Here is a 71,236-nt window from a genome sequence, read left to right as displayed (position 1 = left end):
AGCTGAAACCCTAATTTTGGGCTCTTGAATCAATGAGTCAATACATTTATCGCCACTGATGAAGATGTTTCTCCTCACGCACAACCCGATTGACACTGGTGCCATTCCATCACCTTCAGCAAAGCCACATTTGATTTATGCTGATTGGTGCTGCCTGGAGGGGACAGTCCACCTCTGCCTGCCCTCCCCAAGCTACCCAGAGTCTGCCAGGCTCTTCCACACGATGCTCCACCCCAAATTGCTATGGCAAGGGTCGCTTTTTGGGTGATGTGTTGTTAAATCATTTGGATGCAACTGACTGCTGAAATGCTGAACTTGTCACAGAATCAGGTCAGTCTTGGATGGTGCCATTAACTTCATGTAAATAAAAGCAAATCAAGAGGACATCAGCCCTCTCTGGCTGTGGGAAGCCAAGCTGGAGCTATGGCTCCCTTCCTGCTAAACTGGGCAAAAGCAAATTGGCTCTTCAGGGATTTTGTTCCAGGAAAGCCATTCCTGAATACCACCAGGGCTGGACACACATTTGCTCTTGAACAACCCTGCCCTTTCAGGGTTGTTCAAGCTCCTGGATGTGGACTACCAGGCAGGAAGATGAGGGGGAAATTATTTCTGTGCAGGACATTCACATTCCGTGCCAATCCAGGGGAACTGCTGAGTGTGGATTTTGTGGATATGCTCCATGCCCACCCATCCTCTCCCCTCACAGTTCTGGCTCATTCCTTGGGTCACAACTCTCCTGCCAACAGGCCTGACTGGCAGCACAGTGAGATTCTCTGACAGGGAACTGATAGCTACCCTCATTTTTCTGTTCCTTCATCTCATCTCCTGAACCCTGACATTTTATTCCAGGAATAAATGACACAAATCCTATGGTGTACACACACAGCCTGACTGTAGAGCAGCCCAGACACCCTTGCACAAATCAAGAATCTAAGATGACTTTATGAAGGCCTATCCAAGGCTCCTCAGTCCATCAGCACATTCCCAAACAGGGAATATCAGTGACCAACCTGGTTTGAGGGTCAGGCTCCACCTTGCTGGTCTTCCTCAGCCCTGCTTCCTCTGCAATTCCACAGCCAAACCTCCCATGGAAGGGTGCCAGGAGGTGCTGAGGAGTTCTGCCCTGGTCTCCAGCCTCTGAGGAGCAGCTGAGGGGCCCAAGAGCAGCAGGAGAATTGCTCATTCCAAACACAGCCCTGTTTCCAGCCGCCACTCTCCTTGCCAAGAAATGTGAGAATTATTTGTTACACCTTCCTTCTTCCAAAAGTAAACTGCTGACCCTTTCTGGAACAATACTCTGTGGCTCTCCATCAACCTGGAAACCCTGGAACAAAAGGAATCACATCCACATCCCACTGGGAGCTGTTCTTTTGAGAAGGTGTTGGTAGTTTCAGGGACAATTTGATAGTGAAAGGACAATTTGGTTTTCTAATTTTTTTTTATTTTTTTTTTTGGCCACAAACCCACAACAGCAAGTTTTCATTTCTGAGTCACCTGGGGTACTGGAAGGTGTCCCTGCCCATGGCAGGGGGTTGAGTTGGGAGGGACCTTAAATCCCATCCCATTCCAGGCTCTGCCATGGGCAGGGACACCTTCCACTGTCCCAGGGTGCTCCAAGCCCCAGTGTCCAACCTGGTCTGGGACACTGCCAGGGATCCAGGGGCAGCCACAGCTGCTCTGGGCACCCTGTGCCAGGGCCTGCCCACCCTCACAGGGAAGGAAGGGAATGGGAATACTTGGGAAAATTGCAGCTAATGAAGGAGCTCCCAGGTGTTCTTTCCTTCATTTCCTTCCTGTTGCAGAGAAAAATGAAGTTTCTCTGTACCTCTCATGCCCAAAATCCCTTACCTGGAGAGCGCTACCACCAAGGTGTGCCCGCAGGTGGGACTTCAGGCAGGGACTTCATCACAACCTTCATTCACCTTAAACCCAGTGATGGCCATTTGGGACAGGATTTCCTGGGCTGTGTCCATGCTCTCCATGGGCAGGGGATATGACCCGGGGAAACTTGCCCAAGGAATCAGCAGGAGGAGCTCACGGCTGCCTGAGGGTTGCCATCCTGTGGCAGAAGATGTTTGCTCCTGGGTCAGACACCGGGAGGGAAGCAATGAACCTGTTCCCTTGAGTGGACCCAGCCATCCCTGCGGTCGAGGCTACGCTCTGGAGCAGGACAGTCCCTTTGCACAGGTGGCAAAAGAGGCAAACAGGCCCTGGGGTGGCTTTTCGGAGCTGGTTCAGCATCCTAAATGCCTTGTGGGAGTCCCCTTGCAACAACTCAGCCCTGCTTTCCCAACTGCACCCCCGCAATAAATCCATGTGTAGGCACCCAGGCTGCGGGGGCCACCAGCAAGCCCTGACCTTGGGAAGAGCCTTCCAAGCCACATCAGCTCCTTTTGTGGGAACAAAGTGTAATTTCCACCACGATGGCTAATTTTAGATGACTCCCACCCAGTCTGTTTGCTGAAGCCCGAGTGCATCTGAACAGGGAAACTCCAGCGCCAAAGCGATTCCAATCTCAAAAAGAATTCCTTGCCAGGAGAGGGGGAGAGGGGGACGGGAATAAAAGCAGATAATGTTTTGGATTCACTATCCAAACCGGTGCTTGAACTGAGGGGAATCCAGCTGCAGGCAGTGCCCTCTCGTGGTCCAGGATTACAATCTCGCCTTTCCAAAAGCAGAGGATGGCTCCTGCCAGCATCCCTGCTCCAGCTCAGCCCCGGGAAAGCAGATCATCACCTCGGGGAACAGAGTGAACAGAAACATCTGCTGCAAAAACTGCATATAAAGGCTGTGCACAGCTATCTATCCCTGCACTTAGATCATGTTTTATGCCTCTTCACCCCAAACCCTTGTGTTTTATCCTTCTGAAGACGTCTTTATGCATTTTTCCACGTCCTGTTTACACACCTTGCATAGAGAAAAAGAATGATAGAAAAAGAAATAATAATAAAAAAATTTACCCTTACAATTCCCCCTTCTGCAGTGCCTGAATGCTTTGAAATATCAGGGAAGAACTTCCCTGAGGGAGCCAAGATGCCATGAGCTGGCACAAAGAGCCTCCAGGCAGGGCATCCACTGATCCTGAACACCCTCAGGAAGCAGCACAGCATTCCCTCTGCTCTCATCTTGGAATTGCTTGCGCCATGGCGAGATGCCTCTTTCTCTGATCCCACTCCCAGGGATGGCTAAGCCATCTCCTCCAAAAGCCCTTTCCAAAAATAATCAGGCTGAGGCAGACACCGAGCATGGAAAATTTTAGCCCAGGCCGTTCCCGTCAGACACTGCTGCACGCAGATGGAAATGGAGAAACGGGAAGGGCAATCCCAGGTCTTGGCTGTTTGGGGTGCGCTCACGTTAGCATCCCTGTCTCCTGGAAATGTGGCACAGGAAAAGGGGGAATAATAAAGCCTTCCACACAGAGATAAGGAATTGCTATCAGTCATGAAGTGACACTGGCCTGCTGGGCCTTTCCTTGCAGCCTCTCCGGTGCCCCGCGGGTTCCCCTCTCTCCACCCTTCCAGCAACAAGCCCCACTGACAGACGAGGCTTATCCAAACCCCATTCCCAGCTCATGGCTCCAGCTGGGAATCCTAGAGAGGGCATTTTGCTAAGTGAGCTGCTGAGAAGGGAGCGTGTTCCCGATCCCCCGCCGGAGCGCGCGGGAGAGCTTTCCCCAGCCCGCGGTGCCGCTCTCCGGGGGACGATAAACTGATATGAAGTGGAACAGCCATTATTGGAGGTTACAGCACCGGGCCCAGCCAGGGAGTTAATCCCAGACCTGCCTTTCAACAAGCGTCCAACTCTCCCGTTGTTCGGGTACCTGGAATTCTGGCCTGCGGTTCCCAAGGCTTTTGGCTCGCAGACGCTCTCCAGCCAGCACCTCTCTCCTGGTGCTGTTTGAAACATCACAGACACTTCTGGTACTGCATTTATCCCCTCCATTCCATAACTTCCCCCTCCTGAGGAGGTGCACGCTAACCCATTCAAGCATTTTGGGTGATGCAGTGGAACTTCCCAGCTGTAAGGAGCCCTTGCACTGATTTTTGCACATCCAACAGGCAGATTTGCAGCATTTAATCCCATTTTATCAGGCCAGGGAAGCGACAAAGCACATGTTTAAATAGAAGCCTCGCTTATACTTAAATTAGGCAGAGCTGACATGAGGGTGCAATTAGCACAGAGGATAAACTCCTGTGTTGGGATGGATCAACACCTTACAGGGAGCAGCTTATCAGTTTTCCTTTCTGCTGTTGGAATACGCGCTGCACTCCTAAATCCACCTTTTCCAGGAAGGTAATTTCATATTATCACTATGTTTCCAACAGATACTATCCAACTCTCCTTCTGAAACCCCAGGATAGGATTTCTGCCACATCGTGACAGGAATTTCAGGCTCAGAAACATTACACTGCCCCAGCAGAGTGATGGATCTGCTTTCAGAGGGTGAAAAATCCCCGAGCCGAACAAAAACCAGAAAATAAAAAAAAAAAAGCTCTTTCAATAACTCAATTTTCCTTTTTCCACATTATATTTTTCTCCCGGCTCTTACATCTTTGTGAAGCGTTCCCCGGTGCTGCTCTTCCACAGCCAAACCCTTCTCCTTGGGGTAAAACATCGGGAAAACACGCGACTCTGAGCCAGGGCTGGAACTCAGCCGCTCTGCAAAATGAAAGTAATACGTGGTTGGTACCTTCCCAGCGAATTCATAGTGTTAAAAATCAATAATAACTCTGCAATCCCATAAAACTGTGAAACCAAATCGGCAGAAGAAGCTGGAAAAGCGTTGGAAGTTTTGCTGATATATATTAAAAAAAAAAAAAATCAGAAATTATTGACTTTCAAGGCATCTTAAATAATGTGGAGGAAGAATTGTGCCCTACAAAAATAACATGGAACATTCAAGGGAAGTCTGAAGAGATCTGATCTTATTTTGAGGTTGAAAAGTGCTGCCCTTAACTTCTGAGAGATTTCATAAAATTAAACATGGAAGAGCCGAGAAGCCTCTCTTCTAAAGGTGTTTAGCACAAATAGTGAGATCAAATTCATAATAATATAAATACTGGTCTTTTCCAAGCAGTAAAAAGCATTTTAAAAAACGCATTAAAAACGCATTCAGGGAATTTGTTTTAATTCTTCACTACCATATGAATGCAAAATAAGTACTTTTTAAAATACTCTCACTGCTTAAATAAATTTAAGCCCCTGAATAAATAGCAAGGGAAGTGTTTTTTTACCGTACTTGACTTTTTTTCCACTTCTTTTGCTTTGTGATATCTGTTACCTTGCTACTTATTCCTAGCTCAAGTTCACAGCTGCAGGGAGGACTTTTTATTATTCCTCCTTGCTTTGTGAGCAGATCAGCTCGAATCCGGAGGGGAATTTCATGGTTGTGACTGTCTCCCAGCCTCCAGAGCTGAGGAAAAGCTGCCTAACCTCCCTTCAATAAAAAATGTGCTGGAGCAGAGTGGCGCATTTCAATCTCAAACTAGAAAGTAAAACAACAAAAAAACCCCAAACCCCACATTTCATAAAATCAACCAGATGTCTTAGGAGGGCAAATATCTTATTCCTCTTTAATTAAAAGGTATAGCAAATAAAAATCTGGGTTTAATTAAACAGCAGGAATAGAAGATGTTATCTCCCCAAACCACTCTGCTGCGGTGAATTAACTTCTGCAAGTCTTATTTTTGTTTGAAACCCCCACATATTAACCCAAACCCGGCACTCTAAAGGGGAAATTTACTTTTTATGAGAATATTTCTGTGCTCCACGATTAAGGCAGCCAGCTCCTGTATAAACCAGCAGGGGCAATGGTTTGTACTGGTTTAGGCTAAGACCAGAACAGGTCCTGCAGAGCCACTTGATGTTGACCAACACACCCAAGAATGTTCACACAGGAGCACATTTAACTGCTGCTTTACCTGCTGAACGATACAGTGAATTTAATTAGTGTTTAATCCATGTTTATTTTCAAGACCTGCCCAGCCACTCGTTCCAGTCCCTCCACGCCGCAATTCCCAGATTCCTTGAAAAAATCCCCACTTTGTATCGCCATACAAAGTGCCAAGCAGGGTTAAATCCTGGCCTTTCCTGGCACCCCAAGCCAGGGCTGAGCCTGTTGTAAAATAGTGCAGGTGTGTTTATTGTAATCATCTCTAACTAAAAAGAAACAGGTTCAGGGGCTTTAAATATAATTAGCATAAGCTACACTCCTGCCTTTAATCACTATCTTGCTGGTTAATATAATCAAGAAGGTAAACAAACAAGGATTTAACTCCATTAAATTAAAAAAATATATGTTCTACTGGGAAGCTCACAGAGGAATTTTGTTTTGTTCTGCTGCTGCGGAGCATCATTTTACTTCTGCTCGGCAAATTATTTTTAACATAGAAATATACTTGTCTTGGAGGAGACCTCTTCTATCTCTGCTTCCCTGAAGACAGAGACAAAACAAAACCCCCTTTATTCATATTTCATATCCTATGCAACCACTTCGCTCTTTCATGGCATCTTTCCCTACAAGACATCTGAGCGCTTTGAAATGTTTCACTGCGCATCAAATTAAAGATAGGCTTGGAGTGACACACCTGCTGCTCTGACAATTTATCCCAAACGAGATGTTAGGAATAAAACCAGGTTTCAGGCACAGAGATTGGTGTTCCCAAATGCTCAGTGCACACATTGTTCTAATGACCGTGGCTGGACCCTCTTTGATCCCAGAAAACGCCTGAATCTGGAACTGACTTTTGCCCGCTTGGACATGGGACAGGATATTCTGAAAATGAGCTTTGTCATAACACACAGGGCTGAATAACTCTTCATTCCACCTGGATAGCTCAGTTTAAACTGTGCCTAAACACAGGAAATGCTCTTATCAGCAGAGATGGAGGCACGAAGCTTTAACCCACGGCTCGCTGCGATCCTGAAGTTTCCCATCGGCAGGAGAAAGCCTGGATAAACACAGGCACGTGGCTCCAAACCTGCCAGGATGCGAGCACATCATGCAGCTCCTGCACAGACAGCAAACAGCCAAGGCTTCCTCCCTGCTCCCCTACCTCCAGCGCAAAGCAGCCCTCGGCATCTTCCATAGACCTCCAACAGCAGATCCCGCTCGCAGCGATCCAGGGGAAGGGGAAGCCAGCCTTGCCGGCATCCTTATTGATCCAGGATGTGAGGTACCTGAGCCGGCGGCCTTCCCTCGGAATAAAGACTCTGATTGTGCCAGTCCCCTGGAATGCGGAGTGCCAGAGTTCAGAGGAAAATGGGAGAGCGTCACGGTAATGGAGAGGAGCGGGGGGTGCCCGGCGGGAGGGGTCCCTCTGACAGCCACACCGCTGGGGCTTTCAACATTTGAGCCTATTTATTTATCTATTTATTTATTTATTTATCTCAAATCACACCGTAGCTGTGCCAAAAAAAACACCTGAGGGGAAAAAGGAAAGAGAAAACACCACAGCATTCTCCGGCCGTTCGCAAACAAACACTGACATCTCCACTTAGGGAGAGGAAACACATCGGAGAGGGAATATTCCTCCCAAAATCCTACACTTTCGAAGCGATGCAGGAGTCAAAGCAGGTTGAGAAGATGCCCTGTGGATAGGTGGTAGCTGAGGCACGAGCCTGGAAAGCGTTACTGCTGCAACTGAGCCCAGTTCCCAGGAATTATTTGATAATGCACGGATCTATTCCCTCTGAGCAGCTCCCCGAGCTCAGGGAATCTCAATGCAGAGAGAGAAAAACCTCAGCGAGGTCTCGGCCATCTCAGAACCAGAGCTCATGGGATCTTTACACCCTCCACACTCAGAGAGGGATTAAGCAGGATCCTAAATAAAGCCAGGCTCAAACACTTCCCTCCACTAGGTCAGAGATGAAGTTACAACTTCAGAAATGCTTGAAAACTGCAGCTATTGCAAGGGAAATGTCCGTCAGCTTTCCTATTCTAGCGGCTGGCTAGAATGTTAACTCTAAGTCCAGGTCTAATTAGAATTCTAAGTCCAAATCTAATCAGAATTGTAAGTCCAATTGTAGTATAATTCTACATCCAAGTCTAATCAGAATTCTAAATCTAATTACAATCCTAAGTCCACGTCTAATTATAATTCTACATCCAAGTCTAATCAGAATTGTAAGTCCAAGTATAAATATATGTCCAAGCCTAATCAGAATTTTAAGTCTAATTAGAATTCCAATTCTAGGTCCAAGTACAATTATAATTCTAAGTCCAAGTCTAATCAGAATTCTAAGTCTAATTAGAATTCCAGTTCTAGGTCCAAGTACAATTATAATTCTAAGTCCAAGTCTAATCAGAATTCTAAGTCCAATTAGAATTCTACATCCAAGTATAATTATAACTCTATGCCCAAGTCTAATCATAATTCTAAGTCTAATTAGAATTCTAAGCCTAATTAGAATTCTACTTTAAAGTCTAATTAGATTTATAATCCTGACTCTAAAAAATGAAATTAGGTGTACCCATCCCAGTATTAATGCAAAGTTTTCCTCCACAATATCTGGGTTTTTAGAAGCCAAATGCTGATTTTACGGCACACTAAAAATGTTTCATAAAAACTGAGCCGACTTTTGCTTTATAACGAACGGTGTTTTTCTGATTTCACAGTCGTAATTTTGCATTCAAAATGCAGGGAAAAAACCTACACAAACACCCTCTTACACAGAAAATTTAGTTTTGCTGGGAAAAATAGAAATCTTTAAAAACAGATGTTTCTAAGAGCAGCTGGGAAAGGGTGAAAATCTGAATAACGCAGGTCCCGTTTCTGCCTCTCATCATTCCTTGCCTATGGAAGTTGGGCTCCCGGAGCTCATCTGCTCTGTCAGACGAAAAGGTGGCTTGAACCACATCTGTCCAGAGGCAAACTCTCCCAGAGGGAATTCTGCTTCACAGCCACACGTGCTGGATGTGTGTTTTTTTGTTGTAAATACACCGTGTCAGGGATGAGTTAAAGGGATGGCAAGAATGTAGCTCAGCTCCACTTTGAGGACAAGAAATATCCATGCACTGTGTGTGTTTGGGTTTTTATTGAAGGGAAAAGATATTCCAAAGTCAAATAATATTCAAATCATAGGCTGAGCACTTGGAATAAATTACATCTCTCGCTGAGCGATAAATTTCTCTCTGTGCCCTTTGAAAAGGATTTCAGGTGTTTATGAGCTTCTGCATTTCCCAGAGTTTTGCTCATTCCTGGGGCAATTTGGAGCAGAGGAGAGGCCTGTGGGGCTGGGAAGGTTGGAGCCCCTTGGACCCTGTCCATCCCCATCCCAGCACGGGGCCAGTGGCTCCATTTGGGTCCAGTGCTGAGCCAAATTCCCGGCTGCTGGAAACCAAGGTTGGAGATGAGCAATGTCCCATCATTGTCCCATCGGCCAGGGCCACTCAGTGGGGCAAAATGAGCCCTTTCCGCTCATTTTTTAGGGCAACCAGTTGAAACAAAAGTGGGATTTTTCCAAGGCAGCGATTTCAATGGGAGCAGAGACAGATTGCAAAACATTTTGAAACTCCTGCTGTCCCAGCACCTGCCAAATCTCAGGGCTTGCCACAGAGTGGGACTGAGCCCAGCAGGAACTTCCAAACACCATTAAAATTGGGATGAGATTATCTATAAGAACGAAACCAGTTCCTTGCTGCCTCAGAGCCTTCTCTCAGTCCCTTCCCGCAACTCCCTGGAACACTCCATCATGTCTTCCCAAAACCTGCTGATGCCCTGGAAAGCCACGAGCCGTCCATGTGTCCTGGATGATGAAAAGGCACAAAGAACAACGGCAAAGCCAGAGATGGTTGGGACATACTGGAGAAGAGTAGGATTGATTTGGAAGTTGGGATCACCGGGTGGTTGTCACCACTCAGTGATGGTGGAGACCGAAATGTCCCTTTGGAACACCAGGATCCCTCTACACCTCCCATTTAGGAAGAGGCTGGAATGAGGTGGAGGAAGATGGCAACTAACAATGATTCCTGGAAATCTGAAATTTCGTGGAAATGAGATAAATTAAGAGGCAGAGGAGATGTCACAGTCGTGTGCTTTATGTGTTCATAGAGCATCTTTAGGAAGAACATCACCACAGAACTTCAACCCAAACTTCTCTATTAAGAACATGGATCCACTCTTATTGAGTCTGAAATAAACCATCAGTGTTTTTCCCACTTATTTCCCTCCCAATTCCAGAAAATGTTCATTTTCCCGAACATTTTTCAAATCTCTGGAAGTATCTGTTACTGTTGCTAACCTGACTGGTTACCCTCATGTGTGCCCCAAAGGAGAAACCCAAAAAAAGTGAGTGAAAACAAACAAACAAAATACAGACAAATTAATTATTGCACTAAAATTCTGATTTTTGAAGCAGTATTGTGATGAAAAAAGTAGATTAATTTGGCAGAGTAAAATGGGGAATCAAGAGGAGCAAAGGCAAAATCTTGCCAGGCTTTCTTAGGTGCTTCAGCACAAGCTTTATAAAGCATTTATTTTGGGGAAGGGTCATTGACACACCTCTTTCTTCCTCCCCAAGAAATATCCAAGAAAGCATCAATATTGTTTGAGTTAAACTTCTTCTACTTTCATCCCTTAGGCCAGCAAACAGTAGGGAAAGAAAATGTTCCAATCAAACACGGCATTTCATTGTATCTGAGACAAAATGTTTCAGTTTTGGCTCAGGGTGAATTTTACACTATTTAAAAACACAACATTTAACCAAATTTAGCCTCATAATATTTTGTTGAACTCAAAATATTTCCCATCTAAAGTTTCAGAAATAAACCAGTTTTATTTAGGGGAAACCCCACCCTTTTCATTTAGATGTGACTTATATTCAACACCAACTCACAAAGGGTTTTTGTCAAACTGAAAAATGCACTATTTGGGCACATCAGCTCAACATTTCCTGGTCTTTGATTGGAGGAGGAGCCACTCTGTGGTCCTGATGTGCACTTTGGGTACTTGATTATTGCCAGGTCTGTCCTAGGCTGCTTTTGTGCCAGGTGCTGTAGAAGACACTAAGAAAATTATTGTCATTATCATTATCATTATCATTATTATCATTATTGTATTTCACCAACAAAACAAATCAACAAAATTCCCCTCCTTTTCCTTTTTATCTTTGGATTGAGCCATCTTTCTTTTGGCATCCCCATTCCCCATGGTCCCAGCATCTCCAGCTACACTTGAGGCCTGATTTGAGGGACAGGATCGATAACAAAGAGCAGCAGAAAGAGATGATCACTCACACAAGATTATAATAACATCATAATATCTGCTCTTGCTCTTTGGTGGCTCCGAAAACGTGCAAGTATGGTTGGGGAGATGGAAAATAATATGAAACACTCACTAACAGCATGTAGCGTAGAAACTCCGAAAACCACTGCAGTCATTGACTCACAGATGGTCAAATGAACAACATGTTTCTATTCCTGTATTTAATTAAATCTTAATTATGCCACCAACAGGGTTCAAAACAGCATTATGAAACAGCTCGCATGAATAGCAGGACACGATTGGCGGAGGGGGCTTTGAACTGGGGTAATTATCTCCCCAAAAAAAGCGCTGACGGTAGGGCTGTACGGGCCACCGCCAGGCAGCACCAAGGCTGGGCGTAAATACGTGTAGGATAAACCCAGCTGAAGGCGTGGGGCTGACCAGTGGAGAGGCAGATGCCAAATTGCCAGTGGGAGCAGCTGCGAGGTGCTGGAGTCCGAGGGAGGCTCCCCACGGCTGGGCAGGCCCCGCTCTGCCTCTCACCTTCGCTGCTCCCCAAGAAAATCGACCCCTCTAATTTAATTCTTCCACCAGCCAGTCACGTGAGCTAATTAAAAGCAGCTGCCTGAAATATTCCTTTGATTTATCTTTTTCTGTTGCTGACAGAAGGTCCTTTATGAAAAAGAAATATTTTGGAGGATCTTTCTCTTTCATTTTTAATATGGCAGCTAAAAGACCAAAAGCACTTGTAAGAGCACTTTCCCAAGGAGTTCAGCTTTTTGCACTGCTTCCCTGAGCAAAGGGCTGGGAAGGCCCATCCTAAATTCATCTCCCAGGATTTTCTCCCACCTTGTAATGATATTTCAAGTTCCTTGTCAACTTGGAATTCAGAGTAGGGATGACCTGCCCCTTCCACACTTAAAAACATCACAGGGAAGAGCTACTGCATATCTGAGAGCATCCAAGGTTCACCCATCCCACAAGCCACAGGTTCCAGAAAAACACAGAAGACCTTAAAAAAAAATATAACATTGCCAGATTCAATTTTTATGAAAGTTTCCCTGCTTTGGCAGTATTTTCATTGGGAGGCACTCACAACATCTCCAGCACTGGTCTGAAAAGATACTTTTTGTGTGCAGATCAGCAAAGGGCAAAAGAAGGAAGATGAAAAAATCACTGTATCATTGTATTTTATTTTTTTTTCCTTTGAGGTACTAAAATTTAAGCCATTTCTGTGAAAAATCAGTCGGAAAAGGATGCAGTGCAATTTATGGATGGTTACATGAACACTCTGGGTTTTCATGGAGGCAGAGAACAGGGCTCTGTGTGGATTTAAATTTTAAAATTTAAGAAAGAAAGAAAGGAAAAAATAAAGAGAGAAAGAGAAAGAAGAAAGAAACATGAAAACAGAAAGATAAAAGGAAAAGAAAACAAAAAATTAAAAAATAAAAAAAAAGACAGAAAGAAAGAAAGAAAAAGAAAAAGAGAAAGCCATAAAACTGCCCCCAGTCAAAATTTTCTTCCCCAAGTCCATACTTTGTGAGGGTTAGATTTCCAATGAAAATTATAAATTTACAAGGAAAGGTTTTAAATTTTAAAAATTTTTACCTCCTCTGCCCACCTTTGGAGGCATTTTTCCAGATGAATTCAAATTTCTAGGGAAAAGAGACCCCTTCCAGAAAAACAGTTTTGACAATGCAAAAAAATTCATTGGATGAGGGGAATTGATTTCACCAGGGGACTTATCCCTGTTTGAATGCTCTGTTGGGTTGGATCAGCTGAATTCAGGAAAAAAAAAACCAAAAAACAACAACCTGCATTGGAAATGCAAATGTTCTTTGGGAAAAAGAAGAATGGCAAACTCTTGGAAGAAGTCTTGGCTGGGGACACCGCTGGAGACCACAGAAGTCTCCAGTGTCATCACACCCCAAGTTCTAGATGCTCCTCAGCATCTCCCTTTGAGATGCACCCACTCAGGGATGGAGGAACTGCTGCCACCACCTTGCTCGGGTGACAAAACAAAAAGGGTGCATGGAAGCCTTTGCTCCCTGGAATTTCCCTTCTGGGATGAAATCTGACCAACACACACCCCATGCTCCTGCTTCCTGCAAAATCCCACCAGATTTGCTGAGACAAGAACATCTTTTCACACCCCTTACTCGCACTCTTTTTATCTTCAACCTAATTTTTACCCATTCATCTCAAAAGCAGAGCACAATTTTGGTTGGGCTTTCCTTATTTTTCCCCAGTGAGGCCTCCCTCTGCCTGAAATCCCCAAAATCGCTGACACAGTGCGCTCCTCCAGGAATCCAGAGCCTTTCCCACTGAGTTACAAGCTGCCAAGGAGGCTATATTATAACAAAAGGAGTTTTTATATCCTCCTGTAGGCAGAACACTGGAAACTGCCATGAAATGTGCATTATCCGAAGGGGATTTGTTGATGGATAGAATCAACTTATTTAGGAAATTTCCAGCTGATCTGTAAACACGGCCCAGAGAAGGATGGAGACAGCAACAGTGGTGCAGGCGGTGTCTGAACCCTCTTGGCCCCCGTCCTGGGACTTAATACCTTAATAACTTGTCCTTATGAGTCACTGCAGGGAAGGAGCCAGCACTGCTCTTGTCACACTGGCTCAGTGGACTGAAAGGCTGTCACGGGCTGAGTGGCTCAGGACGGGGCTGGGTGAGACAGGTCCATCCTGGCAGCGATGCTGCTCTTTGAACAGACCTTGTTTAGAGGATTGAAAGGAAAAATAACACGAGGGGAATATAAAATGTAGGTAAAGATAAACAGGAAGAGGTAGGGAGTGACAAATTTTAGGCAAACACCTCAGTGAATTGTCTCACCAAAGTTCTCCAGGTCCAAGAGATCAAAAAGTCCCTTCTGGCATTAAACTTCCTGCTTATATCAGTGAAGAGCTCTAATGGCTCCCAGGAGGCCAAGCCTGAATTTTCACCAGATCTGATCACCGATCAGATCAGCAGGGTTTGCTCCATCCCAGATTCCCTCAGCTGCACAAGGAAGTGCCCACAGATTCTACCTCTGTACCCAACAGGAACCTGGGAGGCAAAACGCAAGCTGTGACAGCAAAAAGAGCTGGCAGCAAATGACCATGACTGATTGATACAGAGGGTTAAAAATCAGGGTGAGGGGTGATTTTTTTTCCCTGCCTTTTGGTTCTGCGTCACTGGCAATGAAATTTTTGCAGGCTGAGCTACAGTCACACAAATCCACTGCCTCCACTCCCTTGCGCTGATTTCCCTGAGCAGGAGCTGATAGGAAAAGAAGGAAAGGCTCAGGGAAACAGCAAATCACATTTGTGTTTGTGTGTTCGACTGCACCCATGAGCAAATTCTGCACATCCCAATGGCACCAAAGCAAAACAAACCTGAGAGCAAACAGGCTTCCCTTGGGGGAAAACCACGTCTTTAACATCCAGGATTCGCAGGGTGAACCCAAACTCTCTTTGTAGCCAGCAAAGCGTCTGTAAAAACAGCACCTTGCGAGTTCCCCGCACACAAATCTGCCAAGTCCAGCAGCAAAACCAGGCTGGGCGTGTTGGAGCTGCAGATCCAGGCGGGCTCTGCGAGAGGGAGCTCCATCCCCCGCTGGCTCCCGGCTTCCCAGGACACGTTATCCAAAATCCTCCCGCCGAGCCCGACTCCTGGCACGGACGTGGGAACAGGAAGGAGCCCTTCGAGATGTTCGGGTCCCGGCCCACGTCTTGCAAAGAGACACCAGGTCTGCCGAGACATGGGAGTCGAATTTTCCCACCCCAAAAATTCCCCTAGAACGGTGCTTTCCTCTGCAACTCGCCATGAACTCCATTTCCTTGCCAAGAGTGGGGGCAAGAGGGGAAAGGATCTGTCATGCACTACCCCCCTCCCAACATCATTCATCCTTCCTTTCCTCAAAAAGTAATAAAAATGGAGAGAACCAGGAATTGCTAGAAAATAAAATTTAAATATATCTAATTTTTCCACTCCCCAATTTTCTCTGCTTTATCCCCTTTCTGCTAACAGGGAGACCTTCCCAAAGGAAAAGCAAAAGAGAACAGAGTAAAGGAATTAAAGAATTTGTCCCCAGAAATATTTCTCTGCTTTTCTCCTAAACCTGGGAGACTATTATGTGAATATTTCAAAATGAAGATTTGGATGGGGTTCCCCTCTTTTTAAGAAGACATAAAAACACAAAAAGTAAGATTTCTTCCATATTTAATTGTTCCCCAAAAAGAATGCGGGGGACCTGAAAGAAACTGGGAGTTTCATGTTAATTTCCAAATTACTTCCTCGTGGTGAGAAACACTGAAGAGAAAATATTGAAAACTGCACTTGCAAGAAACAACAATCAGGATTTTTGTGCGAGGTGCGTTTTCCAGCAAAAACATTTTAAAAAAAAAGGGAAAAAAAAAAAAGAGAGAGTGTGAGAGAGAGAACAAATCTTATCAGTGACATGTTTTGGTCCCTGCTATCCAACAGCCTCTTGGATTTTAACCCCAGAGATTTGTATCTAGGTCAAGAGTCTGCCCGCCCTCCTCCCCCGGTGCAAGACCGAGCCTATCATTCCTCAGGTTAGAAATGCCTTTTGCAAAACCCTCCTTGGGTCAGCGATTAGCCCGAGCTCAAGGCCAATTCATATTCCATATGAATCAGTTGGTCCAGTCCTAGTGACAACAGCCAGAATATCAAATATACCCCAAAACCGGCCTACTTGATGATATTTAAAACATATGGCACGGCGACAGGCCCGGCATTCCCATAGCTTCACGTGTGCGCGTTAGTGATACGCTGGGTTTTATAATGAAAATATTAGGACACGTTGGATTGCTGGCCCCCTCCCCCTCCCCTCCGCCTGGAAGGATTTCATCACATGTCTGCTCCGCTCTGTTTTTGGGATTTATCTGTGCTCAGTGCCCGGCAGATGTTTGCTTGCAAATCGCTCTGCACCGGCCTCGCCTGGCTGCTGCAGTGCTCACCGGGAGCTGGTGGTCCCCATTCCCCACGGGGGCAACACTCCTGGAACGGAGCTGGCAGCAGTGCTGGGAACACACACTGGGATTGAGAAAACCCCACCCCATCTCAATCCTCCACATTCACAGTCTGCCACACAGCAGAGCGAAGGTGCCCGCACTGAGATGTGCCCAAGGTCTGGGGGTGTCAGGATTCAGCACCCACACACTGAGCACATCTTGCTGGCTGACCCAAAATTGTCACTTTTCTGCCCATTTTTCCACCAGCAGGTTCCCATCATCACAAAACAGCACATGAAAGCCATCTCCTCCAGCGGCCCACACATCTTCAGCTGCATGTTGTGTTTCTATGTTTGCCAAGGCACCACCAAACCTCCCTCAATCCTCATCCCCAGAAGTGTTTTTGCACAAAGTAGAGCAGTCGCACTTTGGGGCTTTCAAAATTCTCATGTCAGCAAGGTCATGCTGAAGATTGATCTTTTGTAACACTTGCAGTGACCCTGCTGCATCGAACTTCTGCTTTCCACCAAAGAGAAATTTCCAGACTTGTGAAAACTTCCTTTAGGAAGTTGCCAGCTTCCTTGAAAACAAGGTGTCTATTTGCAAACATTTTTTTTTAATTATTATTTGCTTTCTGAATCAGTTTTTCACCATGTGCTCCCCGCAAAAATATTAGGCCCCGCTTTAAGAAAAGAAAAAATAAAAGAGGGAGCAACACTAATTACAAAATATCAGAGCTCTGGTTGCACAACACACCATGAGACGCTGACGTTTCTGGCTGTTAATCTGGGCTTTGCCTCGTAAGCCAGAAGGTATTTGTCCCACCAGCCATGCCAAAGGTTTGGGAAGTGCTGTCTGTGCCTGCGTGGTGATGAGCTGGACACCCTGGATCTTCACGAGCCACCCAAATCTCGCAGCTCCCAAGGCAATGCCAGCCCGGGATACACCCGAGCTGATGGAAACGTCACACCCCACCCAAAGCTGCTCATCACCCTTTTTATTTTTGGTGCAGCCAAGTTGTCTGCATTCTCCTCAGGCTGCTTTCCCTGCTCAGACAGGGAGGAGAGTTTTCCAGAGAAAACATGATTTTATGGAGGTGAGCTCTGAGGAAGTGGTTGCTCATGTGCTTGCAAATCGCTTGGTCCTCATGGAGGACTTTGCATGGAAATCAGGTGGTTCTGTTGGAATTTATCAAAAATGTCCCCCCTGCCTCTTAGTGAGATTCCAAAAAAATCAAGAGGGAGAAGCGTTTCCCTGATTCACTGTGGAATGTGCTGTTCCCAGGATGTCACTCTTGAGCAGGATGATAAAGGGGTCTTGTAAATTGAGGATCCTCGACACATTCCTGGCTTTTTCCCTCAGTCCTTCCAGTAGTTAATGGATCATCTGTCCTCCTGCTTCGACCTGAGTTTCTACCCAAAATCTGTTGCATCTCCCACTTCATTCTCTACTGTCCCCGAGCAAATGGCTCATCCCACTGCTTTACCCTTCCCTCACCGATGAGACAGAATCATTTAAGTTGGAAAAGGCCTCAAGATCATCGAGTCCAACTTGATTCCAGACCCCTTGATGGCACCTTTATCCCAACCCCAAAATAAATATCTGCCACGAAGAACTCCAGAGGAGCTGCATTAAAGCCCACCAGACACATCCATTTCCAGAGCCCAGGGCAACCTGTGCAGTGAAGTGCCTCCAAAGCTAATTCCCTCTAAATGAAAGGCTCACCAGCAGCATCCTGAAAATCAGGCTTTGAAGCCGGCTCGCAGCTCCCTGAGCCTATTATTGCTTTTTCAGATATTCCCCACTCCGTCAAAATTGTGCAGATGGCTCTGTCACGAGTGCAAAGGCAACACTCTCGGTGTCTTCCCCACACAGGAGATGTAAGCCAGCTCATACAGAGGATCTTCCAGCTCCATTTCCTCCATGTGTTATTTTTATGTATCTTCCAGGGAAATGCGACTGGAGAATTTGAATTTAATAAGTGCGGGATATGGAGCGCTATTAAGGCTTCAAAGCACCATCAAGCAACAGTGATGGATCAAAGGCCTACAAAAATATTGCATGGAATTATTGGCCCTTGAGGAGAGCGAGACACGACAAATGCCTACTGGATCCCTGCTCCAGCCCCCTTGGAAGGAGGGAATTATTAAAGGTCGCTGCAAAGCCTGCTGAGAGCAACATAAAGTTTTCTGCTGACTGTGCAGGTTGTGGATCAGACTCCGAGTCACCTGACAGGGCCTAGAGTGGAACCGACAGCAAACTCGAGCTTTGCCAAAAGCGCCAAGGAGGAGGAAATGAAACCTCACTGCCGTATTGATGCCAGAAAAAAAAAACCAAAAAAACCAAAAAAAACCCCAACAAATCGCAAAGCTCAACTGATAATGAAAAAGCTGGGGGAGGCTCAGGCCGAGGACAGGTATATTTTATAGCTCTCCTCCTCCAGCAGCCACTTCAAGGACATTTTGAGCTGAAATACACAAAAATGCAATGCTCTGCAATCCACCACAGGTTGAGCGGCTCGTCCTCCTGGCGGAGGGAGCTACCAGGGAGCAGTATTTAATTCCAGGGTTGGAGAACATGGAAGCTAGTCCATATCCACAGGCTGCAGCTGCTGCCCAGGTTATCTCCTGGAGAAGGTTTGAGCTCATGCATCACCTCCTTAATTTCATGCAATGATTTATACATTTGAAGCTGACCATGCAGGATGTTGTTCTCTCCCACTGAGAGCAAAACCTGTCCCACCGAGGATGCATCCAGCACTGGAAGGCACCTTACAACTTCAGCCAAAGGAGTGTTTCTCAAGGCCACCCCTCCTGGGAGATGCTGCAGGCAGGGTGTGGGCAGCTGGGACAGGAATTAGAGCACAGGAATTCTGCTGGAGCACTGCTTCCCACCAGCCAATCCCGCTGAGGTTCAGGATACCTAAAGGAGGCCAGTAAGGAATCTGGAGAGGAAATTCAGACAAGGGCCTGGAGTGACAGGACAAAGGGGAATGGCTTCACACTGACACAGAAAGGGTTAGATGGGATATTGGGAAGAAATTCTTCCCTGTGAGGGTGAGGAGGCCCTGGCACAGGGTGCCCAGAGAAGCTGCAGCTGCTCCATCTCTGGAAGTGTCCAAGGCCAGGTCGGACAGGGTTTGGAGAAGCATGGGATAGTGGAAGGTGTGGGATGGGACCTCCAAGATCCTTCCAACCAAAGCCATTCTGGGATTCAAGGACAACAATGAGCAAGCCAAGCCAAGCACACCAGGGAAGGATGGGAAGGATAAAGGATGTCCCGGACCCTGGGTGCAGCAGGCCTGGGAGGTTCATACCTGCTGCCTCATCCAAACATCTCCCCTGACCCTACACATGCAAATCCACAGATGTTCTGCAGGAATGCTCTTCCTGTGCCTCTGAGGGCTGCAGCTGTTTCCCTGATCATCTCATTCCCAGCGTTTGGGCTACTGCACACACATTCCCTCACGGCAGTTTGGCGTCCCCAGGTCGTGTGTCTCCAGCCACACCTTCATCCACACCTTCATCCAGGAAACTTCGTGCTGTGGCTCGTGACATCCCAACAAACAGGGTTGTTGCTCCTGAGGAAACAGTCCACTCACTATTTCTGGAACAACAGCTCAAACCCAACCACACTAATTTTATTAATTTTTGTCGTTTTTTTCTCTTAAATTCAAACAGCCTCAGGTTTTGAGGACTTGTTTGTTTGACTTGGGGCTTTTCCACCTAATTGTTTTTGAAATAAATAATGGGCCTTTCCTGCTTTTTCCTTCCCAGATCTCACTAGGAATGTCAAGCCTTGTTTCCCCTGGATTTGTTGAGGGTCCCAGAAGTGGAACTCGAGCTTTTGGGGGTCCAGTTGAGCCTGTAACAAAACTATCTTTTCTCCTCGAAGTTTATTCAGGTGCTCAGTTACACAGGTGTTGGTAAAAACAAAGAAAAAAGCAGACATTTTAATCAGTCTAAGAAAAATAATTTCCTCTCTCAGCTGAGCAGCTTTGGCTCTCTCTTCTGATGCTGTGAGTATAGTTACTCAGTAATTATTTTTTTTCTTCCTTGAATGGAAGATTTAAACCTTTCAGCATCAAATTAAACACCAAAGTGAAACCAAATCAGCTGGTAGCCAAGAAATTTGATCAGAGAGCACCAACCCATTGCTGCAGCAGAAACCTAAACTGCAACACATGGAGGTGAAGGACTCAGGGTGCCTGGTTTTCCAAAATAAATCATATTTTCCTAGGAATTCTGGCACGTTCCACAAAATGTTGTTCTATTTAGAAAACTAACATTTTTTTTCCCCTCTGTAACTGTCAGGTTTTTCTTTATCTCCATGGAGAGAAGTTCACCAGTTGCTTCCCTCTTCCAGGCCACTTAAATCCTGGAAAGCAATGCCCAGAGGACCCAAACCCTGAGGCAGAAGGTGGAGCTCCCTGGTTTTAGCAGATGAATATTCAGGCGAGATGAGCCCAATTGCCAAACCAGCAGAACTCTTCTTTCTGGTACAGGGAACCCAGGTCTCATCTCTGTGATCCCACAGGGCACAGGAGTGCCCCAAAGGCAGGACTTCTCACTGCTGGGAAAGAAGAAATTATAGGGGAATTGCAGTGCTGTGGGATGAGACATGAGGGCAGAGGTTGCTCGTTGTTATCCAGGCAAATGAGAGCTCCAGGCCTTGCAAACTGTGAGTAGCTTGCTCAGGTACCTTCACCAAAGCCAAGGTGAAGTTCAGAGCTGGCCAAAGAACCCGCAAAAGACTGATTTTAACTAACTCCATCATCTTCTCCAGGAAAATTCAGTTTTTCCTGCTTGAGAAACCCCAACAAATCTTCCCTTGTTTGGCCCTGGAGTTCAAAATTGTGACCGTTCCAAATCGTGGCAATTCCCAAAATCCCATTGGGCTGCAGCAGATGCACTCAGCTTCGTGGGAGCAGATTTCCCTCTGCAGGCAGAGTTACCAGGTCAGGTTCATTGTTTTGGCTTCCCTCATCCCCTGCTCCTTGATGCTTAAATTCCAGAGCCAACAGTTCCATTCCATCCCCAGCGATTAAAACTTTGCTTTGAGAGAGGTTCTTCCCTGGACCCATGAGGAAAACCATTTATTGCAACAGCAGCTTAATTACTCCAGGGCTCTCCTTTGTTTTTCCCAGTACCTTGTTTTTATCTTTTCCCCTCTCAATGCTGTTAACTACAAGGCTGGTTCACCTCTAGGATTCTGGTTAATCCTCAAAAATATTGGAACACAGGAATTCAAACAATGGGCTTGGAGCAACCTGGTGTAGTGGAAGATGCAACAACCCTGTGAAGGTGGTGGTGCAATCCAAAAAAGCATTAAGAGAAGCTTGACCCTTCCAGCCATTCCAGAATGCTGTTGGAACACCCAGGGTGGCTTTGGATTCACCTTTATATTAGTGGGAAGCCCTTCTTTCCCAATTTAACAAGGCTGGAAATGGGGGAGGAAAAGGTGAGGAGAATGAAATATTTCCTGTGCTTTGATCTTCCAGTTCATGAAACAATATTTTCATTTTTCCTAGCCCAGGTTTTTAAGCTACAGTTGCTACTGCAGCAGCCACTATTAATATTCCACCTTCCAAAAAGAGAGGAAAAAAAGAAAAAGTTTCTTGCCTGTGGATTCCCAGGGAGAAGTTCCACTCTGATCTGCAATTAGCCGTGGCCTCAGGCAAATGATCCAAAATAGAAATGTTATTTTTGGAATGGTGATAGCCACCACGTTTTACTCCCCAGAACACCCATTCTTTCTGCTGTGTGCTGTCATTAAAAATAGAATCCACAACAGCCACGCCGCTGCCTTTGGGTTTCTTTCCTGTGGCGAGACACACGCTGCCATCCCAGTGCTGCCAACACGGGGAATTACACGGATTTCTCATCTTGCCAGAAAGCTGTGATCAGGTCTGAAATGCTGCACCCCATGTTTGAAGCAGAACTAGGTCTGGCCCAAATTCTCCTCATCCTACTGACAGCGGTGCAGATGGCAGTGGGTCCCCAACAGCTTCGTGCTTGAGATCCCAACCCAAAACCTGTAGAAGACACTGAAGATCTCCCTTCTTATTCCAGAGGGGGAGAAATCCAGGCCTGATTTTAATATATCCATAACTTTAAACACCTGCCTGTGTCCTACAGGGGTTAAAAGGGCTCAGAAGCACCTCTCCTCTCCAAGACATGCTCCAGTGGGGCAGCCACAGCTTCTCTGGGCCTCACCACCTTCATAGGGAGGGATTTCTCCTAAGTATCCCATCTAAACCTTCCCAGGGCAGTGGAAGCCATTCCCTGGGTCCTGTCCCCTCAGTCCCTCTCCAGCTCTCCTGGAGCCTCTTTAGGCCCTGCAAGGGGTTCTAAGGTCTCCCTGGAGCCTTCTCTTCTCCAGGATGAGACTTGAAATTCACACCTTGCTTGGTCAAAGCTCAGATGGAGCTGCCACCCTCATAAAGGAGACGGACAAAGGGCCTGTGGGCATTTCCTGGGGGAAAGACACATCCACTGGGAAAATCTCAAAGTCCTCCCTTGTCTTTTTTTCTTTTACTGTCAGCCTCCTGCAACGTCTTGCTTAGAAAGATCCCTATTTCCAGGCTCCTCAAGCATGAAGCTGAGGCATCCAGGTGTGTGAGTTTGCAGGCCCCACGTCAGACAACTCCCTGAGGGCTCCCCTGGCAGGGGGAAACCTTCCTGGGGCAGTTCTGTGTCAGGAAAAGCAGACGCACAGCACTTTTTCGGTCTTCAGCTTCTGTTTATTGTTATCTTATCAAAACTTCAGCACAGTCTCTGCACCAGACTCTGCATGCAGGAAAAACAGCACAAAAACGGCTAACAATCTCTTGTTACAAGGCCTATTAAGTCTAATCAAAAACTAAGCTACCCAATTAAGAAGTGACACCTACATTATTTTCCTTTCTAACCCAATAATTGACCCCTAAAGACCAGCAATGCGGATTTTTCCTCCCAATTACAAGACACCACCTAAACCCAAGAAGAAAGAGGAAGAAGAAGAAAGAAGAAGGGAACTCGAGACAATGCCCTGTATCCTCCATCTTGAGCCCATCTATAACATACTAAAAATTCGAAAACCTAAATTTCTCACCCGTGTGACACACTACACTACTCTCTACAATCCCTACAATCTATTTCACACTTTTGTAGTGTTTACTTTGAAGCTTTGGAGGCCTTCTCCATGATCGAGAGTCAAAGCCAGTGTTTTGCTGGGAGTCAGAGCACCCCAGGGCAGACAGGGGGATATTCCCCCTGCCCTGGGTTCCCACACAGGTGGATCCAACGGGACAAGGAGAGAGCTGGCACCAGCCCTGTCCTGCCAGGGAGATCCCAAGCACACCTTGCCGCGTTCATTGCCAGGATCGCCCCGCAGCGGGAGCCGCTGCCCCGGGCCAGCCTCTCCTCCGCCGCTCCCGCTGCTCCGGGGGTTCGGAAGGGGAGGAAGCAGAAGGGAAGAGCGGGCACATCAGCTGGTAACAGTTCAGAAACAGATGTACATTCCTGCACAGAACTCCGGCCGGAGCGTATCCAATTCCTTTGGAACCGTGCTCCGCCCCGAGCGTCTCATCCCTAAAGCCCCGCTGCCCGCACCTCCCGCCCCTTATCTGCGCCGCTCCTTTGCTTTTGATTATGAACTTGTCACCGCAAGGGGAGGGCTCTGGGGGACACAAGGCACGAGAGAACAAAGCCCAGGCACCAGAAGGAGCAGGGACAGTCCCGGCTGGCGCTGCAAAGGCAGCACGGGAAGGTGCTCACACCCGGTCGCTCCCGGTGGGTGCTGCGCAAGCACGGAGGAATTATCCCCTTAAAAGAGGAGGGGAACAATGAATCGGCTTAATCAGATCTGGCTGCAGTAGAGGTGGTTCGATACTGGGTGAAATTTGGGAGCGGGATGTTTCTGGAAGAAGGGCTGCTCTCCTCTCTCCTCTATAGCAGGAGGTAGCGAGGAGGAGGAAAGCAAAAAGCACAACAGCGTCTGGTTTTCCTCCAGTTTGCTCCAAAAACTGGCGTCCCTGGCAGCTCCCCCAGCAGAGGGGAGCTGGAAGAGCCGCCTGGATGTACCGAAAGGGTATTACCTGCACTGTCAAGGCATCCAATCTTTTACTGCTTCCCACGAGAAGCAGAGGGAGGGGTGGCAGGAGGCTAAAATCCAGACCTTCTCCTCTTCAGCACAGAGAGGCCAGAGGGTGATTTTCTGGCCAAATCCTGCCCAGGGGACAACTGGACCACAGGCCTCCTATGGAGAACAAGCACCGACCCCAAATCCCAATCCACACTCATTATTGCCTGCTAAGACAAAGATCTGTGACCCTGCTAAAGGCAGGGGAACAACATAATAGTGTGTCACTTTCAAATAGGGCACTACAATTCCACTAAAACCACTTTCTTATGTTTATTCCCGAAACTCTCTCCCACCTTGCCGCGGGGAGAGCAAGGATGGATCCAGCCCAGCCCGCTTTGCCAGCCGCATCTTTGTGCTGCTTCCCCCACAAATCTCCCCAAACTCCCATTTCCTCCAGGAGAGCCGGATCACATTTCAGCCGGGGCTGGTCCCGCGCCTTTGGTCTGCCCCATGGCAGATATTTGCAGGATTGTCACCACGGGACTTAGTCCTGGCACCAAGCACTGCAGCAGTGGAGGGTCCAGACACACACACACAGCAGCTCCGGAGTGATGCTCGCTGGAGCCGGGCTCAGAGACTCCATAATTACCCCACGGCCAAATCCCACCATAAATTTCCCCTAATGAAGCCTGCCTGATACTAAAAGGCTTTGCACGTTTAAAGGTTATGCACAGCAGCAATTCCCTTAGGGAGAAATCCTGCCTCGATCCTGCAAACACTCCTTCGGCCTCGTTTGCTGAAGCGAGGCAGGTTTTTATTTAATTTATTTACTTAATATTAGCTGTTTAACCCAGAGGAGCACGGGGCTGCTCTGCTGCTGCCGCCGTGCAGCCTGGAGAGGCACATCCCAGAGTGCCAGGAGCAGCAGCCACTCGGCTGGACCAGGATCACGCCACGTGGCCGCAGCTTTTTCCCAGCACGGCTCCAGTGAAAAGCCCAGGAGCTGTGGCTGTGCTTGTATGGGATTATCATCCCAAATACCCTGTGCCAGCTGAGAACTGGGCATGTTGAGATCCATCCACACAGTCCAGCCCCAGAACCTCTCCGTCACTTGTAGGATCAAATCCCACCCCATGGAAACACCTCACACCTCAGGAGATCAAACCCCGCTTTCGGTGGTCATGGCAGGGCCATAAAAAGCTGGAAAATAAATGTTGGCAGGGCAGGGGGAGAGGAGAGGCACAACCAGCAGCTCCACTCGCCCTCCTCACCAGCTGGGATCATCTTCCCTTGCTCCTGGTGCTCTCAAACACAGCCCAAAACATCCCTGCTCCCTCCCTGAGCAGCTTTTTGAGGGCAAATGCAGCCTTTTGGGCAGGGCACCCCAGGAGCTCAGCCCTGTATCGCCCTTGCCCTCCTGTGCTCCGTGAATCCCTGCATCCCCCCTGCCCTCCCGTGCTCCATGAATCCCTGCAAACCCACGGCGCCTCACCCCCAAAACACGGTGCCGTGAGCCAGGAACCTGCTTGCTGGGAAAGCCAGGAATAGTGCCCCTCCAGCCTTCGGTGATGGCTTCCCTCAATACTTGGAAAGGATCCCAGGCACTCAGGAGGGTCCTAAATAACCCCAGCACAAACCAAAGACCCCTCACAAGGGGTGGCATCAGCTTTGAGGTCCGTGGCAGGCACCATCCCAGCCCACTTGCACTCATGGAAGTCCAGGTTTCGGATGCTGGACCAACCCTCGGATCCAGCCCCAAACCCTTCTGGAAAGCGGCACTTGGGGTGTGAGCGGGAGCGGCACCCGCCCTGCCCGGCTCACCGGGGTCTTAAATCGGATTAAAAATCTATTTGCAGAACGGCCTCGCTTTCCGACTCCTGTGCTGCACCTGAAAACCTTTCCTTTGGAAAGCAAATACAGGCTCTCCCCGGGGGCTGCCTGGGGAAGGCTTTCCACTATAAACATTACCTACCAGCAGTGCAGCCAGCCCCAGGCAAGCCAAAAATTCCTTCTCTTACCAAGGAACACTTTCCAATCAAATCAGACATTATTTTTTCCGTTAATGAGTGTTGATACATACTGGAAAACTTTGTAAAGAGATCCACTCTAAACTAATTCTTCTGATACAACACTGACATTTTATGAGTTTCTTTTGTCTTATTTCTTTTCATTATTATTGTTGTTCTATTTTATTTCCCTGCTCCGTATTGAAAACATGATCTTTGCTGCTCAGGAATGCATCTGTTCCTGCAATTTGGGCTGTGACTGAAATCGGAGGTCCAAATCTGATTTTTCTCTGCCTTAGCTCCACAGAAGCAAGCAGGGTTTTCCCACATATCCCCCCATGGCATGATGGAGAGGAAGAAAGAGACCTGTTGTCTTCTGTTGGATAGATCAAAAATCCTGCTATCACAGTTTTTGTGTGCTGGGATACCACGAATTCAGCAGCAGAATATTCTGGAGGGGGAAAAAATGTCCTCCTACCTACCTTGGCTGCTGATTCCCTAAAATGTACTGCTTAGCATTCACTGGAAGGGGGGGAAAGTTGGGAGCAAATGGCAATGCATACCCAGTGTTGCTTCTCCAGGGTCCTCTCCATGGGTTTTTCCATAAACTATTAGCTGCTTTCCAGCTGATCCATATTTTGTGTTTGTCCAAGAGGAGTTTTTCCCATGCTCCCCACTCCCCAAGTAGGGGTTTTGCCCCTCTGCCCCCAAATCTCCACCATTCCCAAGCTCAGTGTGCCCCAGGGAAGTTCTGCCGCTCCGAGGCCATCCTGTGGGACGGGGAGGCAGGTCCCCACCCCATCTCTGCAGGGCAGGGGGTTTGCAGGACCCCCAGCACCAGGGGCTGGAAAATAGGGCCCCATTCCGTAGAAATGGGGCACGCTCTCATGCGTGGGGGGGCTCGCTGCCTCTGCACCCCGATGTGGGCACAGAGTCTCTGCAGCCTGGCCACGGAGCTGGGAGTGGGACCCCAAAAAACCCAGGGTGGGTGCGGGGGGCTATCCTGGAGGGGTGCTGCAAATCCAGCATCCCCGGGGGCGGGGGGTGGCGTTCGCCAGCTATCTTTGATTCGAGGTGCATTCCCAAGATTTTAGTTAAGTGTAACATAAAACTGTGAAAGTTTAGCAGGGGAAAAGCCTTCCTCCCACCGACCTGGCCGGCCAATCAGGAGGGAGGCCCGCACCTCCCTCACTTCTGACAACTATTTAGCAACTGAGCTCAGCTAAAGTTTCCAAAAAGTTAGAATAACTTCCTCTCTCCAAGACCTCAATTTTTTTACACAACCTCGGTCCTTGAAATAAGAGCCCTTCAAGCAACCTGGAAAACGTTTGGTCAGCAAAAAAAAAAAAAAAAAGGAAAAAAAAAGAAAAAAAGAGTCCTCCTGTTTTTCCAAAGGATCTGTCTCAGGAATTTAAAGCACATTTAAGACACACACACACTCACATAACATAAGGAGGGGGGGAAAGGCTCTTCCCCTCCCCTTCTTGCAGAAAGCATGGAAGAAAGCTCCAGTTCTCCTGTTTCCCCTGTGGATAGCTTGGGGACCAGTGAAGAGGAGCTGGAAAGGCAGCCAAAGAGATTTGGCAGGAAGAGAAGATACAGTAAGAAGTCCAGCGAAGATGGCAGCCCCAACCCAGGGAAGAGGGGGAAAAAGTCCAGTCCCAGCTCCCAATCTTATGAAGAACTGCAGAGCCAGAGGATCCTGGCCAACGTCAGAGAGAGGCAGAGGACTCAGTCGCTCAACGAAGCTTTTGCTGCCCTGAGGAAAATCATCCCCACGCTGCCCTCTGACAAACTGAGTAAAATCCAGACGCTCAAGCTGGCGGCGCGGTACATAGACTTCCTCTACCAGGTGCTACAGAGCGACGAGATGGACAGTAAGATGACGAGCTGCAGTTACGTGGCTCACGAGAGGCTCAGTTATGCCTTCTCCGTGTGGAGGATGGAGGGAGCGTGGTCCATGTCAGCCTCCCACTAGCCACCGCCCCGGCCGGGCCAGCCCAAGGGGTAGGTACCTGTTTCTCTTCTCCTGGATGATGGTCTGGGTCTGTTTCCTTCCCTTTGCCCTTTGTGGAATGCTGGGGATGCTGATGGGTTTGGGGTCGCCGTCCTGGAGGGCAGCATAGGCACGTCCAGTTCCTCCCGCTCCCCCCGCGCCGGAGGAAATTCAAATAAATGGAGCTTCCAGGAAGGCAAAAATGAGATATCTCCAAAATTTTGGGGCATGGGGGAGGGAAATAATAATCAGCATGCTTTTGCTCTGTTGGAATGGGGAGTAAGAGGGGGATGGTGTTGAGAGCTGGAAGGTGAGGGACAGAGGGGAAACCGTCACTGCGTGAGATTTGCCAGAAAGCGCTGCTTCGGAGAAGGGCTCAGTGAGGAAAAGGTGATGGCCACAACAGGCTGACAAGGGGATCCAAAACAGCTGCTACCCCGCTCCATGGGTGTCTGCACCCCAAAAACCCCAGTGCTGAGCTCCGTGGTGGCCACATCCTCTCCCAGCTGGGGGTCCAGGGGTCAACAGGACCCACGCAGGGCTTGGCGAGGGGTTCGCCCCAGGTTGTGTTTCTCTTAAAAGAAACAAGCAGCAGATGTCGGCTGCAGTCCCGGGCTGTGCCCTTTCCCCCTCACACAGCAAAAAGCAAACAGACACAGGAGAAACTCTGCTAAATTTTTGGGTTTGTCCAGTTTCCCTTCCCCAAAGTGACGGTAAAGCAGCGGCTGGTGTTAGGCGCAGTTTCTTATTTACTCTCCTCACCAAACCCTTCCTTGTCACTTTCCATTAGCAGAAAACTACTTCCTCTTCAGCTGCCTTTGTAATATTCAGGGAAGGAGGAATAAACAGTGAGAAAAGAGTGGGGGAAAAAGCCTTTTAATAACACCCTCATCTCCAGCTAATTAAGCAGAGCAGCTCTGTGTAGTGTCAGCCGGAGTTTGGGTCTGGCCGGGCACTGTCTGGGGCTCCCTACATAAAACAGAGCCCATGAACCTATTTCACCAAGCAAACACTCTGAAGGGACATTTTTCCCCGCCACCCTTATGATGTAAAAATGAAATAATTTCATCATGTGCAGAGCTGAAGAGGAAATTTTATCCCAGCCCACTGGCCGGGCTTGTTTAAAGAGGCAAATCCATCTTTGTTCGGTCAGCAACGAACAGCCCCTTTGAATAAATAATATACAGAACCAGGCAAAAACTTGATGCAATTGTAGTGCCTCCATTCAAAAAGCTAAAAAAAGGTGAAAACAGGACTTACTAGTGGTGTAAAACAGACTTAAAACCATTTTAGGTGTAAATGTTTTGCTTGCATCCTGAAATGATTTGGAATTTGCACTTTGGTGCTGGAATTAAGCTCTTCTAGTGATTCCCCAAAATACTCAAAAAGTCTCAAAATTGGTTATTCTACCCATTGCACGAGCTGCCTGTTGTTTAGCTTTATTTAAATAGGTAACCCTGTTGTTGTGGGGCTTATGGCCATTGCTGGCGTTCTTATATTTTGCACATCGTGCCCCAATTTCAACTGCAAAAATCCAAAACTGAGTGGGTTTTTCAAAAGCAAAACCACCCGTTTATAAAACAGAGAGCCTTTTCCCATGCTAATCTGGCTAAAAAACTGCAGCAAACAGACTAAAAAGAAAAGAAAAAAAAAAAAAACCCACACAAAAACCCAGGCTTCTTGTCAAAACCAGATGTAAAATGTCCTGAACACATATTTCTTCAGCAGTTTAGATTGGCTGAATAGGAAAGTGCTGGGCTGGAACAATGCATTGATTCTGTTGTTTCCCAAATGATGTGTTGCCATTAGCCAAGGATGGTTGGAAATCTGTTATCTAATACACAACCCTCCTAGCACACGGGGCAAAACCTGCCTTTTTTAAACCGTGTTTTATACCCCACATTGATTAAATTATTATTAACGTTGCTCTGATGAGGCAGACTTTATGGGTAGTGCTCAGATTGTCCCTGTCCCCAAAAAAATGTATGGATATAATGGAAAAATCATAATGCAGAACCAAACCCCGGCATGTTTTGGTTTGATTTGGAATAAATAGGAATTTGACTCCTTCACCGTAACCCAACCTCCAACCCAGTGCTCTGAGAGGGATCTTGCAGAGGAAGATCCCAAACTTTCCCCCTTTCCCTGTGCCTGTGCTGTGCAGGAACACGCGTGTGGTTGGACTGTTGAAAAGGTTGTTGACAAATGGCCTGGTGCGGTGCGGTGTCAAATTCTATCGTTTATGGCGACAGAAATTACGGCTGCCAGAAAATAAAAAATAAAACTACAGCGAGGTCCTCAAGAAACCCTTGGAAACAGGCAAGTTTAGTTGGGTGGTAGGACTTTTTATGGGTTAGAGGGGAGCAGCCTGTGCTGCCTCAATGGACAAAAAATCCATAAGAAATTGCTGTGTGGGTTTGGAATCAGCGCCCGCCTTTCCTAGGGGGTAAGAACTGCTAACATGGGGTGAGTGCCACTCAGGCTGGGCTGCCATCCTCCCTTTTCCTGAAGTTTTGGGGAGAGAGAAGCAAGGAAGGGTTTTCTCTTCGGAGGAAGCCTCATTCCCCTCTGGCTGCAAGCAAAACAAAAATCAGAGGAGCTGCTTGATTAGAAAATCAGAGCCTTGGGAACTGGGAAAATGCCACCTGGCCCCTGCGAACGTCAGCAGGTCACTGCTGCTCGCTCCCCCGGCCACGAGAGCTTTTCCTGTTCTGCTCCATGGAATTCCAGACAACTGACTCTGGGAGCTGCAGGAGAAACAGGCACAGATTTTGCACCTCTAGGACTGCAGTGGGATGTTTCAGCCGAGCCTTCCTTCCCCACAAAATCTCCCCATCCTCACCTTCCTCTTGCAGCCACCTTTCCCTTTTGCTTTCAAAATGTTCCACAGGCCAACAGTTCCAACTGAAAAGAACAAATTGGGGAAAAAAGTATATTTCCTGATACTCCTTTTAGTAGGGAAAAAGCCTGTCCAGCCGGGATGGCAGGACCAGCAGCACAGCAACACAGCCCTGAGCCCCGCACCAGTAAGACCAGTCTGCTGCTCCTTCCCACTCACTGGGGATGAGCCCTTTGCCTCCCCTGGTGCTGGGAACTGCTTTTCCCACCTTTTCCATGCTGGAGAAGCCACGTTTAGCGCGTGTGTTCAATCCAGAGCCCTCATCCCATCGCCCCTTCAGACTAGCAGGGCTGTTTCCAGTATAAAACACCAGCATCCTATTTCATTTTCTCCTTAAAGAAGCAAACAGATGTTATCTCTGCTGGCCCTGGGAACAAAACCTAATTCTATAGTGTCTGAGAGCAGCACAGTTAACTGGGGGTGTAGTGACACTGGAACGAAGCCCTTTTTTTGTCCCAAAAGCCCCATTTTTTTATACGCATCCTTCAAAAAATGTAAATAAGTTTCCTTGACAGGAAGGATTGTAAAGTTTGGTATTTACATTAATAGCCTTGTAGCGGCGGGGAGGGGTGGGGGTTTCATCTCAGTGCATTTAAAAAGCCCAGCAAAATGCATTTTGGATCCTCTGTTTACGTTCGTGTCTTTCCTTGGGAAAGGATAAATCTGTTACCCAGCAGACACCAAACACGCTGCAGTCAGCCAAAAACCGCTCAGGCTCAGGGATCTTTGAAAAAGAGGGTGCAAGGGAAATGCTCCGGAGTAGGAGACATGCAAAGAGACAAATCTGCCAGGGGCTAGACGCAAATAAATGAATTATCCATCAGAAAAAGTTGGAGACACGCATGGCAGAGGGAAAATGCTGGATTGGGTCCGAAGGAACGCTTAGAAAAGTGGTAAAAACATGTTATTACTTAATCTGCTGGAGGCAGAGCTGCGGTGAAACTCCTATCGGGAGAGATGCGCGTTGAAGGGTCATTAAGGGAACAATCGAGGCAGACATTTCGGCTAAGTAGACCTAATTTGTCTCCAAATTAGTCATCCTCACACCGCTCAGCTCTGCAGAGCAGCCCTAATTTTCAAAGCAACCTCATTAAAACAAAGGGAGAGATTGAAACGCTTCTCCTGAGCAACCTCCCCTCACATTCCTTCCTACAGTGCTTTTTGGGGGCAGATTTCCTGCAGTTATAGGTAGCAGTGATAAATGAGCCCTGGAGATCACAGCGGGCTCTTACAGAGCTGGGACAGAACCTGTAACCACCGCTGAGATCTCTTTTGGGGACATTTCATGTCACTCTTTCCCCCGGCAATATAATTATTTTTATAGCCGTAGCCCTCAGAATCATTTCCATGTGCTTCAGCACGACTTTGAAATCTCCGAGCCCAAAACCTCCAGAATTTATGTCTTGCTGGAGAGAGCTACAGGAAGGGTTTGATGAGGCCACGAACATGGAAAGGGACGGCACCAGAGCCCCGAAACACAGAGCGAGCTGGAAATGCCGTCCGGGAATTGCAGCTGGCTGGGGAAAGCAGGTATTTCAGGGAGCTTTTTCACCCCTCTTCCCAGGTTTTGCAGAAAATTGGGAAGGGAGAAGGAAAAGCAGATTGCTCCTTGCAAGCCGCTGATCCCACCAGAAACCTCGGTGGCTGCTCGGAGCTCCTGATTCCTTTCTTCAGGCAAAGTTGGAAGTGACGAAAACCAAGAAACCATCCAGCTGGATATTAGCAGACTCGTACTAATTCATGATCAGTTCTCAAGAATTACAACAGTAGAAATATTTGCCAAGGATTAAAAAAAAAGGCAAAAACCAAAAAAAACAAACAACAAAACACCAAAACAACACTTGGCATCCTGGCATTAATTAGATTTGTAGTTGTGGACGATGACCACTCAGCAACAACAACTAATCACACACAAAGAGCAAATTAACTCAGCCAGCCCATAAATCAAGGCAAGGCAGCCCTTGCCCTCAGACCCATCCCTTTAACCACTTCCACACCAGGCCCAGCCAGTCCCCCCAGCCCCGACGTCCTTGTCCTTCTCCTGCCAGCTGTGGGAATCAGGGCTCTGGGAGCTCTTCGGGATGTGCTTCTTCTCCCCGCCTTAGAGCAGGGGTTTGGGGGCTAAAATAGAGGATCCTTCTTTGAATTTTATTTGTGATCTGCTACCTAGAGCCCAAGGTTTTCAGTGTTTAGCGTTAACGAGGGTTTTCGCTCGGGAATGGGGGAAAAAAAATTAGTCTTTCTCTGTCACATCAAGGGAAGCAGCGTCAGGAATTTGGAGACAGGTTCCTAGCAGGAGGAGGGTGCAAACGGGACAGGGAGGTTTCGTCACCAGTCCCATAAAAACGTGAAATAAGCGACAACAACTCCTAAGCCCTGCTATTAACAAAAAGCTGAAAGTGGCCATTAGATCCCTGAATTCTCCGGATTTGTTCCCTGACTTCTCCGGGCGGCTCTCCCCATGGCCTGAGCCTTTTGGATGGAGAAGGTTTGTTGTTCTAATACTCCAAAACGAGCACAGGAAAGGCAGCATGGATTCTTCATTCCCAAACTAGCGGCCAGAGGGTGTCTGGCACTGCCCAGGGGCTGGGATCCACCTGGGTTCAACCTCTCTTTGTTATAACTACGTGATTTGGGATTTTCTTTTCTTTTTTTTTTTTTTTTTTTGTTTTTTTTTTTTTTTTTTTTGAGATCTGCTCTCTCCCAGATTACAAAAGTGGTCAGACACCAAAACAGAAAATAATCCTTGTGCCCCGCACTCTGTGGTGAGCGACAGTCCCTCCTCTTCCTCCCATCTCCTCTCCACCTTTCAACCACAGCTTGGAAAACAGAAAAAGGATGAGGTGGGGGCGAGAGAAGAGATAGATGTCTACAGGTTCAGCTTGATATATATTTACTGGAAAAGGTCCAGTAAGCCTGGCCTAGCTTTAATTGAATTCCTAGTAAGATAGTTTTGCCTTGTTAGCTGCCACCCCCAAGAAGCATTTCCTTAAGAGATATTAGACCTGCCAAACACACGCTTTAAAACACACGAATGGGGTTTTGGGTGAGTTTGGCCACCAAAAATGCTCATTCAGTCATTTATCTGATTATGCCCTCGGTTTTAGCTGTTCAGGGCTCCTTTAAAACTCATATGTTTGTGCTTAAATGTAAATAAACCAAATTGCTCTGCTGAAATAGGGGAATCACGGCTGTGCTGAGCCTCCTATTAAAAATAATTAGTTAATCCAGCTTGGAAAATTTAGTAGGGTGGGATGGAGCCAGGGAGAAGCTTTCATAGAAAAAACAGTATTTTGGGTGGCTGGAAGTGGGGGGATCCCTGAGGAATCCACACACAGTGTCCCCAAAAACAAGCTCCTCAACAACATTAACCTGCCAAAGACACAAAAATGCACATTTCAGGCTGACCCTCATGGCAAATTTTATGCACATCACGGTGTGATTTCTCAGTGTGATGGGGCTCCTAAGGCAGAATTCTTGTCTGGGAGGGGAAGCTCAGAAATGCGAGGAATAAAACAAATAAAATTGTGGACTCATGAGAAGGTGAACAGGGTGATGCTTCCCAGCAAACAACCTGGCATTGGTAACTGGAGATAAACCACCTTGTTAAGGGAAGGAAGGAGTTTATAGTTTAATCCACCCACACAAAACCTACCTGAGCCCACCAGAAACCCCAGTACCATCACCCATGGCTGCTGTCAGGACCACGCTTGCCCTGCAGCATAAAAATCCCTCTCTGAATATGGCCAGGACGGAGATGCAATGAAATTTATTAACAAGCCATTAATCAAAGGGGTTTGGATGGGGAAAATAGGTTTTCAATTTGTCCCAGCTGAGCCTCTGCCTCCCTGTCCTTCTCATATGTATCCCATCGCACCGGGATGCTCAGCACCATCTCCAGGCCACAACCCCCCAAAATTCCTCCCACAGGCACTTTTATGCCAGTTCTTGTGAGTTGGAGTCTTTCTTCCCCCAGACACACAGGTGAGCTCGCCCACCAGTGGACTCCAGAGCATAGGCTAGGTGGCAGGAATTGAGCTTCTGCATGGAAGCAGAGCATTTTCACCCATGGCAGTGCCTCTGGGAATGCCAGGGAATCACCCCCTTGGAAATTTCCCAGTGAGAAACCATGGCATAAAACCACATAATAAAAACAGGCCGGATGAGATAACACCCGTTTTTTTTTAAAAAAAGCGCTCTGCACACAGCATATTAACTTGTACTTTTGTACACTAGATAAGATGACTATTCTGCATATTTTGATTTATTTTGCTTTATTATTTTGCCTGATGAGCCCAGGAAATTTCTGATAACACCAAGCCCTTTTTGCTGCGGTAATTGCCAGCGCGACGCTCCAGGCACGGCCCCGCGGTCCCCAAAGCTCCCTTCCACCTCCGTGGGAGTTTGTGCACAGAACAACCCAACATTTTACAAGGGTTTTTTCATCCCTGACCACGAAAGGGGCTGTTTAAGAGATCCCTGGGATTGCCAGCACTAAAGAATCTATTTTATACCAGATGGGGCTGAAACGTTTGCTGTTAGGAGGGAGCTGGAGTGCGGCAGAGCGGCCGTGTTCTTGTCTCCATCGTGATGTGATGAGTTTGCACTTGGGTTTTGGGACTGAGAAGAGGTTCAGGCTTTTGAACTGTTTAAAACAGCTTGCACCTCATGAACAGGGTAGATCAGAGATCCCTTTCCAGTGATTCCCTTGGAAACTTTACAATCAAACAACCTAATGATCAATATTTCTCGTTATAACACGCGCAAAGGAATAGCCCACCACTGCTTTCCCTGTTCACTCCGGGGAAGTTGATAGCGGAAAGCACCTCAAAAAGACCCTGTCACACCAAAAACACAATTCCAGGCACCCCCCAGGGCAATGCCATGTGCCCAGAGGGCTGAGGGTATGGAATTGGGAGCTCAAAACACACTGATTTTCAATGGGACCGAGTTAATCTGGAAGTTTTCCTCCCAAGCGCTGTTATTTTGTAAACCAGGCAATACTTTCACCCTCAACGAGTGGAAGAAGGTAAATATTTTAAAGTTGCCGAGGGAAACAGACATGGCTTTGAAAAATGTAGCTATTCCTTAGCTGTGCATATTCTTGGAATTGTAAGATTTTTCGGGCTAATAATGTCAGAATCAATTCATGGAATTGTATGATTTTTCAGGATAATCATGTCAGAATCAGAGAGAAAAGCTCCTGGCCTTAAATACAACAGTCTGCAAATCTATTCCCCCTTTTTCATACTGGTTTATTGTTCTCACATATGCATCACTAGCTCATTTTCTGCTGCAATTAGCAAGGTTTTCGTGCCCACTGCAATGCCCGAGATACGTGTACAAGTGCCAAGGACAATTCTTAGATCTGCCCACTCACCCCTGCTCCTCCAGAAAATAAACCTCTTGTTTAGAGCACATTCAGAGCGATTTCCTAATGCCATCATTTCCCCAGCTGTGAAATGTATTTTTGTCCCCCAGTGCTGTTTTTCCTTAATCTTTTGCTGAAATGCTACTGCACAGTTTCTCACACAGCTACAGCCACATTTGTGTTGTTTGAAGATCCAAAAGCTGTTTCTGGAGAGGAAATCCATAGGCTCCCCGCTTGCCTTGAATTACTCATCCACTGAACTGCTTAGGCTGCCTTGCAGCTTCTCTGCAGCTCAGGCACAACCTTAAAATTACACACGGGGCTAAAATATTCCAAAACCAGGGGGGTTTGGGTCATTTCTGAAAGAGGGAGAGGAGGAGATGAAGGTTTCCTGGAGCTGTCACAGGGAGCCCGGGCCAGGAATCAGTGCTTAAAGCTTTTCAGGGGGAAAGCTGCTGGGATAATTTGGGACCTGGGTGCTCGGAGCTGCTCCACTGAGGTGCAAACAGGGACAATGAGGCACTTCCAGCCCTGCAGCCACGGCACAACCAGGGAAGAACTCAGGAGAGTTGTTGGCTGGTGACAAGCTTGCTTTTACCCCCACTTCCAGCTGGTTCCCTTCTCCCAGGGGTCCAGGTGAGCTGGGAATGCCTGAGCCAGGAATGCCAAACCACCCCCAGTCACAGGTCCAGCCCTGCGCTGGCATTGCTGGGACCCCAACCCTTAACCCTGCTCATCCCCCCCAGCTCCTGGGAGCAGGACGGGAGCCCTGGAATTTGGGCTCTCCCTCTCCCCAGCTGCCAACATCCCAGCACCACGGAGGGATGCAGGGACACCAGGCTTTACTCCAGCAGGTCCAGGAGGCATTGGATGGGGCTGGGAGGCAGATGAGGCTGCTCCACTTCCATTCTCTTAGGAAACTTAAGAATTTTTATAAAAAAGCAAGCGAGGATTTGGCAGCGAGCGGAGGGTGGGGATGCCTGCCAAGGCCTGGACAGCTGTACCTTCTTCACTAGCAAGTTGTGTGATCAGCTAGGGCTGTGCTGAAAGCCAAGAGGAGTTACCAGAGCTGCCACATCGCATTTGGCTGATCCTCCCTCTGGGAGACACCTTAAAGAAACAAACCCATCCTGAGAGCTCTGCCAGGGTCAGCACAGTGAAACCAGGGCTCACCCCGCAGGCTCGGGGTGCTGCTCTGGTGTCCCCCCACCCCTCCCCAGTTTCGGATCCAAGATGAGGGGACAGGGGAGGAGGAGACTTATCCGAGGCCGTTTTTCCATTTTTGCTTGCGTACCAAAGCCCTGCCTGCCCCTCCCGAGCACGGCTGGACCTTCCCGACAGCTTGAAATAACCCAGGAAATTGTGCAAAAGCTGCGGCGGGCCCGTCCCGCCCGGCGGGCCGCAGGGACGCCCGGCTGGGCAGCCGGGACCAAAGGTGGGACTGCACTCCAGATTCTACAGCTCTGCTCTGCTGGGGTCTCCGAAATAGCAGGAGGGTCACAGCAGAAGGAGGGAGGGAGGTGCGGTGGGCTTGGGGGGGATTTGGGAAGCGCTGATGTGCCTGCAGAGCCTGGGCCGTGGCTGGGGGAACCTCCCCTCCCAGAGAGAGGGACAAAAGGCTCTCCTGTCCTCTTAAACAGAAAATTATCCCCCCTTTCCTTCAAGAGAAAAGCGAGAGATCTACCTCCAGGTGTTACCCCATCCCCTACATCTCCAAGCACTTCCCAGGCTTGAAGATTTCATTTGAAGCTCATCACTGAAACAACCTCTTGGCCTCCAAAGCCTCCCTTCTCTCGGCTTGCCACGTGTATTCCCATTCCCCTCACAAAGCTCATTTTCCTTGCAAACCTCTCCAAAAGCTCTCGCCAAGCACCCGTGCTTGCTCCAAAGCTACTCTGAGGTACCCACTCCCCACACATACCCGCGGTGCACAAACATTTCTGGCCACATTCCTTCGTCTCTCCCCACCCTGGCAGCCCCAGCAGCGGCAGATTTCCAGGCTGGGAGAAGGAAAAGGTGGAAAACCATGGGAGCTGCTGACTCAGCACCTGCTGGCACTAGAGGGCAGGGTGAACTGCATTAAATAAAGCATCAGGTGGGGTTGGGGTCGCATCCAAGGGGAACATCTCCTGTGTGCCTAACAGGGAGCACGTGGAATATCTGGGAGCGGCCAGGAGCTGTCTCACTGCCCAAGAAAAGGAAATGTTGCACTGGGCAAATCCCACGTCAGTGATCATGAAGGGAGCAGACTCCCAGCTTATTTAGTTTAAGGTCAGAGTGTGGCACCAGAGATGCTTCCACCTTGCAGTCACAGCTGCCTTTCTGATAGAATTTTTTTTTTTTTTTTTAAAGAATCTCATTTCTCTGCTGTGTTTTCCCTGAGTATGTGATTAACCCTGCCATGTCCTCCTCTATATTAGGAGATTTAAAATTAGCTCCAAACAGAAAAAGCACAGGTCTACCCCATTCCCTTCAATAAACAACCCAAATTTTTAAAGATGACTCCAAGAGGGTTGGGCAGCTCAGTGCTTTCATGAGGGAAAAACCACACAGAGCAGGCAAGGCAATTTGTGGCCTGAACACAAGGAACAAGACCTCCCAGGCCAGCCCTAATCCTGCAGGACAAGCATCCTCCAGAGCTGCTGATACCCACAGAAAGCATCTGCCCTTCCCCGAGGGACTGGCTTCCTTAAAAATCTGAAGATTGGGGTGCATGAGAAGCAGCTGGACCCCAGAGAGATGCTGTGCCCACGGTGCTCCTGCAGCACCTCAGCACAGGCTGAGACCCCAAAAACTGCACAGGAGAGCTGGCAGGACCATCCTGAAGATCCTGGGACAAGGAAAGGAGAGGGACAAACCCCAAAATCTGAGAGATTCCACGGATCCCTTAGAAGAGAGTCACTAAATGCTGCTGGGCAGGGGAAATGCAGGGGTTTGGTTGTGATTTGGGAGTGAAAATGTCTCAGGCCTGCTTTGCTGCTAAGGAACAAGGGGAGTCTGTAACTCTAGACTGGAAAAGGGGGGTTTGAAGTGTTGGATTATACCCTTTTCTGACTTAGAGATGGGGTAATTGAGAGGCATTTTGAAAACTTTTATTTTTAGTCTCATGAGAAGGGTAAGACAATACATATAGATGTTATAATTTATGCTATTACAATCAGAAGTTAGCTATTTCTCTAAAGTATCTAGTCTTATTTGTAAGGTTATTTTTTGAAACTTGTTTCTAGTTCTATTTCTCTCTCAATAATGTTTGTTTTATTCAACATACTCATTAAATGTACCCAAAAAATACAACCAAACAACAACCCCACATACACATTGGAGCACAGCGAATTGCAGAGGTGATGGGTGAGGAGGGAGCCCCTGGCTTACTCCCATCTCTCTGGTCACCTCCAGCCTGTTTCCCACTGGTTTTGGCAGGCAGCAGAAGTGCCACGGGATGCTGGGGCTCTTTCCAGCTGGTGCCTCTTGTGGGGACACTTCCAACCGGAGCCTCTGGGCCAGCTGAGAGGATGACATCTCTCTTGTGACCATGGACCATTTATGGGATGGCAGCAGTGGGTTTTGCTCTCCTTGCACCCCCAGCCTACCCTGGGCTCATCTCCACCGTGCCCTAAAACCACCTTGCCCTGCAGTTTTGGCTGGTGGATGGTGCCTCAGTTTCCCCTCCGAAAAGCAACTACTAACTATTGCAGTGCCCATCTTGCCCTTCCCCAGCAGGCAGGACCTTGCCAGCAGAGGGAAGGGATTCACATGCCACCAGGCTGGATTTACATTCAGCCCTTTATATTCCTTTCACAGCTTCTCATTTCAGAGATCTGAATTGCAGATGTTGCTGTGCCTCAGATTTGGAGAGGGACAAAAACGGAAGGAAAAAGGTTAAGCAGCTCTGTGAGTCACTCCAATACATGACCTACTGTTGATTTAGAAACCTACCTCGGCTGTAAATACAGAATAAGCTTCTCCAAAGTGTTTAACCTCTTGTATTCTGTCCAGAAAAACTAATAAATGAGAGCAAAACATCCCTCCTGAGTCACAGAAGCAACAAAGCTGGAAAACCCTGCCATGGGTTCAGCTCTGAGGATAAAGTGACCCAAAACAAGTGACCTAAGGAGGGAGGGGAAAAATAAAAAAGAGGTATTAGTGGGGCAGATAATGAGGAGAGCAGGCTGTGCTGCTCTCTGGGATCTGCTCCAGGCAGCAAAGGCAGGGAGTAACTTCCCAAACAAGCAGAGAGAGGCTGTGCCATGAATAAACTAAAATACAGCTCAAACCAATAGCGGGACTCTGGCTCCACAGGCACCCACTTGGTGCAACCAGACTCTCCTTGGAGTTGCACAGGCTCATCACATCCATCACGACCCCAAATCATTTATTTACAGGCTGCTTTTTGGGGGCTCTTGGGAGGCAGAGGACATCTCAGCTGCATAACTGGGGAAGGACTGGCAGAAGAATTGCAAACAGGAGAATTAGCATTGCCACAGGTCTTGCCATGCGTCAGTGCCAGGGCAGCTCTGGAGAGGGCAAGCTGTGCATGGAAATGTCCTGATTTCAGCTTTGGAAATGTCCTAATTCTAGAATTGGAAAGCCCTGTGAGTTTTGGAAGGCAGCTGAACCATCCAAACCCCCCCCCCCCGAACTTCAAATATCTTGTTGAATCATCTTTTGTCTTCAAAGCAGAGGGTGTAGCAGCGGAAGGAGAGCTTTCCCTGGGATTTGAGGCACTGAGTGGGAGTTGAGAGAAAGGCCAGCATCTGCTGATCTCAGGGTACCACCAGGAGAATTCTGCACCAGGATCCTGAGGAGGTCACTTGGGCTGGAGCCATCCCGAGGCCTCCGGTTTGAGCAGGATCCTGCAAAGTGACCAAGGGGGGCTGGGTAGTCCCAGCAACCCCACTGATTAAAGGGAAAGCTGATGGGCCAGCAGTTCCAGCATAAATCAGGCTCGCCTGAAATATTTAGGCGTGATTTAAATCGGCAGAGCTGTGGTTCACAAACCACCAAAGGTTTTTGTAGGGATGGGAGTGCTTTAAATAAAAATAAAAGTCACCGTTCTGCTCAGCACACAGATGTAAAACTCAGGGCAGGGAAAACTGCGTGAGTAGAGCTGCTGGATAATTCAGGTCCAAATACCTCCTGGAGTAATCTTCCTCCAGTTCCTCCCTATTCCAAGGCAATTTCCAGTCCTAATCAGACATGAACTGAGACAGGATTCCAGAAAATGTATTTTAAGCTCTTTTTTCCTAGTTTAAAAGTCAAAGATAATGTGCTCAAGCTTTTCCACCTAAAACCCAAAGGCTGGAAATTTACCCTATTAAAAAGACTACATTAACTGATTAATTAAGTTAATAATCTCTTGGGGTTCATGATGGGCAGACTGAAGCCAAAGAGATTTAGAGCCCCTCCAGAGCTGGTAGGGTTTTGAAATACACCCAGTTTTCTTGATCCTTTTGAGAATTCCAGCCTAAACTCCTATCCAGCAGCCTTTATCATTTAATTACTCTTTGGATCTCTTGGAAAAACTAAAATCCCTAACACACAAGTAAGAATGAAGCAGCATTGTCAGGTTTGGAATACACAGCTCAAGTGCAAGTGAAGGTACAAGTTGGTTCAGAGCTGTCCCCACATGTCCCAGGCTGTCTCCATGTCTAGTCTCTGCTCCTTTTCCTGGCAAGGAAAATCCCACAGGCATTCCCTTGCTCAGCCAACAAGATGACTTGGCTGGATCTCATCAGGGAGCCAGGAAGTGAGTCCCCAAAAATTAAGCCCCTTGTCCCCAGCCCATGCACATAGGAGGATCTTGGCATCCATGGAAAAGCAGAGCAGATCCCCTCAGAGCAGATAGAAATCACCAATTCCTGCAGTCAGGGCCTGGCTTGTATAACCAGGCACTGGAGGAAAAAGCTCCGGTCTTTCCACCCTCAAAGGTCCCTTCCAACCCAAACCAATCCATGATTAATGGAGCAGGGAGGGAAATCATTTGGATGGTGCAACACTGGAGAAGTCCAAGAGCCTCATCCCCTGGACTTAAGGCCATCCCAAAAGCAGAGGTGGAACAGCCAAGTGAGGAGATGGGAGCAGAATGAGGATATCTCTGGAAGGAAAAGCAATGCCAGCAGCTCTCCTGAAGTGTCTGGAGCTGGCACAGTCCTGCCAGCCTCCTTATTCCAACCCTACATAGCTTGGGAACAGCATGCAAACACTTGGAAGGGAAGGAAGAAAGCATTTAATAAGTCTGAAATAATTTTTTTACAAATTCATTAGCTATTATTTCAGCTGCGTGACCTCCTGAAGGGACTTTCTAGAGGGCCAGATTATGCAGTCAACTGAAAATATAAATAAGTATGGAGAGGGCAGAGATCACTTTTTTCAGCCAAACCGTGTGGGATGTCAGGTTAGGTTTCCTGTCCGCGCACTTCCAGGAGGGGAGCGTGGCCCAGCACTTGCATTTCTTCTGCCCGCTTCAGGGAAAATAATCTCATTTATTGGTGTTGATTTCAATTACTGCTGCTTTTAGGGAGCCTTTAGTCTGAATGTCTGTGCATAGATTCACACCGATATTTACTGCTGGGGAAGTGCTGTATTAGAGGTGAAAGGTGCAGTGCACATACAGATACAGGTCTTCCCCAGCCCTGGAGGTGTCCAGGGCCAGGCTGGATGGGCTTGGAGCAGCCTGGGATAGCAGAGTGCCCTTGCCCATGGCAGGGGGTAGAAGAAGATGAGGTTTAAGGTCTCTTCCAACCCAAATCATTCTGTGATTTTGTGGTATGATGAGGCCCATCTGTGCCTGTGTAACAACAGCAACTAGAATTTTCAAAAGAAAACCAAAGCATTTTTAACAGGTAAAAAGCACACACAGGAGTGAAAAGTTCTTAAATTAAGTCACCCCAGACATCCTCCACACCCAGATATTTAACTGAATCTGGGATCACAGATGATCTGTGTGTTGTGTGCAGAAGCATGAACACATTTCTCTAGACAGAGACAGATCCAAGCTTCCCTATTCTCTCCCTGCATTCAATATGATTTCCTAATAAGCCACTAAACCCTCATTTCAGTCACCAGATGTAACACCCAGCCTCCCTCCCTTCACAAATATCACACGCTGGTTTAACCTGGAGAATTCGAAACTTGAATATCTTGTACTGCAAATATAAACCGTGTGTAAAACTCAGTTGTACAGAGCAGAAAAGCTGTTCAGCATCAACCAGAGGTTCCCTTCACCCCTGGAAACATCCAAGGCCAGCTTGGATGGGGCTTGGAAAAACCTAGTCTAGAGGGAGGTGTCGGATCAGAAGACCTGTAAAGGTCCTTCCCAATCCAAACCATTTTGAGATTCCCTGAGCAGTGGAGCCCATCAGCAACTTCTGAGCAAGCTCCGGGCTCCCAGCAGCACCAGCTTGGCTCAGCTGGGCTCAGCTCTGCTTGCCGTGGAGCCCAGAGAGGAGCAGCACTGCCAAGCTCCAGCACAGAGCCTTTGTTGGGAGCAGATGCTGCGGGGAGCTCCTCCTGCTCCCCCCAGAGTAGGGATTGCATCAGTGCCACAGGTTATTATCCCAGCGGGAACCTCGCAGGGGTCACTCGCCGAAGCTCAAACAAGTCCAGCTTTTGCAGCTGGCAAACCTAAACAAGGCCAGCCAGCTGCTGCCGAGCTGAGTCAGCCGCACTCACTCGTCCACTTAACCCGTTCGTTTAATCACCCAAACCCCAAAAACCTGACAACTGCAGACAGGAGAACACACATCTGCCCTTTTGCAGCATGACAGGCTGGAAAAGACCGTAGAAACCGATTTTCCAGGGCTTTTTTTCCCCTAGGCTGCTGAGTGCGTGCTGCACACAAATCATGTTCCTGGGAGTCGCTGGCTGGGCTGCTCTGAGTCAGCAGAGCATGTGCTAAATCCCACCCGGCCAGCAGCGGGGCGAGCAGCACGCATTGAAATATTAAACATGTGATTACGTCCTCTGCTAAACACAGACCAGCCAATTTGTTTGCTCCTCGAGCAGAGAGGTTCCATCTCTGCATGCTTCTTCCTCCGAAAATTTGAACTTGCTGGAGCGAGGCTGTTTGCTCCCCTTTGAAAACAGCAGCAAGGGAGTGATAACTTTGTTTTACCTCTCGTGAAGCCATAAAATCCAGAAGTGTGATGAAAAGGTGACACAGGAGCTCTGAAGGGGATAATTTATTGATAGGAAAGGAACACAGAGCAGCGGCACAGACAGCAGGCAGAATAAAATGAGATTTTAGAACTCATTAGTCAGTCATTGCTTCAGGAATTAAATCTCTCAAGGTGTTCATTTATGGGAGGGGAGGCTTTTGGAGCAGAGCACAGGGTTGGGAAGCTCCTGGTGCTATCCAGGCTGGAAACTGAAGAGGTTGTGAGTAAGATCTGGCTCCCTGTCCCGCTCGCCGTGGTTTGCCTGCCTGGCACGACCCGCAGAGCAGTTTCAGGGAAGCCCATAAAGCAGCTGGCCAGCCCCACTCCGGGCTCAAGGCAGTGATGCTGCTCCTGGGAGTCTTGGAAAAATGATTCATGGATGCTCAGAGCCTGGACGGGGACCAGGGGGATGCGCTGACCACAGGAGGAGGATGACAGCATCCAAACCCACAGGAATAAAGATAAAATATCCCTACCCTGACCAGCCCTGAGGAAGATTCACAGCCACTCTGCTGTTGCCTGCATCAAGTCCAACTCCCGGCCCTGCACAACAGACCCCAAGGAGTTGGGCACCCCCAGGAAGCCCTGGGGAAGAGGCTGGCAAGAAGAGGAGGAGGAAGACGAAAGAAAGGGGTAGAGATGATTATAAACACCAGGGCAGAGAGCCCTTAAAGGGCTGGGGCTGAAATCCAGAGGGCTTGGTTTAAGAAGCCAAGGTTTAAGGGTTTTAGATCTGGTTTAAATGGGATATTCTGTGATTCTAAGCATGGGCAAAGCCATCTGCATGGAACACAGCAGCTGTAAAGTTTAGGAAAACAACTGTGTGGTACTTGCATTAAAGGCTGGAAGAAACGTGGGACTGAGGAGAGATGTGGGACTCAGGGTGGCTTTTGCCAGGCTTGTGTGGTGCTGATGTAGCTGCCAGGCCAAGGAAAAGGGAGAGAAAGAGCCCCTGGGCAGGAGGAGATAAGGCAGCAGAGCAAGCCGGTCCTATCACACCTATTCAAATTCCAAGTCACTGTCACCATTCCCAGGGTGCCAAAACAGCCAGTCCCAATGACTCACCCCAGCCCCACAAAATCCAGAGTGGCTCGCTCATTACCAAGGACTCCTTCCCCCGGCAGGATTGTTTGCCATATAAAATATAACTCCCTCTTCACGAGGGCAGCACCCTCTAACCCCAGGTATTTTAAAGAGTTGAGCAATTCTTGCCATAAAAAAAAAAGATCAGAGGGCCTTTATTGACTGCAGCAGGTTTAAGCCGGTTTATTCCAAGTGAGAATTTGGCCCCTTGACTTCAAGGAAGATATGCTGATTAATCCCAGATGGAGACCTGGCCAGGCACAATCCCTTCCCAAAGTCCTGGGACTGAAGCACCTCCATTGCTCAGAGCCCGGGTGGTTTTCGAGGAACAAGGAACAGCACCTGCCATGTGGGAAACATTGGGCCAGGGAATTGGGATTGAGGAATTCAGGGACCTTCAGGGTGTGCCTTATAGTGGGGAGAAGATGCCAGAGTAGCATCCTTTCTCCTGCAGACATCAGGGAATGTCACCTGGGGTGGGAGTCCAAAACCTGGGCATTGAGCGCAGTGGGTGAGGAGATGGGGAATCTTCCTGGCTTCTTCCCACTGAAGGCTTTTTGTGGTGCTCTGTAAGAATCCATAAGAGTAAAAACAGGATTAAATCCATCCATGCTTCAGGGAAGCTGCCCCAGCTTTTCTTTGGCAGTTTTGAGAAGCAAACACAGCTTCATTCCTACTCCAAATGCCAAGAATAAGGATCTTTTTTCAGCAATCATCTCCAAGGCTAACTCAGGACAGGCAAGATTTTGCTTCCCAGAGCTGTAGGCACAAGTGCCATACTTTTTGCAGGAAAAGATAAAATCCTTCACACGTGGGCCCATGGAGAGATGGCAAAACTGTGGATAAACAATTCCAAGGCAGGTGTTGATGAGTTTGTGCATCTTAAATGCAGAGAGGGTGGTACCTGCCCCACTAAGGGCAATTTTTATTACCCCTGCCACTCCTGCAGGGGCATTAAAAATTCACAGCTATGGAATGCCAGTGTCTCTCCCCAAATTTCCTCTGAGGGTCTCTGCCCCAAATTTGCATCGTGCAGGCCAAGGGGACACTGAGGGCTTTGTGTGCGGAGGAGACTCCTGAGAAGAGGGAAATGCCTGGGCTCGCAGCTCCCTCGCTCCAGCCCGGCCTTCCAGGCTGTGTTTGTGAGGGCCAGCATCTGGAGCGGAGTGGGAGCCGAGGATTGATGGGCAGCAGCACACGTACAGCTGTGCACATCTGGCCCGCAGGTGTCTCAGCTGCTCTTTGTCAGGGACATGAAAAAGCACCCCGAGTTCCCGGGGCAGTCGTACCTGTCCCGTGGATTGTTCCCAGAAGCCCCCAGAATTCCATGGATTTTATGTCTCTGCTTTTTAGTGGGTGGCCTCAATTTTTTTTTTTTTTTGTTTGTTTTTCCATTATTATTTTATTTCGAAGAAGGAGTTTAAACCCTAGATGCTTTTAAAACAGGGGGGTTTTGTTGTTATTAACTCCACTGGCATTAATCCACACAGCTGAGTCAGCCATAATGGATGGTTGTCATCCTTCCCCTGATTTACTCCTAGGAGTAGAGGTTACTACAGAGCCTTTGTGCTGCTCTGATGAAAAAAACTCCTTATGCTCAGCCACAGGTACAGCCAGACTTGCTGGCAAAATATTTAATGTATGCAAGGACAGGCAAAGTGGGGAAACGGGTAGGAAAAGTCTCATCTGTGGGGTAGGAAAATCCCAGAGCATCCCACAGGGATGCTGCTGCTGCTGGGGTTTGGGAACTGCAGCTGCACACAGGAAAACTGTGAGAGCAGAGGAGCTGCTGGCTGAGCAGGCCAGACTGACAGAGTTCCCTTGGAAAAAGAAGAAAGCCACAGATGTATATGTTTATTTTTAGAGAAGGTGTCTTTCCTAGAATTTGTATTATTTTGGCAGGAGTGCTGAGGGGGAGGAGGAAAGGTTTCCCTTTGGCCAGTAATATCTGCTCTCCTGAAACGGGGTGGAGCAGGAGGGTGTTCTCACAGCCCGGTTCATATCTCAGTTGTGTTTATCCCTGCAGAGGCAGAGGGGGACCAGCAACCATGTCCCAGTGACTGCCAGCTTTGTCCTAAATGAAATTAAATTAAATTTTCCCTCGGGCTGTGAGCTGTGCCTGTGCAGGGTGAGATCTGTCATTGTGAGCATCTCAACGGAAGCGGATGGGCCACCTGTGACAACTCCACCCTCCTTCCCTGATTTCCAGCCATTCCCACTGCTCTTGGGCCTGTTTTGGATGTGCATTTCAGGCAGTGCCTGGCCAGAATTGCCGGTGCTCTGGCAGCTGGAGCCCGCCTGGATCCGAGAGGGCTGTAGGATGTGGGACCCAGAAGGCAGAGGAAGTTGGGATGTGGCTGCTCTCTCCCTTGGTGTGAGCCTCAGAGCCGCTTTCCAGGGACACATCTGTGTCTGTGCAAGCTCTCCTCCCCAGCCCTGGGTATTTCCCTGGAGCTGCACTAGGAGAGCACCTCATTCCCTGCCTTTTCCCCACTTTGTTCCACACCTTTCTCCTGTGGCTTGTGTGGGGGAGTGGATTGGAGCCAAACAAAGCGGTGATGAGCTCCGCTAGCCAGAAGGGCTGGTGGGAGCCACCTCCTGCCCCTCTCTGCCCCCATGCTTGCTGCCCCGAGCCACCCACGAGGCAGCCGGGCAGGCACGCAGCTCCTGGTTGTCCCCAACTCCCAAACACCGGCGCAGCTCCGTTGCTTTTCCCTGCTCCGACTGCTCATTAGTGGCTTCCGCCCCTCGGCAATTCCGAGCTGCCATTCCAGTGATGTGCTGCCAAGGTTTTAAAAAGGGGGCTCCCACAAACCTGCCTCCTCCTCCTCCAGCTGCCACCAGCCCTGCTCGGCCTGTGGAGGAGTGCAGGCCTGGGGGAAATATGCCTTTTCTGTTTAAAGCTTTTTTAAATGCTGGTTTAAAGCTGGTTTTATATTTGTTTTAACTTTCTGGTGAGGGAGGGACACAGCACCTTGGGGCCAACATTCCTGGCTGCCCAAATTTTGCTGCAGGGAGGCAGAACGCAAGAGAGAACATCTGAGCATCCCAGCAGCAAAATGCTTCACTTGTCAGCATTTCCTTCTACTCCCTGTGGTGAGCACAGGCCCACAAGACTGATTTTAGCTGGCTACAACCTGAAATGTTGAAGAATTGGCTCCTTCTAGGAGGACAAAGGACAAGTTTTTCCATGGGAAGTTGTTGAGTAGAAGCCACAGGTAGAAGCCATTGAATTCCTCTCCTTGGTGAGCATCCTTCTCTTTTTCTTGAGGGGTTCTTTCCATTCAAGGACAGGTTGGACTGGGCTTGGAGCAACCTGGGATAGTGGAAACTGTCACTACCCATGGCAGGGGGTGAAATGAGATGGGCTTTAAGGTCCCTTGCAACCCAAACCATTCTGGGATTCTATGGACACCAATAACCCTTTCTGCAGCTGTGTGAAGGGGAAAAAAATATTTAAAGCAAAATGATGGAGTAATTTCTGGCAATATGTGAGAGAATCACTCACAACTGGAGCTCTCTGTCCGGTCCCTAGCCTTGTGGCCATGCTCCATCCTGCTCCAATGGCTGGGAGCAGACCCAGGCAGGAAGGACCAGGGCTCTCCCCTTGGCTTCTTCTTGTGGCATCATCTCTTTAGGATCCTCTGATCTCCCCGGAGAGCGAGGTGTCAGCAAACCACGCAGTGGATGCACAAGAGGGTCTGGAGAGGGAGAAACAGCATCAGGGTGAGGAGAAAAGGCTCCAATCTCCATTTCCTCATGCCACACACCCATCAAACTGCTCCTGACAACAAACTGGGCAGCTGCAGGATACAGGGAGGATGTTTCACCTCCAACCAGCCACGAGCAGATAAATCCCCCAAGCTCTGCAAAGGCTGAGGTGAGTCAGAGAGAGGCTTCTCCCTGGCTGAGGAGGGGTCCCAGGGGGGCCCCGGGGCTCAGGAATGAGCCTCTGCCAGGGATGTGTTTTGAAACAGTTTCCCAGCTATAAGATGCACATAATTGTGGCTTTCCCTTCATCTGGGAGACTTCAAGAGCGGATGGTTGATAAGGGTAGAGCAGCAGAGGCAGCTCAGCCCGAGCCAGGGGATCTGGTTTCAGTCTGTCCCTGCCCGCAGCATTCGATCTGATTTTGGCCCTCTCTCCACCCCCTCGCACGGACACAATTATCTGAATTCCTTTCTCGCCGCTTCCTCCCCTCTGAAGCCTTGCAGCCTGGCCCTGCTGCTTTTTCCAGGGCTCCATCCTTTCCTGGCTTGTGGAAATCAAGGGATTTCTGCTGGGTTTATCCTTTCCTGGTAACACCCCAAAAATCAAGGGATTTCTGCTGGGTTTAGCCTTTTGTGGTGGGAAACATCCCAAAAAATCAAGGGAATTCTGCTGTTCTAAGGTGCTTTTTTTTTTACCACCGAAATCACAAAATGGTTTTATATTCAAGCAAGGACAGGCTTAAGTTGAAACAGGTTTATATTTAAATTAAACGAGCTTAAATTTAAATGAATTTGAGCTCTTTAAATTTAAGCAAGGCCAGATTGGATGGGGCTCTGAGCAACCTGGTCTGATGGAAGGTGTCCCTGCCCATGCAATGGGATGAGCTTTAAGGGCCCTTCCAGCCCAAACCACCCTGTGAAGTGGCTACCATCGATTCTGGCTCCAGGGACAGCTGATAACTCCATGAAATAATTTGGGAACATCCCTTCAGCAGTGATCCTCCATCAGCAATGTTGGAGCACAGCTGTTTCCCACTCTCCCCACACCCTGAAGCAGCTGGGCCGTTTTTTTATTTGCCCACAAGACAAAAACAATGGCAACAAAGGAATCACCATTGGGCATGGAAATTATTGAGCTCAAGCAGCAAAAGTTTTGGGAGGTTTTTGAGCAGATCACGCCCCATGGGATGGTGGGAGGCCAAGTGTCCAAACCTGACCATGGATCTTTTGATTGATCTGTGCCACAGGGCTTTTTAGAGGAGTTATTCCAGCTAGGAATGATGGCTCTTGAGCTCAGGAATGGGATTTTAGTGATTTCCTAAAGCAGGAGCGTTGCCTTTTGTGCTGTAACCCAGCATTGCTTGAAGCTACTGGTGGGGCTATTCCAGAATGATTTTTTTACACTAAAAAGAGGAGAGATCCAGTGAGGAACAAAATTCCTCACTCTGAGTGTGGTGAGGCCCTGGCACAGGGTGCCCAGAGCAGCTGTGGCTGCCCCTGGATCCCTGGAAGTGTTTAAGGGCAGGGCTTGGAGCAACCTGGGATAGGGGAAGGCGTACCTGACCATGGCAGGCATGGAACAGGATGAGCTTTACAATCCCTCCTGTCCCAAACCATTCTGGGATTCCATGAATGCCACATTTTCCTCACCTTGATATATTTGCTCTGTCCCATCTTGTTTGGTCCTTACCTCTGAGAAGAACCAACTCCACATGGGATTTCTCCTTCCCCGTTCACCCTAAAATGGGCCTGGGATGTAGGGAAAGAAAACAAAAAAGGCCCTGGGGGCAGAGCCTTTTTTCTACACCTTCAACTTTAAAAGAACTTGGAAAAGCTACCTTAAAAAAAAAAAAAAACAAAACAAATAGCAAAACAAACAAAAAAAAAAAAATAAATAAACCCAAACAAATTCCAGCAGTTTTCCTGCATTTCACATTTCATTTGCACTCTCAGCCCTGGAAATTATTTCAATCCTTTTGTAACTAAACCCACTCCAATCCTATATGGGCAAAGGCCTGGGGGACCTGTTGTGAAATTTCCTGCAGCCAGGGCCGTGCTCTTGCTGCCACCTTCCATCAGGCCAGCAGCTCTCTGCTCCCGTGACATCCATGCTGGGCTGGGAAATGCTCCTGGTGGGTCTGGGAAGTGCTTCAAAAACAAGGGGAAAATGGATCAGCAGGGCCTCAGACAGAGGAAGCTGCACTGTGGCAGGGCATCACGGCTGGGTTCTGTGTTAGGGTAAGAGAAATGTTTGGAAATCCCCGAGAAATCCCAGGAGAAAGCAGTCCCCATGCCTGGAAGTGTGCAAGGCCAGCTTGGATGGCTCACAGAGGTTTTTGGGGCATTTTCCCTCTTCCTCAGCCCTTCCTTCCTGCTGCAATAGCTGAACTGCAGCAAGCAGGACCAGGTTGCTGACATGAGGATCACAAGCTAGATACAGAGTCTGATTTCAGAGCCTAATTTCAGAGTGCAATTTCAGAGTCTGATTTCAGAGCCTAATTTCAGAGTGCGATTTCACAGAACTGCAGCACGGTTTGGGTCAAAAGGCACCTCAAAAAAGCCAATCCAGTTCCATGGAACTAGCATGAGATGGAATGAGCCATCCTAGAGCTCTGGAAAATCTACGATCCGCAGGGCAGGCCATCACCATCCCCTCACCCTGACAGGGAGGAAAATCAGCCCGTTAGCACCGAACTGCTGTGGAATTCCCAGTTCTCCAGCTGGAGCTGGAAACCAGAAAGAACCAGTGGGAAGGAGAGGCCTCAGGGCAGCAGCAGCCAGAGCAGGGGGTCTCAGCCAGAGTTAAAGACGTCAGCTCTGCCCTGGGAGCAGCTTTGTGCTGAGCTCTCTGCTCTTGGGTGGGATTTGAAAAAATCCCTGGAACTAGACCAGCTTTTTATCTGGTTTTACCTCGTTTTCATGTCAGCCATATTCAGAGAAGAGCAGGGCATAGCAAAATCTCGTGTGACCATCCTCCACCCCTTTCTTCTGCTAGCTGGAAAAAATAATAGATTTTAAAAAATAAAATCAGCAAATTGCTCCGTGGTATCTTTCTCCTGCCTGGATTTTATTTTCCTTTCCTGGAGCCCTCCCTGGATGGGGAAAGGGTCAGCCTGTCAGACATGGGCATCCCCAAACCACCGGGAGAGGTGGAGCTCTCCTAAGTGGTCCTGGGCAGCCTGACAAGTCCCCGAGCTGGTCTGCAGAATGTGGTTGTAATTAGATAATTAATAACTTGGAGAGGGAAAGGAAAGGAAATCAGCTAAATGGAAGCTTTCCTCAGTGGGAGGAAATAATTATATCTGCTTTTTGATATCTGAGCTGAGGTGGCTTTGCTGAAGGCAGGAACAGCACCTTTGCCTGCAAAGCCATCCCTGCCCTGAGCAGGATGGGGGATCCCACGGGCACTGCTGGGTCATGGAGTTTGTCCCACAGAATTTACCCTGCTCCTGGAAGTGTTCCATGCCAGGTTGGAGCAATCTGGGATAGTGGAAGTTGTCCCTGCCCATGGCAGGGGGGAGGAATGAGATGAGCTTTTAATGTCCTTTCCAGCCCAAACCATTCTGGGATTCTGTGATGTTTTGATGGATGCATTGCTCCTGCCTATGGATTGACCATGTTAAATTCCAGTGCAAACCAGGCTGTGACATTACCAGACTCTGAATTTAGGCTGTCTATCCAAAACCCTAAGGAATTGTGCTTCCACTTGCCCCTGGCACACTGGATCTTGCCCAGTGCCTGGATAAACTACATGCTGCTGAAACCAGGGGCAGGATTCAACACCTGCTGATGAGCCAGAGCCTGGATTTGTAGGGAAAAAGCCCTTCCCACACAACCTATCTCAGAAAGATGTCCTCCATTTGGTGTATTTATGTTTCTTCTCTTTTCTTTTTTTTTTTTTTCCTTTTCTCCAGACTGTCCAGTGTCTGCGACTGAAGTGGAATTGGGATATATCCAAGTTTGTAGCTTCTGAAACCTTAAAAACCTCAAGAAAACTGGTCCAAAAGACCCCTCTTGACCTCCCTCGCTCTGAACTCTTGCAGAGCATTTTAGACTGAGCAGCAAAACAGCACCGAAGAGAAGGGGCTGAGACTTTGCAACATCTCTCCCCAAAACGACTGACCAAAGAGAGGAGAAGCAAACATTCCTGCTTGTTCATTGTTGTTGGGATTTTGTGTCTGTCTGTCTGTGCGTTTGGTGTTTTATTGCTAATTTTTTTTTTTTTTTTTGGGAAACAATCTTAATTCAGGAATGCATTTATGAGGCATCTTTGGGTTTGGGTTTTACTTCCCCTTAACTGTATTCTTCTTTTTTTTTTTTTTTTTTAAATTCCACATCTGATTTCTTGTACAGTAATGGCAAAACTGGACCAAGGCTCTCAGCAAAAATAGGAAAAGAAGGAAAAAAGCCCACTATGCCCCCAGCTCCCTGCATGATTTATTTCCAGTACAGCCTGGATTACAGACTGCCCTCCACACTCTGCCACCTCTCCCTTATTGCTCCATGATTTGCTACCGCTCATCCCCTTCCCCCTTTTTTTATTTTTTTAAATGTTTTTTTTTGTTTGTTTTGTTTTCATTTTCTGTTCCAGTGTATATGTTGCTTATTTGTTTTATTTATTGAGATATTTTTAACGAGCTAAGAGACTGCAATGTCGCTGTGTATACTGCTTCTCTTGCCAGTAAAAATAAAGATGTCATGCAGCTACCGAGGGTTTGAGATTTATGTTCTTGACTCCACAGCCCCCAGCAGAGGCTGAGACTCTTCCTTGTGCCCCACAATGTTTTGACACACAGAAATTTGGGTAAAAACCCTTTCCCAAGGAGTGGGGTGATGGGGTGCAGAGAGTGTGAGCATCACTTGTCCGGCCTGATGTCTGCAGGATTATTTTGGCTTGGAATGGACCTTAAAACCCAACACCTTCCACTAGACCAGGATCTGGAAACATGGGGCAAAATTATCCCAAATGACCTTTTCTCCTCATCAACTACGAGAAGAAAAAAAACCCCAAGAAAACTAAACAAAAAAAAAAAAAAAAAAAAAAACAAAAAAACCAAAAAAACAAACCAAAAAAAAAAAACCACCACCAAACCAAAACAAAAAAAAAAAAACCAAAAAAAAACCCAACAAAAACTCCCTGCTGTGGTGTCCAGGGCCATTAAAAAATAAATCATGCCATTCCATCCAAACCAGCTTTGGGGGGAAACATTTTAAGATGCCAAATCACGACCCTCTCTGTGTGTGCATCAGATGCATTAATTCCCTGATAGCTTTCCGAGCCCCAGTGCCAAGTGTTTATTTTAAAACAAGCCCCGTTGCGTGGAGGAAAATCCATCACATCCATTAGAAGCTCTTACTTAGAAGTAAATGACATCTCAGTCTGGGCTCTGGGTACCAGCAGAGCCAAAAGCACCATTTAAGAAGGTGAATTTAACAGCTGTCAGACCGTGCAGCACACGGAATGACTTCCTCCCCGCCCGAGGAATGTGTGCTTTTACACCAGTTACTGCAATTTTGGGAATCTCTAACTGGGCTCCAGGTTGTCATTTCACCACTAGGAGTGGTGTTTTTTTTCAAGCACAGGCACCAAAATCCAAACCCAGCTTTTCTGAGGGCTTGTCAGGGAGCCTGTGGTGCTGCTCTGCTGTGCCATGAGGTGCTCAGGAGCAGGGGGAGGACATGGCTGGATTTCCCCAAGGATCTGTGCCATGTGCCTTGCTCGCTGCTCCAGGGGGTCAGGACTGCTTCCCCCAAGCTCCAGTACCGTGGGTTTAAGGAGCTGTCACAGGAGATCAAAGTCTTTGACCCTTCCCTGCAACTTTAAACAAAAATCAATGCTCACAAGCGCCTTTGGAACCTCTTCCATGAATTCTGGGGGTCACCTGAGGCTCCTGTGAGTGCATGGCCTTGGAGAGGTAAATTTGGAGCCTGGAATTAGGACACAACACAATTTGTTTTTAGGCAGAAAAGGGAGTAACTGTTGAAATGGTCAGGAGAGAGCCATCCTATGGGGTTCAGATGGGTGCATTCAGTTCCTGAGGAGAGAAACAAGGCCATAAAATGCTCCAAAAAGTTTGGGAGCTGTGAACTCTCTGGGTAACAGATTTTTAACAGCAAACACACCTGACTCCATGAAGAAGAAGGCAGACAATTCTCAGCAAAAATAGGAAATCAGCTGCTGGGAAGGCTTTTTGTGCACTTGGACTTTGTCTGGCGTGAGCTGGGCAGTCAGGAAACCCAGACCCCAAACTGCATCTGTGTCCTCATGGGCAGCACATGGATGTATTTAAATTTTCTTTTCCATATACAGGAGTCTTTTTCCACGGCATTTATTCCCGAGGGAATTGAAATTGTCCTTCCCAACCCCACCTGTGATGCCACAACACCCTGTGAGAGGTTAAGGGATGTCACCAAGGGCAGGGGCAGGGTGGCTTGTGCAGAAGAGGATGAAAGCAAGAAATCCCTAAAAGCAGCAGGATTAGATGGTCCCAACAATGGGATTTATCCTTCGTGGCAGTACACATGCCCACGTGGAGCCTGGCTGAATAGTGATCCTAAATTTCTTGGTCTCTGTGCACATGAAAGGCTACAAAAGGACTCCACAAACCAATACAAACTATTCCAGCAAACCACAAAGCAAAATATTCACTGGAAAGAAGCCAAGCACTGAGGTGAGGATGTAAAACACACTGTTTTTTTTTTTTTTTAATAATTTTTTCTCAATCCCAGCTCAGCTTATCACCTCCGACCCCTCCATTTTTAAAAGGGGGAAAAAAGGATTTTTGCATTTTCAGCCAAAGTCCGCATGAAAAAAATAATAACTATTAAAAAAACCCGAACAAATCCAGCCCCCAAGTCCCACCCCTTGGGATGTCTGTTCTCCCTGGCCACCCCATTTCCACACAAAACCAAGGAGCGCTGACAGCAGGGAGGGATGGGGAAAGGGGGGAGCCCTGACGATTTTTCCCAGGGATCCTTGTAAACTTGGAAGTGCTGGTTTGGCTGGGACCACCCAGGCACCGTTTCTGGGATGGCAAATCCAGGCCCCGCTTGCAGGGTGACAGCAAAGAGAGGTCGGTGTCACCTCAGCACGGAGATCTTGGCTGGGGGAATCTGCATCCCACACAAACCTGGGAGAGGAGGGAGCACCCACGTGCAGCTTGTCCTGACAAGGATAAATCCTCTGTTTCCTGCTGTTGGAAAGTGCAGTGACAAAGGGACCTGAATCAGGCTTAGGCAGAAAGATTAAAACTGAAATCAGAAGTGATGTGAAAGTAACTCACCAGCCCTGGGGGGATTTAAAACCTGCTTGGGTGTGGCACCTGGGGACAGGAATTATTGGTGGCCTTGGCAGTGCTGGGGGAATGGATGGACTCTGCTCTTAAAGGGCTTGTCCAGTCTAAAGGATTCTGTGATGCTTCAGGCAGACAAAACCTGCTCCAGCAGGTTTGTAGCTTCTGGAAGCGATGGGAAGCAAAAGCAGATGTCAGCCCCAGCAGGAGACACAGCCCATCCTTTGTCACTCAGACACAGCCTCTTTGCTTTACACTTAAAAATCACATATTTATGTCTCATCTTTAAACCTTTCTTCCACCTCCTGCACCAAAGCTGGGCAAAAGTTGCTCACCTAAACCACAAAAAGAAGCAAACACCACAGACTGTGGCTGGAATCCCTGGAAGTGTCCAAGGCCAGGTTGGACTTCAGGGCTTGGAGGAACCTGGGATAATGGAAGGGGATGGGATAATGGAAGGGGATGGGATCTTCAACCGCCCTTCCAAGGCAAGCCATTCCATGGTTTGATGATTCCCTTATTGCCAGAATTTTGCCCGTGTTTTAAGGAATAAGTCCAGGTTTTTCAGCCGCATCTTGATGCTCTTTGTGGTCTCGATGCCATTCCCCTTGCCTTTGTAGTCTCAGGATTTGTCTGGAGCTTGGTAAAGTGCACTCAGCCCTTTTATGATTTCCTGTCCTGTTTCGGAGCCCTGCGCTGAAAGACTTTAGTTGCCTCCTAAATCTTTTTCCAGAACTCTCCTGTCATTTAAAATAGGGGCCAGCATTTTGTTAGCTTCAAGACTTTGAAATAATATCAAAGTAAACCTCAAAGGAAAATAACGCAGTAAAGGGGAAGGTTGAGGCTTAATTCATATTTAAATAAAGATCCTTCACTTCAGCTTGGGTTACTGTGTAAAATGACTGGGAGCAAATGGAGCTTTTAAAGGCCTTATTCCCCTCAGGGGTCTGTTTTAAAATGATCAGGGAGCCTACCAGGCCCAGGAATGAAATTGCCTTCCCAGGAAAAATTCCCTACCACTGGGAAGAAAAATCCTTGAAGTTCTCCAGAACCAAGATGAACATTTTTCCTCCCTCCCCTCTGGAGCTGTGACCCAGAGCAATGTTTGTGAATGGTGGGAAGGCAGACAGGATCCTTGTCAAAGCCTTCGGAGAAGGAGACGAGGAGCTCAGGATTGATTTTCATGTCAAAACACGGTTTTTTCTCTCATTTTCTTTTCATTTTCTGGGGCTAACCACACATACTAACAGGAGACACTGCTCTTTCCCCCTCCCAAAATGCTGGTTTGCAGGAGAGAAGGGAGGAACTGAGGGCTGACTTCCAACAAGCCCCAGCACCTGACAGGGATTTGTCCAAGTGTCAGAATTCCAAGCTGACTGCCCAGCACAGGTACCTCCACAAGAGCAGCCAAGCGCTGAGCTCTGTTGGACTTTATCCGGGGATCTCCTCTGAAATTCTCCTCTAAGCTCCACATCCTGCTGCAGTGTAGAGCGGCAGGGGTGATGGATTTACCCTTCCACGTCCCCTCTGCCTTTATTCCTTATTTCCTACTCCAGCCCCAGGAGCAGTGGGCGGGAGGGATGGCTTTTGCTAACGCCAGCAAACTCCAGATCTGCCAAAACCCCGAACAAAGGCTGTGAGAAAAATATTTCTGCAGGAAGCATTCGCTGAAACATGATTCATTTCTCCAAGATAAGTCATATTTCCCCCAGCCAACACTTACAAAAGGGTTCTCCTCCCTCATCCCTGCTCTGGCCTGGATGATGGATACGGCCGAGCATGTGCTTCCAGTTGAGGGCTGTGAAACTGCTCCCATGCAAAGGCAGCTTGAGGCTGGGGATGTGCGCGGCTCACTCTGGGCTCCCCTCATTGTCACCGGTGCGTTCTTCCCGCTCCGTGCTCTGGAAGGGAGCTGTCCCCATTCCCGGCCTCACGCCACCGCTTCCAGCATCATTGTTTTCCAGCCGGGTGTGACATCCCTGCCTGGCTGCTGTGGCTTTGTCGCCAGCTCCTGGAGACAATGGGCTCCACGGGTCGTTTACAGTTCATCACGTCTTTGGAGCTGTCCGGGCACTTTGCTGGAAAAAAACCCCGTTCCTGCTTCGCTGGCAGGAGATCCCTAATGGAATTTCCTAACATCCCTTATGGCAGAAACCCTCGTTCAGAGGGGCCCTGCCAAACCGTGGCTTGCTTTCCCAAATTAGTGATTGGGTGGGAACTCAGCAGGAGCTGGGCGAGGGACCAGCTGGCATGGCCTGGTGACGCAGGGGACAGCAGCTCATGGTGGGAAATGTCCATCCAAGCATCAGGCAGGGCAGCCCTGGTGGGGTGATGAACCCAAAATGCTGGGCAGGGACCTCCACGGCCACAGTTCTTCTCACCAAGAAACCATGGAACGGTTTGGATTGGAAGTGACCTTAAAGGTCATCTTGTCCCACCCCCTGCCATGGGCAGGGACACCTTCCACTGTCCCAGGTTGCTCCAAGCCCCATCCAGCCTGGCCTTGGACACTTCCAGGGGTCTAGGGGCAGGCACAGAGACATTCCTGGGACACCACACACGTGCCAAAGCTGGCAGAGTCTGGTGGGGCCAGACACGCACCCACCACACCCAGAGTCAGCCACATCAAGGCCAACCCCAACCTTGGCCGCCCTTTAGATCTATCCAAGGTGGTCTCCTGGTGCCTCGTGGCATCCCAAGCCCCTCATGTGGGATTCTGCCAGTTGGTTTTTATTTCTCCTTTTTCTTGTTTTCCCTGGGGTACAGGAAGTCAGAGGAGCTGACTGGAGCATGAACATGTTCCCTTGAGTTACTGCCTGGGTCGCTCTCCCTGCAGGCATTGTCATCACCATCAGAGACATCCGAGCATCCTGAGTGCCACCATCACCTCTGGGGACATTGCAACAGCTGGTGGTCCATGGGCTCCTCCTGCCATGGTTGGGGCTTGTGCTTCATTTGCCAGTTGCCACCACAGAACGTCCTGCTCTGAGGAGACAGAGCTGCTTGGGCCACTTGGACCAGGTAAAAGTCAGCAGAAGAATTAATATCCATAATATATTAATATTAAATTGAGCCCCAGCCTCCTCACATAAGAGCAGAGGTGACGCGAGGTTTGTCCCTCCTGAAGTCACGCCACAAAAAAACCAAAAAGGAAGCAGGAGTGCGAAGGAAGAGAGAGGTGCAGAGGAAGAAGAGGATTAGGATGAAGTACAGACAGGAAGGAAGACAAAGATCTGCCCTTTCCAGACCACACATGCAGACCTCAGGGTGGAGATGGACAGCTCCTACAGGCTCCAAGAAATTTTCCATGTATCCGTGTGTCAGGTGATCCCTTCATTCCTGCTCAGCTCTGCTGCTCTGCACTGGGACTTCAGCAGTGCTTTGCTAAGCCCATGTTTGTTAGCACTGCACTAAAATAGAATTAAACCAAAAAGGACAACATTTTTGTTGCAAACGCTGCAGGAGCACTGTGTTGGTGAGAAGGGATTTTATGTTAGAAGCTTCTCTTTCCTGCTAGAAATTCACAGAATCACAGCACAGTTTAGGTGGGAAGGGATGTCCAAGCTCATCTCGTTCCACCCCCTGCCATGGGCAGAGACACCTCCCACTATCCCAGGTTGCTCCAAACCCCATCCATCCTGGCCTGGAACACTTCCAGGGATGGGGCAGCCACAGCTTCCCTGGCCAAACTCCTCAACATTCCTTAAAATGTCCATCATATCTGCAGGGCTTTCACTCCACACACTCCACAGTGGTCTGAGATGAGCAGAAGATGAAGACAGGAGCTCAGATCTGAGGGGTGGCTGCAGGACACAGCCCAGCCCTGTCAGGGGTGGGATGGGCACGTCCAGCCCCTGCTCGGGCTGGGAGCAGCCAGCTCTGGCACATCTCTGTAACCACATCTCAGCCCCTGAACCTCACGCTGTGACACGTTTGAACAACCAGACCCTTTCCCCTTCACTAGTGTTGGGGTTGGGCTGGGAGCCGATGATTTCACTTCTAAACAAATCCTCCTCCTCCTCCACCTTCCTCCTCCTCATAAATTTTCATTTAGTACCACCAAGATTACTCCCCCCATATTTTACGTTCTCTTTAACAAGAGGGGTATTTCATTCCCCGAAACCAGCTCCTTCTTACCCTGAGTCCCAAGATTTTTGGGAAGTTTGGCCAGGATCCTGCCCCATGCCTCAACTTAGCAGCCCTAGAAAAATAAAGGGGGCAGAGAGGTGAAACCCCACAGTTGTCTCTTGGTCCCACTGCCTGGTTTTAATGGCTCTCCCACCTGTGTTCCCACAGGATCAGGGCCCTGTTTGATGTTCCAGGGGCTGGAAAGTGCAAAACCAAACCCCACTGTCTGAAGCACATGCTTGCTTTGCTTTGGAGAGAAAACAAGGGAAAAAAAAGCAGGAGATGCAGCTGGCTTCCAGGCTGGCTGCCTGCACTCGTTCATGCCCTAGAAAAGAGCAACCCAAACGAGTTGGGAGACAGAGTGCAAGGCATCATCTGTATTTCTCCTCGTCCTGGACCCCTCTGTTTCTGTGGACTTTTCTGAGACTACCGAAAATTTCAGCCCTAACATTGTTTTACTGGTCCTGAAATCTCTTACAGAACTTTCCCAGCAGTGGTTCTCAGGGATCTGCCTTCCTCTTTCCAGGGAAGTTTCACAGCTCAGCTGGCGTGGGGAAAGAATTTGGTGATTTAGATAACCTCAGAACTGTTTAAGAGATTTGGCTGTTCGAATCCAGCCAGGGGGTGATTTCTGAGCTGTGAGGTTCATGTTCAAGTTCAGGTTGGAACAGGGCTTGGAGCACCCTGGGATAGTGGAAGGTATCGCTGGCCATGGCATGGGTGGAATGAGATGGACTTCGAGGTCCCTTTCAAGCCACCCCCAAACCATTCTGTGATCTTCCTGCATCACCTTGGCCAGGGAACAAACTGCTGCTTTGTCTCTGCTTTTCCAGCCCTCTTGGATTGCTGTCAAGGAAACTTTCCCCCCTCACTGGGTCATCCCCAGCTCCCCATCCCAGCTCAGCCTGAAGGACAGTGCCTGGGGGCTGGTGCCATCGTGTGGATACAGCTGCAATCAAGAGGAGAAGAAGGAGGAGAGGTGGAAGGCAGAACACTGGGGAAAAGGACAAATCTGGCATTGTCCAAGTCTGGATCTAAACCAGGTTCTCTCCTAGAGATACCAATGGGTTCAAGTGCTGCTTCCTCCAGCAGGTGAATAAATAAATCAGCGAAAGGATGCACCCCCTGCACCACTTCCACCCTACAGCTTCTCCTGGTGCCACAGCAGATGCCCAGAGGGAGTTTTCCCTGGGGAAGGCAGCAGTGGTTGAGATTTAGATCCCTGCCAAAGGCCCAGAAGCTGAAACCGCTGTACCTTACTCTGCTTTCCTGCTGGAAGCAGGGCTGGAACACAACCCATGCCTGTGTCATCCCCTCCAGGACCTCCAGGACTGTCTGGTCAACCAACACAAACACACTCCTGAACCTGGAGGAGAATCAGGCCGTGGATTTTGGCCTCTGGCAGAGGGTGGGTTCTGCACTCTGGGCTTGCATCCTGTCCTGGAAGTCAGAGTCCCCAACCTCCAACTCTTGCAAAACTGAGGAGCAATCCCAGCCCAGGATAAAAATAAAGGGTCCACAGGGTCCTGCCACTCTGGGGTCAGCTGACACAGTGGATGTGCAATCAGGCTCCTCCATGTCATTTTTCCACTGCTTTTTACAGCCTGGAGCTGAAGCGGAGCCAAATTACAAGCAGGGGGGAAGAAGAGATCAGGAGCCTGGGGTTTCTTTTGGACAGTCAAAATCCCAGACCAGGCCCTGCTGGCTGGGATGTTCCCATTATCCTGCAGAGTGGAGCACTGAACTCCAGTGAGCTCCTTCCCGAAGCCCATTGGCTGTGATGGAGAGCAGCCTGCCCCGACTCCCTTGGACACGTGGAGTGGGGATGAGCTTGGTCCCACAGGGGATTCCCTGAGGGCCTGTCCAGCCTCCCTCCCACCCCTGCACCTCCCAGACACACTCCAGGCCTGTCCAGCCCTATCATGTTTTTGGCTCCCCCTCCCACCAAATTCCTCTGCAAAAGGTCTTCGCAGAGTACTTGGCAGAGTGATTTCCCCTCAAAGTCCTGCTGGCTCTGCCGGGATGGCTTTGGATCTTGGCTCTGGAAGAGGCACAAAGGATGCACCAGGTGGCCAGGGCTCAGCCACAAGCCCTCAGTGGCCCTGTGCTGGCTGTCATGGGGCTGGAGCACCTGCAGGTGCAGGCAGGATCTCCTGGATGTCCAGTGATCCATCAGGGCACGTCCATTCCCAGCGAGCTGGCGCCCCGTCCCAGCCCGGTTTAGCAGCACCTGCATCCAAAATCCGTGAAGGACCCAGCCCCACGGTGCTGCTTCAGATTAAATGGTTCCTTCCCATTGTTATTTGGGAAATGTACGAATTTTCCCCATCTGTCTTTGACCTATAAAACGAACATCCCTCAGAACCAAGAGGTTATTGCCAGCGACGGCGTGTTTTCATTTCTGGTCTTTAAGCGCATTTCATGGCTTGCCAAGACTTTTTAGGAGGCTAAAACTCAAGGCCTCAATTCAGCAGAGTGCTTCCAGCACGTGCCAAATAGGATTTAGGTGTACATTTGTGTCTGAGCACACGTTACAGGCTGCTGGATGGAGATGTTTGCCCAAACCGGTGCCAAAAATCATCTTCATTAACTCCTTGGCTCTCTGATTGTGTCCTCGGCTTTATTCACCTACAAGTGAAATTTGGCTTGCAGAGGTGCAGCTCCTGGATTGCAGGGAGCAGCTCATTATTTGGTGAATGCTACATGGAGGATTCAGGAAGATGTGAAAAGCCTGGGGGAAGTAGAGGTGGGTGATGCTTTCTTGAAAGCATGTTTCCAAAATCACAAAAAATTTCAAAAATGTCATGGAGTGTTTAACAACAGCAAAATAGAGGAAAAAAATTATAAGGCATATTTGAAGGGCTTCTAAATGAAAATTCTGATTTAAAAAGAAATTTTACAATATAAACCACTGTTCAAGTAAAATATTACATTTCAGGCTGACTGAAACACCTCTTTACAAAGAATGTCTCTTCTTTCTCTCCTTTTCTTTTTTTTTTTAAATTTTGGTTTGCCAGAGGTTTCCATCATTTCATTTTTCACCCCAAATCATTATTTCAAGGTTTTGGAGCTTTGCTGCTAGAAAAGTCAAGGCTTGTATATCTAAGTACACCCTGAGAACTGAAAACAGAGCTGGATAAATGAAGAGGGAACGCAGAATTCCGACTCTCAAGTTTGTCTTTAAGAACTTGCCAGCCATCCAGGAGGAATTCAAGATACCACAGCTATCAAAAGACACGGGATCTGTACTCTGCTTCCAGGAAAGACACATTTCATCATCACAAGGAAAAATACCGGATGACAACCAGCCCCCTCCAAGCTTTCAGCATTCCTACCTGCACTGCTAAATCCCCAGATCCAGCCTTTTCTGCAGTGTGCCTTTTATCTCAGCAGCTCTGCCCTCAAACGCAGATTTCAGAGGAAGGGCAATGCTGGATTTCATGGGAATTAAACCTAAAGCTTTTAGCTCATCAAGGCAAGGGTCAAACAAATTTATTTGGTGAACCTCCTCCATCAGATCTGTCTCATTCTCTCTCTCCTGCCCCATCCCTGGAAGTGTTCAAGGGCAGGTTGGACGAGGCTTGGAACAACCTGGACTAGTGGAAGGTGTCCCTGCCCACCTGAGCTGAGCTTTAAGGTCCCTTCCAACCCAAACCATTTGGGATTTGATGCATGGAACTCCCATCAGCAAAGCAAACAGAGCTCTTCTACCCACACGGCTCTTACAGAACAAGGTGACCAAAAGAGAGGGGAAAAATGCTCAAAATCACTTTTTTTTTTTATCCTTAAAACATTTGTTTAATCCTGAAAGCAATTAAAACCACAGGGGCTTTAATGGCGAGTTGAAAGCAGCAATGGGGTGGATCACTAGGGTTTTTTTCCTACTGTCAAATGCTGAAACCATCCTGTTATTTAAGATGTCAAAAGCCTGTGAACCAAACAAAACAAAGCCCAAACTTCCCAACCACAGCGACACATTGATGGACACCAGAAAAGGGCTGCGAGCACAAAACAAACAAACCTCCCTGAGAAGAGCTCTGCCAAATTTAAGGGGGAAAGAGGCTACGAGTTATTTGTGGGAAATGCTGCTAAGAGGGAAGGATAAAAGAGACCAAGAACAAAAAATAAAGAGGAGGAAAGAGCAGGGGAAGAAGGGACTGGGACAGGGCTGTGCCAGTCAGGAGGGATTTGGCCGGATGATGGTTTTACTGCATGGAAATGTGGAAGATACTTTGATTAATTCTAGGAGCCTACCCCAAAGTCATCTATGCAACTCCCAGTGCACTAATTACAGAGGGGAGGCGGGCAGTGACTCATGCTGGAAACTTCCCAACTTCCAAAGGGGGGGAAAAAATAAAAAAAGAAGAATCTTAGTTCTCAAGCAAGCATAAAGGTCCCTGGACCCTCAGACCCGTGCTGGGAGAAGGGCTGGGGACAGCATGGTGGCAGGGAAGCGGCCTTGGATGGGGTGGTCCCTAGGAGGGCTGGCAGAGGAGATGTCCCCAAGCAGGATGGGGAGGATGGGGGTGACAGCTGTGGGTGCCTCTCCAAGGCTGGGCTTGTCCCAGCACCTTCTTGTGCAGGCAGGACAGCTGTTCTCCCATCCCTGGAGGCAGGGATCTGCCATCCCAGCAGAGATGCCCATGGGAATGCACCAAAAATGCTGCTGCCAGCTGGTGAAAGATTAGGGCAGGAGCTGTGGGATACCTCTGTGTCCCTCCACCGCTACCTGAACCAGCTGAACCAGCTGGGTCTTGGGTGGAGCCCCCCAAGCTCTGGGGTGCCTCAAATCAGGGTCTGCTGGGTCACAGAGGGGAAAACAAAGTCAGAGCCCCGGTGCCGAGTCTCAGGTGTCTTGCTCCCTGCCCTCTGCTCGGAGAGTGCTCAGCAAGGAGGAGGCACAAGCACAGAGATGTTTGCTCAGCAAGGATCAGCGCCAGCTCCGGGAGAACCTCTTGGGATGACAGCGGAGAGACTGAGGGGGGTCCTTGCCTGATATTTATTATCCCATCTCAGCTCCGTTCTCATCCTCTCCTTTTCGACTCTCCAGGCAGCTGACAGCACCAGGAACTGAGGCCAGAGCATCAGATTAACAACATCTTTCATCTCCAGGCTCTTGGCCACACGCTCCAGTCGGCTCAGCCCGTGAACAAAACCAACCCCTGAGAATGCCACGGGCTCGACACAGAGATGGGGGACATGGGGACAACAGGGTTAATGCCCTGTAGCCAATTGTAGCTACATTTTTCTAGTTTCTCTCTTTAAGGAGAAAAGAGAATTACCTTTTAAAATTATTTTTTAATTTCTATTTTTCATTAAAGAAAGGAAGGTGTAGGGTGTGATCCTCATCTCCATCACCCCGGCTCAGCCTGGGATGTGTCACACAGGTTCACGTCTGTCTGGCCCTGTGCAGGAACCCGTCTGTGCTCTTGAGATGGCATCGATGATGAATAAAAAGCCACTTCCCTGCACCACCAAGCTCCTCTCTGCCTCCCTGGCTCCACCACGGGCTCCATAACCACTAGAGGGGAGTGGAAGGTAGCGAGTTGAGGAGATGGTTGTGTCCTCCTGGGAAGAACAACGCCGCTGGGCTGGGAGGTTCCGTAGCTCTGGGTGTCCACCACACCCAAAATTCACAGCATCCACGTGAGGAGGTTTTCCCCATGACCCCACGGCACCAGCAGGATGCTGGAGCAACCTTCAGCACGGAGGAGCCACATGGGATGTGAAAACTGTTGTCCACATCCTTCAGGCAAGAGGAAAGCACCACAGGCCCAGGAGAGGATGGGTCTTTCCCCCATGGGAAAGGAGGCCATCCTTCATCAGGAGCTGTGAGAGGCCATCTCCAACTTTTCCAGTCCCTTAGCTCACCTTTTCCCAGTGATATCCAATGGCACAGGCACCACAGAGCTCACTGTGGTCAATCTTGGCTTTTCAGGGCCTCCATGGTCCCTCATCAGAGGGGACATAAAGCCACGGGGTGACCCAGGAGCTCCTCTGACCATGGGATTCACCAAGCGAGGTTTTGCCCAATGTGCTCCCTCAGGCAGAGCTTGGGCTCCTTGTCCTGTTGGCATCATAGAATAAACCAATGAAAGGGTTCAAATGAACCCTAAATAAAAGGCTTGTGCTGATTAGAGCAAATTTCCATGTGGAGGAAACATGGAGAAAAGGCTGAACTTTTTTTTTTTCCTTCAGTCTGGAAGCCCTTGAGGTGCTTTTTATTTCTGCTCTCCAAATAATTTAGTGTGTGTCTCAGTGTGTCCAAGCCAGCCCAAGCACAAGTCACCAGGAAATGCTGGGGATGGTGGAGATGTACATCATGTACAGGGAATATAGTGCCAGGCCTGGGACACCAGGAATTTTTCTGCTTTTGCCATTGGGGAAACCTACATTTTACATTTTACTGCCCTGAGTTCCCAGCCCACAGTGAGGCCATTATTAAAGAACTACAATATTAAGATATAAACCAAATTTAACAGTTCCCTTTGCAAAAATATGGTGGGGAGGCAGAGTTATCCCATTCATTTGGTATTTTTGTGGAAATGGGAAACGTGGAGGCTTCTCTCAGGAGTATATCTTTTTGTCCACTAGGGAACAGGTCAATATTTTGCTTGTGCCCATCCATCCATGCATCCATTCAAGGCTGGATGGGGCTTGGAGCACCGTGGGACAGTGGAAGGTGTCCCTGCCCGTGGCAGGCGATAGAACTGGATGAGCTTTAAGGTCCCTTCCACCCCGACCTATTCTGGGATTCTGTGACCCCCCGCGTCAGGTCATGGCAGCATTTCATTTATTCCCTCCTCCCCCATCCCGAACAAAAGGGCTCCGTTTATCCCCCGAAGGTGATGGGCTGGGCTCCGCTCTCCTTTTATCTCCCGGATGTGTCCGAGCAGCTCTGGAGTCCATCAGCCCCTGCTGTGATATCATCCCTTGGCACAGCCCTGCCCGCCCGCTGCCAGGATGGATCCTGTGAACGCTCACCAGGAATTGCGCTGCTCTTCCCCCCTCCCCTCCGGAGAAACAGCCCGTCCTTCATCCCTCGTAGCTCGTCCTTCTTCCTTCACGGGGCAGGGAGGGAGAGCAGGACATGGAAGCGGAAGGGAAAGCAGGAGGAAGGCTGGGGATGGAGAGCCACACCATGGTTTTTCCAGGATGACTTCGGTGACTATGGAAAACAAACAGAGCCAGGGAGGAAGGAGCCAGCTCTGTTCTCTGCCAGTCCCTTGATTTTTAGGGCTGTTTTGGTTTGGTTTTTTTTTTTTTTTTCTCGATCTTTCTTTAGCTCTGCTGGTTGAAAAGGCTTTTCCTGGATGGGTCATGAGTTCTGCAGGGCACGGGGGCAGCCAACACACAGCTGGGACTGAGCCCACCCTGGCAGCCTGGGGCTGGTTACTTAAGCAAACGAGACTTTGGGGATTGTATCTGTCTGCTGGTTTCTTTATCCCTGCCACCCGGAAAACCCCTGAGCCCGTTCCCTGTTCATCCTGTTCGACAAGGGCAGCGGTCTCAGAGAGATCGAATTCCTGAACGTCTCTGCAAAAGGGTCAGGGACACCTTCCACTAGCCCAGGTTGCTCCAAGCCCCATCCAGCCTGGCCTGGAACACTTCCCGGGATCCAGGGGCAGCCACAGCTGCTTGGAGCTGCCACCCCTCCCACCCCTTCCCATGCAACAGGGGAAAAAAAAAAAAAACAAAAAAAAAAAAAAACAAAAAAACCCAACCATCTGAGCACCATAAAGATTTTATTATAAACAAACCTCTGTGAGCTTTTTGGGAGCCGGGGTGATTAACATTCCTTAACGAGGAAGGTGAGTGCGATCAGGGGCTGGGGGAGGGCAGGCACAGCACCCTCCTGAGGGTCCCACCTTCCCACCTAATCCCCCCGTTGCCATCTGGCAGATTTACTGGCCCCACTAACGTGGCTCCCACTGATATAATGAGGAATTGCAGGCTGGGCTGTATTTCCTCATGAATATCACTTCCCTGCCAGAAAAGTTCAGGGCTGGGTCAGATTTTATATATGTTTATGCATATAATATATATATATATATATATATATATATATATATATATATAAATAATAGATATATTTCTTCTTTCCAGGTGATTTCCACCTTTGCCCATCTAAAGACTCATTCACCCTCATCTTTCCTACCCACCAGGTTTTGTTCTGTTGGCCTGAGTTTGGGCTAAAGAAAATAATCCAAGGGCCAAACCCCACATCCGTCCCCTCCAGGGTGGGGATGCTGCATGGTGCTGCTCTCCGTGGGTGCCACAGGAGCACTGAGCCTGTCCTCACCCCACTTCCAGCCAGGAAATGCTGTTTTGATCAAGCTCAGCCTCGGTATAAAGGGCTGGAAAGGGAAGCTGGGTGGCTGGGACTTCAAACAGCCCCGTCCCTCCTCCCACACCTTCACAGGGTCACGATCAGAGAGGGTCGTGCCCCAGCATCCCAAATCCCTGCCCACAGAGCTCCTCCAGCTTCGCTGCACCCACCTCAAACCCGCCTTCCCTGGCCATGGCCAAGCTGCCCTGCTCCAGCAAGAGGTCACCAAGCCCCTTCTTTTAGGACAACAAAGCTTCAAACGTGCTTCTAGGTGAATTTTTGTAATGAGTAAAATGTTTCTAGGTGAATTTTTGTAATGAGTAAAATGTTTCTAGGTGAATTTTGTAACTAATAAAAGCTCCTGAAGGGCTCTCTCCTCTTGTTTAGCCAGTGCTCTGGCAAGAATCAGGGGGTGCTGGCATTGCCTCTGCTGCCTGAGGACTTTAGGATGCCAGTTCCAGGCATGGATTACTAAGGAACGTGCCATCCCCACCGATTTGGGGTTTCCTGGATCCTTTTCATGGGTCACCCCATTTCACAGCCGAGTGCTCCTGTTCTGCACAGAACGCAGCCAGAGTCCAGGAGGAGCCCATGCACACCCTGGGGCTGAAGGGGGTGTCCCAGGGTGCAGGGAGGCCAAGGTGGGTCCCATGTAGCTCATGGGAACAGAACTCATGGAAAATTCCGGGTATATTCCTCATGGGTTTCCTCTCCCCTGCTGGGAATTAACCATAGCTGCCTGCTGGAGGGAGGCACCCTTCACCCAGGGGATTTTCACGTTTCCATCGTGAGGGAAAGGGAAGGATTTGTTGTACTCAAGGCACTCCAGCCCCTTTGTGAGGTGACTTTTTTTAAGATTTCCAAATCCCAGAATGGTTTGGGTTGGAAGGGACCTTAAAACTCATCTCATTCCCAACCCCCTGCCATGGGCAGGGACACCTTCCACTGTCCCAGGTTGCTTCAAGCCCTGTCCAACCTGCCCTTGAACACTACCAGAGATGGGGAAAATAATCCTGCTAGAGCCTTTGCCTTCCCAAACCCCACCCCCGAGGCAGCCGCACACCTTCTCACCAGAGGCTGCCTCTCTAAGCTGCCTTTTTCCCACAATTTCAGAGTTTTACGGCCAGCATTCCTCATTTTCCATGTCATTAATCTCCACAGGCCCTGGCTCCAAGCAGGCAGGAAGCCAAACGCTGCCAGACAGGTTCCAAGCGAAATCCAAGTTGTCTGGAAAAGAAGAAAATCCAGCTAAAGGTTGGGAAAGCACTTGAGTCTCAAATTGGCTCTCCCCAACCACCCAGCGGGACAAGTGTGATGTTGCTCAGCCAACAGATGGGCCTGGTGGCAGCCAGGGTGTCTTTTCCCATTCCACTTGACTTTTCCAGCAACCAGTCAAAATACAACGTGTTCCTTTGAGCTCACAGATTTAATTGTGCCCAGGGGGGGAAAAAAACAACACCCAACCCAACACAAAACTGGGAGATTATTTTTAAGTTTCTTTAGGAAGATGTTGCTTCGAGAGCCGCCCCTGAGCAGTCAGCCAATGAATTTTTCAGGGCATTTTTGCTGTGAGTTCTCATTCCCTCAACTTGGAAGTTGCTGTGCTGTGAATCTTCAACTTCCCAAAGTCCCAAAGCTGAGGATGATACAGGCAAAACCTCTTTCAGGTAGGGCAAGGGAGGAGAAGAAATCTGTTCTACAGCAGGACAGGGGGGAAGAGCAAAAACTCACATGGAAGTCTCCAGAAACACCTTTAATCCTTCTGCAGGTTGTCCACGTGGTTCAGTTCTGCTCAGGAGGACCAGAGAATTCCAGAATGGGATTCCCTTCAGTCCCTCAGGGAAGGCTTAGGTTGGATATTGGGGAAAATTTCTTCCCTGAAAGGGAGGTCAGGCCCCGGCACAGCTGCCCGGGGCAGTGGTAGAGTCTCCACCCCTGGAGGGATTGAAAAGCCCTGTGCATGTGGCCCCTGGGGACATGGGACACTGGTGGGATCGGCAGTGCGGCTGGAATGGTTGGACTCTGTGG

The 71,236-nt window shown here is 48.6% G+C and overlaps 1 protein-coding gene across 1 annotated transcript; it reads left to right on the top strand.

Annotated features, from left to right (window-relative positions):
- Positions 1 to 27,505: 27,505 nt before the first annotated feature.
- Positions 27,506 to 54,167, top strand: TWIST2 (twist family bHLH transcription factor 2). The gene is made up of 2 exons (XM_053983005.1): positions 27,506 to 28,251; positions 53,374 to 54,167. The coding sequence occupies exon 1, from the start codon at positions 27,740 to 27,742 to the stop codon at positions 28,220 to 28,222; it is 483 nt and encodes a 160-aa protein (XP_053838980.1). The 5' UTR covers positions 27,506 to 27,739; the 3' UTR covers positions 28,223 to 28,251; positions 53,374 to 54,167.
- The last annotated feature ends 17,069 nt before the right edge of the window (positions 54,168 to 71,236 follow it).

This window comes from Vidua macroura, chromosome 7 (genome assembly GCF_024509145.1).
Source record: "Vidua macroura isolate BioBank_ID:100142 chromosome 7, ASM2450914v1, whole genome shotgun sequence".
Taxonomy (NCBI): Eukaryota; Metazoa; Chordata; class Aves; order Passeriformes; family Viduidae; genus Vidua; species Vidua macroura.
Note: the sequence above shows the minus strand (reverse complement) of the source record. Positions and strands in the feature narration are given on the sequence as shown.

Coding starts and splice junctions, on each gene's coding strand:
- TWIST2 (XM_053983005.1), top strand. CDS start 27,740: ATGGAAGAAAGCTCCAGTTCTCCTGTTTCCCCTGTGGATAGCTTGGGG.